The sequence below is a fragment of the Nuphar pumila genome, chromosome 12, assembly GCF_984573655.1.
Source record: "Nuphar pumila chromosome 12, dmNupPumi1.hap1.1, whole genome shotgun sequence".
NCBI classification, from domain to species: Eukaryota; Viridiplantae; Streptophyta; class Magnoliopsida; order Nymphaeales; family Nymphaeaceae; genus Nuphar; species Nuphar pumila.
In genome coordinates this window covers 13,313,920-13,374,867 of record NC_143260.1, presented here as the reverse complement: position 1 = coordinate 13,374,867, position 60,948 = coordinate 13,313,920, and the positions used below count along the sequence as shown (strand labels likewise).

The 60,948-nt window shown below is 38.0% G+C and overlaps 2 protein-coding genes across 3 annotated transcripts; one reads left to right on the top strand and one right to left on the bottom strand.

The window, feature by feature from the left end:
• The first annotated feature begins 19,525 nt into the window (after nucleotides 1-19,525).
• LOC149820046 (eukaryotic translation initiation factor 2 subunit beta-like) lies at nucleotides 19,526-51,171 on the top strand. Of its 2 annotated transcripts, none has more exons than XM_089983829.1 (10): nucleotides 19,526-19,625; nucleotides 19,697-19,782; nucleotides 20,537-20,645; nucleotides 20,751-20,806; nucleotides 20,904-20,958; nucleotides 21,191-21,285; nucleotides 34,640-34,785; nucleotides 48,386-48,528; nucleotides 49,332-49,417; nucleotides 50,805-51,171. In XM_089983829.1, exons 2-10 carry the CDS (start codon nucleotides 19,738-19,740, stop codon nucleotides 50,880-50,882), a joined length of 813 nt encoding a protein of 270 aa, XP_089839955.1. In that variant the 5' UTR covers nucleotides 19,526-19,625; nucleotides 19,697-19,737; the 3' UTR covers nucleotides 50,883-51,171. The 2 variants fall into 2 exon arrangements, with proteins under 2 accessions (XP_089839955.1, XP_089839956.1); XM_089983830.1 differs by having other exon boundaries at nucleotides 19,560-19,577.
• A 1,376-nt stretch (nucleotides 51,172-52,547) lies between these two features.
• On the bottom strand, nucleotides 52,548-57,715 carry LOC149820045 (mavicyanin-like). The gene is made up of 2 exons (XM_089981731.1): nucleotides 57,538-57,715; nucleotides 52,548-52,906 (listed from the first exon to the last, which is right to left on the bottom strand). Exons 1-2 carry the CDS (start codon nucleotides 57,713-57,715, stop codon nucleotides 52,548-52,550), a joined length of 537 nt encoding a protein of 178 aa, XP_089837857.1.
• Nucleotides 57,716-60,948: the final 3,233 nt, after the last annotated feature.

The window sequence follows — 60,948 nt, the reverse complement described above, 5'->3', positions numbered from 1 at the left end:
TGCCAAGACTCCTGTTTTGTTATATATGTAGAATATTTCGTTCAGTTACACACCCTGAACAATAGTATATGCATTTCCTTTACGCCGCCGCTGTATAAAGCACAGGCTTCTGCTTATATTACATATATGGCGCGTAAGTGAGCGTTCAAACGGAGATCAACTCCAAAATCGCCCATGCGATTCCCTTACCGCTCCTCGTACAAGATTCTGCTTGACGAATGAAGCCCCTATTGGAAAGGCTTCGCCTTTTGGCAAAATGCTCTTTACGTAAAGACTAAATCAATTACGTATGGCCTGGCTATGGCCCAAGGTTCCTGCAACCTTGATGGATGCAAAGTACGCACAACGGTGCGCATCCATTTTCCGAGTTAAGCGTAGCGATTTCCCACCAAAGAGGGGAGATGCCGCTAAAACGGATAAAAGAAACGCACGCTTTCTCCGTAAAAGAGAGGAAGTGCTGCTGAAATTCCTGAAGGAGCTAAGAATGGCTCAGAAAGAACGTAGCAGAAGTGCTACCCAGTTATGGAACGCCTTCTACAATGTAGAAAGGTTCGTCGCACCACTGCCGGTAGAGCAGAGAAGGTGTTGACAGAATGGTTGGCAGAAGAGCTGCCAAAACCAGTTAAGTGGCACAATGATGTCCTTTGTTGGAACGATGTCAGAATGACTCGTCTCCCTGACACCTGCAAGGGCATCATACTTGTAAGAGCCGTTGCGCCAAAGTAGTGGTAGTGCCTTGACGAGGTCCTGAGCTCGTTGCATAAAAATACGCCGAGTAGCCGATCCGTAGAGATCGAGTCATATGCATGCTCATTGAGAATTATCAGACAACCAGACTCGTAAGGGCCGCTGAGCCGGAGTGTGTTGTTTCCACCGAAAGAGGTGAAGTGCTCGTCAAGGCCGAAGTGCCGAGAGCAGAGTTAAGCATGCATATGAATAAAACCTTTGTTCCACGGTGAAAACCGTGTGGTTGATTGGGGTCGGGTACATACTTCTCAAAGGCTGCCCTATAGGCATGCAATGTTCGTCAAGTAATTGTAAGACCGACAGGCCCCTTTCAGAATTTCTCACCGAGGAAGACGGTGATGGCGCAGCCTTGAGTGACATATATTTCACCCGAACCTGATAGAGTTCATTGATGGCCTTCGTCACTCAGAGGTATGGAGGTCGTGGTTATCCTTAAATATCTAAGGATTGAACCCAACTACTGCAGTAGCAGAATGCATTCGGATACCTAGTAAGGATCTCTTCCGGTATGCTGTACCGTCCTACTAGGGGGATGGGGTCAACAGGCCTCTGGGGTATCTAAAATACATAGAATAATCAACCCCCAGATCATCGCGTTGTCGCCCAGATATGAGTCCCCTAAGCCCAGGGGGAGGTGCAATTATCGAAACAAAGCATTAGCTTAGGTACAGCGCTACTTTGAATGTATGAGTGGATGACGTTGTTGAGTCAGTCCTGCATAACCTTTGTGAAGGTGTCATGGTCGGTATACTACTGGACCGATTGGGAAAGAACCCCATTGATATCCGTACGACTAAGTGAAGCTCGGAGAGCTGTCCTTAGATTCGTAGGATACGGATGTGCCAAGCATAAAGGCTTGAGCTAGACATCCATTCGTGACTCTGAGGAAGTCAAGGCTAAGTCGTAGAGACTTAAGATGTTACTCTAACTCACAACCCTGAAGAGGCTTATGCGAAGTCATGACGACTTGCGTGGATGTTCAACTCATAGCCCTGATGAGGCTTTTGCGATATACGCTAAGTCATGGAGGCTTGAGCGTCGTATTACGAACTGCGACCCTGAGTGGTCTATGCATTTACTTGAGTTGAATAGATAGGTGTTTGCCTACTTACCAGACCATCAGTGGTTCTGACCCCGTTTAATGGGGATTTCAGGTGTTGAACCTGCGTGGCGATAAGCGGAGCAAGGCGGCATCAAGTTCCAGGGTTTCTCTAGACAGAGTTGTACTGCTTCCTTTTTATTGAACCTTCACTGCTTTTCTAAGCAGTAGTGTTGTAATAAACATATGTTTTCGATAAAATGGAACACTTTGGTGGTCAATGAGTTGCTTGGCCACATACCTGCAACGTGCTCGGAGTTTTCTAAAACCGACGACTCATTATCGTCTTATTCCGCTGCTAAAAGCTTTTCTAAGTTCCGCTGCAAAGAAAAAAAAAAGAAGAAATTCATGAAAATTTTAACTTAGCTTTGTTTTGGAAATCCGGGGCGTTACACAAAATCTGACACGACCCGCCAACCTGTTTCTTAGCCGGGTTCGGGTTTGGCTTAAACATGTTCGTGTCGTAAACGGGTCTACCCGCCTAACTCGTTTATTAAACGGGGCGGGTTCGTGTTAGGGGTATGCCAACCCGTCAACCCGGCTGACCCATTTAATAAACGGGTTAGGCGGTCGGGTCAACTCGTTTACCCAAACCCGACCCACCAACCCGCCCGCCAACCCGTTTACCCAACCCGCCCGCCAACTCGTTTACCCATTTACTCGAACCCAACCCGCCAATCCGTTTACCCTACCCGACCCGTTTATTAAACGGGTTAACCGTGTCGTGGCGGGTTACTCATTTAATAAATGGGTCGGATTCGTGTTTGCCACAACCGACCTGTTTAATAAACGGGTCGGGTTTGTGTTGAGGTATGCTGACCCACCAACCCGACCCGATTGCCACCCCTAACCGTGGGTGCACAATTAGGTACATTGAAAAAATCTTGGGGCACATTTATCAACCATATCTATATATCTATATATATATATATATATATATATATATATATATATATATATATATATATATATATATATATATATAGAGAGAGAGAGAGAGAGAGAGAGAGAGAGAGAGAGAGAGAGAATATGGTGTTTTTTACTATGATACGGTAGGGTGGTACACACATTGTATGGATCTAGCCACCAAATGGTAGATATAGCTGTAGATGTGTCTAGCATGGTATATTTTATATGTCAAAAGGTTTTATGGTATCTAATACATCATAAGATTTCATTTTTGAAATGATGAAAATCAAGGGCTCATAATTCATGAAAATAAGGGTGGTTTAGAAATTACATAAAACATCACATTTCTGTCGGCTTTTAACACATAGAAGCAGTAAATAAAATATGCTAAACATGATCCGGCTGTAAGATTTTGTTGTTGGAGCCTCAATCTATGTAAATCAACTGTAAGGTTAATTTTATGAAAAACATCTAAAAAAGATTAAAAAAAAAAGCATTTGTGGGATGGTGACCTGACCAAATGTTAACCCGTTTGATTATGTATAATGAGTTGGAGAAAAAATTTACTTGAACAAGTAAAAATGGATTAGATTTGGCCACATGTATGACCCTAGCTTGAAGCATTTATGATTGTATTTTTTAATAGCATGTTTCATTAGCTGAAATAGTTCCCTTCTATTTGAGCATCTGCAGTCCTTTTTTCTGTTTTGGAGTTTTCTTACAATTTGATTTTGAGTTTTGAGGTCTCTGATCTCGAGTGTGATTTCTTCATGTGATATATGAAAAAAATTGACTGCGACCATTGCAACTTTGGAATAGTAAGATCTGTTTGCATTTTGTTTTTACCAGTTTTGTCAATATTGCGTATCGGCCGATACATATCATATCGTATCACCAGAAAATTGATATGATATTGGCATGAATAGGCTATTTTTTAATGAATATAAAAAATAGTTTAAAATTACTTTTTAATATTATTTTAATGGCTTTAACATGCGTCTCATTTTGATTGACAAGTAATGTTTTTTTTATTAACTTTTTGCTGATTCAGAACGATTCACTTGAGAATTGATATTGACAATACTGGTCTGATTCCCATACTGATAACATTGGTTTTGACAGTCTAAGATTAGGGGAACTTGGAGAGAGGATCAGGCCCAATGAATCTAGTACAAAAAACTGTCCAAAGGCACCCAAAATCCATCCTAATGAATGGATCCCACAAGAAATAATGCTATTGAATTTTTAGATGAGTGACATCAATAGTTGAGAAATGAATAGTAGGGATTCATTCAAAACATGAAGCTGCTGATGTATACCGTTATGCTGATGGCAAATTAAATGGCACCCAAAATTTCCTGGGACTAAGGATGGCAGTGGACAGGAGGAAAACGGGGTCCCGCCTTGCCCCGTTTGGTTCGGGGATGGAGGACATGAAACGGGAATGGAGGTTAAAATCAAAGCTCATGTGGGATGGAGGCGGGGATGGACTTACGCTTTCCCCTGCCCCGCCCCGTCCCATCCTTGGTCCCCATTAGTAAAATAACTAAAATACCTTTAATGAATTAATACAATTTCATATAACTCTCTTATATATATTCTTAACTTTTAACCCTAAAGCTAAAACAACCCTCTCCTTCTTTGGGTTGCCACTTCTTCGGTAAACTCTCCTTTCTCTCTTTTTTCTAGTCGGCTCAGTCGATCCATGGTTCAACCTCTTTTTTTTAGGGATGGCAGTGGACCGGAGAGAAACGGGCCCTACCCTGCCTTGCCCCATTTGAACCAGGGATGGAGGTTAAAATCAAAACCCGTATGGGGATGAAGGTGGAGATGGAGGACAGAATTTTAAGATGGAGCGAGGGTGTAGACCTTATCCCATGCATCCGCCCCGACCCACTGCCATCCCTTTCTGGGACAATTTCAAATTCAAATTATGAAGAGATTCAATGGAGTATATTTGAATGTGAGTTCAAATTTTAAAAGGAACTTAATTTTTGAAAAAAGTTTTAAAAGTCATCCAAATTTTTGCTCCATTAATAAAAAAAAAACAAACTCGTTATTTTTTAACCCAAGATGAGTTGAGAGAGTTGATATACTAGTTAACCCTCCCAAGTAACGATGGCAGTGGACTGGGGGAAAGCGGGGCCCCACCCCGCCTCACCCCGTTTGGACCGGGGATGAAGGGCATGAAACGGGGATGAAGGTTAAAATCCATCCCCATGTGGGGATGAACTTACACTTTCCCTTGCCTGCCCTATCCCTGTCACGATCCCCGCCTTACCCCGCCCCATCCCCATCCCCATCCCCATCCCCATCCCCATCCCCATCCCCATCCCCAATCCTTCTAAAGGATGGCAATAGATCGAGGGGAAATGGGGGCCCGCCCCGCCTCATTCTCGTTTGGAACGAGGATGAAGGATATGAAACAGGGATGGAGGCGGGGGTGGAGGTTCGAATTTTGAGACGGGGCATGGGCGGAGACCTTGTCCCCCGCCCCGGTCCATTGCCATCCCTACTCTCAAGCCTCCTTCCTTTTTTTATGTGCATTTTTAAAATATGATGTTGAAGGTAAAATGGTAATTCTACCGGTAGTAAACTCTTTGGCCTTGATATCTTTTTTGTGCATTTTTTAAAATTTTCAAATCTTAGGTGCCTTTTTTTATTATGCCCGAACTTTAGGTATCTTATTAAAAATCTTCCTATATTTTTAATATATGATCTAGTAAAAATAGGATGAAAACATGAAAAACACTGATAGTTTCTATCTAATGCGGATCCAATAGAAATTGTCGATATGAAATTGAATCCCATTCTAAAAAGTCTGACCATGTAGGTCCAAACTGATCCTAAGACATATTTAGATTCGATTTAAGATATGTGCTAGGTTCCAATTTCAGGTGCGGCCAAATCCATTTGATTTTTTTTTTTTGAAAGGCAAGCTGGGGTTAGGGTTAGGCAGACCATACCAGTGATACAACTGTACCATTGGGTTTTGAACCTGCAACATCCCAACACAAGGTGACGTGCACTAGCTGCTCCTACGAGCCCCTCCCCTCTCCCCCGTTGGTAAATGTAGTTGATTTTCACCCCTTGTAACAATGGGCATATAAAATGGTACCAAATGACCCAGACAGTTTCAAACATTTTTATTCCAAAGTTGGCCACTACAAGTAAATGGTGTAATTTAGTGTTTTTTCTTTTTTTTTTATAATCCAAGAATCTAATTACCGAATCTTTTGTGAATCGATAACTTTTTACCATCAGATGACACATCTCATTTGAAAATAAAAATATATATTATTATTTTTTAATCCCTATGAAAAAATATTAAAAAACTCATCAAAATCTTCACTTTTAGAATATGATTCAATTGGATCGGCCGATTCAGGTTAATTCATACTGATTCTAATAAAACTCAGTAGTTGGTACTCTACCACCTGCCCGCTAGGAATCGTTTCTCTTGCAACAAAGGACGCACACCTTAGGTATAGAATCCTTCAATTTCAATGCCTTGCAAAGTCACCCTTGTGGGCCCTAAAATTTAGTGCATTTTTTTTTTTAATTTATAACCCTAAGAAACCACACCCGGCACGAAGGCCTGGTAGCATTGGCGCCACCAGCCAAACATACGATCATCATGCCGGCAGCGTAAAATGTTGAGACCAGGACTCCTGCCCCCGGGCCAATGCTATGCATTGGCTTGAGCAGAGGGGTGGCGCTCATCATGAGAATCGAACCTGCCCGTCTAGCAGCCGAGGCCCCACCCCCTCTATGCCACCCCCCCTTGGGGTAATTTAGTGTATTTAAAGTAAGATATCTATGTTGGATTTTGTATTAGATCGGATCCAACTTGGATGTAACCCATATTGACATGGGTACATCAAAAGACATATATGGGTGTGGCTCTTAGGTTTTGGAGGTTATAGGACAGTTACGAGGTGTCATTGTTCATTCATGCCCATTAGGATCTTCACTAATGCTCATAATGGGCACATTATGAAGTCATTATTGGGCCTCCTCCCTATCTCATTATAAATAGAAGAGATTCACGATAGCTTGACGAGGACTCTCATGAGGGCATACATGATTGTTGAGTGTCACATTCGTATTTGATCTTTCTCTCTGGATTCAATGATCCTGCTCACCTTTTGACCTGATGGTTTGGGATCATCGTGAGCGTCGATTGGTTGAGGAGAACGTCAATCACCCGCACTCACCGATGCGTCATTTAGATCATCCAAAGCCGCATCAGATAAGTGGCTCTTCCATGATTCATTTTATGCTAACCTGCACTAAAATGACTGGACTATAATCACCCTTGTTGAGAGAGAACAAAAAAAATATTATTAACAGGATTAAAAAATGATAAAGAGAAATCGTCAAGGATACAAAGAATTTACATAGTGATGGTAGTGACACTGATAAAAGGACCCAAAAGAGAGGATCCTAACCAAGAGATATCGTCGCTAGACCATACTGCACGAGCAGAATTACCCCTAAAATCACTCAAATCTTGATCGCCCTTATATACCTGGAAACACAAACTGATTGCCAACAGGTGGGTTGGGTATCAGACCCATCAGGGTGCTCCCAAACCTGCCCAAATAGCAAGCACTTGGATTCAGGTTATGTCGGTTGAGAAAATTGAATTTTGAGCCTGACCCACATAATTTAGAGTTATCTAGATTTTTTTTACATAAAAAAATATAAGAAAACACTTGAGTCAGCGTGGTGAAGTCAGCATCCTTTATTCTGCCCATACCCAGATAGCCAGGTTTTGCTCGGGTCCGGATCTGACACAAACCTGACCCATTGACAGCCCTAAGTTATTCATGTTGTTTACAACCCTAGACAATTTCATCAATATGGGAGATGGGGTTTCCTTCTGCAGGAAAAAACGGTTGTGATTTATCTAAATGCTTTTACATAAATGATTCTCCTAATTAATGTGTCTTGTCTGCCCATTATAATAATTTTTAAAGAGATTATGGTCCCAAAAATCTCATGATTCTCCTAATTAATGTGTCTTGTCTGCCCATTATAATAATTTTTTAAATAGATTATGGTCCCAAAAAAACAAAAACTTTTTACATTGGTAAACGATCTGCCAAGTATGAGAGCTTGAATTATACCCAATTTCAGTTGAGTTTTTATACAAATTGACTTATAACAAAAATTCTTTAAAATGTAGTTGAAATCTTTTTAGAAAGAGTGTCCTCATGTAGTCGGAGCTGGAAAGTAATACAAGAAAACAAGCTTCTCAGATTCCTGTTCAGATTATCATATTGGATGCTTAGATGGATGTGTGAAAATACAATAAAAGATAAGATTCGGAACAAGAAGATACGTAAGAAGGTAGGTGTTGCACCAATTGAAAATAAGATGCGAGAGAATCGTTTACGGTGGTTTGGACATATTCGGCGAAGGCCTAATGATGCTCCAGTTAGAAGGTTGGAGAAATGGGAAAATATATTAGTTAAAAGAGGTCGGGGTAGGCCTAGGAAGACTTGGATGGAGATGATAGGAAAGGATATGAATGCTTTGAACCTCACCGAGGACATGGCATTGGATAGAAATGATTGATTGGAGGAAAAGGATTCATGTGGAAGACCCAAAATGAATTTCTTTTTTGGTTCATATCGCTGACCCCAATTGTTTTGGGATGAAGGCGTAGTTGTTGTTGTTGTTGTTGTATGCTTAGGAAATTCTTTCTCAAACTTTGTTTGGCACTTGAGGCACGCTTGCAATGCCCTATGAAAGTGGATTTTCTCAAGTTCTTGAGATTACAATTATGCAACTTTCATAGGATAACACAGCACATGCAAAAGTTGAAACCTGTGATTGCGATTGTCACTTCTGATTAGTGCTGGAAAACGAGCCCCTCGTCGTTCAACTCCGTTCGGCTAGACTGGCGAGCCAATCATGAGCTGGCTCGGCAAGCATAGCCAAGCCGAGTACGAACAAGCCTTTCTTTTACATGGGAATGAAACAAACGAGGGTTTGAGAGTTCTGAAATAATCTACATGTACTTTTAGAAAACACAACATGAAAACATTAGTAATTTCTTCAAAGGCACGTTCATCCTCTCTCTCTCTCTCTCTCTCTCATGCAGATACATGCAATGCTATGATAAAGAGATGCAATTTTGGTCGTGTCCATGGTAACACGAATCAGAGGTGCACACCGAAACATTATTTTAGTATTTTTAGTGATCTTTAGTAATCTATAAATACATTTTAATAAAAATATATGTTATATATTAAATTACCAAAAATAGTTTATTACTGATTAAAAATTAAAAATATGTGTGCTTGTATTCTATTTTTCAAAAATAAATAAATTATGAACTCATGTATTAAACTTGTGTCACGTGTGGAATCGTACCCGAGGCTTTCTAACACAGATGCAACACCACCTGTTCACACTGTAAGAGAGTACCATTCCTGTGAGTAGGGCTAGCAAACGAGATGAGCTGCTCATGAGCTTGGCTTTTAATTTTAGCTTGCCCCAAACTCGTTCAAATAGCCACAAGCTCAGCTTGTTCAGCTCACTTACAAGTCCTACTTTTCTTTTTGATAGTCCAAGAGAAAAGCCCCCATCACCCACCTGACATTGGTAATTGGTAAAACCCTTGAGGTCCCCCTACCCACCGGGGAGTACACCCAGTTTCGACTTTGCAGCAAGGGATGACACCCGTGTGTTTCGAACTTTTAAAATTCATACTCCCATGCACAAATACATCTTTTTGAACCCCTTACATATATGTGAGAACACTAGCAAGGCATAATATTGGAATAAGAACCAATATGTAAATATCAGTAGGATACAAGGAAAAGGACCTTCAGAAGGTGCTCAAATCCACAATCTAAAATTGCTTGAAGAATTCCTGGTTTCAAAAGAAGTCCCTGAATCCTCAACTATGAATTCCAACATAGCCCCTACATCGCAAAAAAAAAAAATTTTTGGTATACATCATGTTAGGTCTTATTTATTTATATATATATATATATATATATATATATATATATATAGAGAGAGAGAGAGAGAGAGAGAACTGAAATATAAGAACTATATATGGGCATTTCCAACACTTTTTTTTTTGCAAATCCAACCATGCGGACGTGCTTGGCACCGTGAATTTGCTAGGAATCAACTATTGGATTATGTATTTTTGATGAAAAAATGTGATTTTGAATGCCGGAGTATTTATGAAGATTATGAACCATTGATTTTAAAACCTTAAAAAATCATGTTTATTGATCAAAATTGGATGATTCAAGAGTGGGTTCACTGGAATATGAGAACTAATTGTGAACCGCTATTTTCATAGATTTTTTGTCCTTTTCTCTTGAACCTAACCGTACAGATGTGATCTACATGCTTAGATTTTATAAGAACCCACTCTTGAATCATCGCATTTTGATGCATAAACATGATTTTTTAAGGTTTTAAAATCATTGACTCATAATCTTCATAAATATTTAAGCATTCAAAAATCACATTTTTTCATCAAAAATACACGATCCAATGGTTAATTCTTAGCAAATTCACCAAACCAAGCACATTCACACCATGGATTTGCTAAAAAAAGTGTTGAAAATGCTCATATTTTTAGTTCTCATGTTTTAGTAAGTCATATAATATTATATATATATAGAGAGAGAGAGTAATGATAAGGTGCTCCCCAAGCTCCTACTCTCACCTAATAAAAGCTCTAGAATTTCAAATTTCTTGAGTTTTTTTTGTTGATAAGTCCTTATAGATATGATATACAAGCATTGTTTAATAGAAAACAAGTTTTGGATCATGTGATTGTAGCATACATATAGGTTTTTTAAGATATTTAAAGATCAATGGCTTATAATGTATCAAAACTTCATGACTTAAAAATTCTTAATTTTATGCCCCCAAAAACATGATCTAAATCATGTCCATACTTTTTGTATATATTTTCCATGCATCCTTCTCTCTGTATATATATTCTATGCATTTTTCTTTATATATTACTCTTAATATATAACACCTTGTGTTCGGGCTCTACTCGTTTAAACTACACGAGCTTCTCATGGGTTGGCTCACCAGCTATACGAACCGATCATGAATGAATTCATGATGAGCCTAACAGAGCAGAGTCATGCAACCATAACTATGATTTCTAGTACGTAGTCACTGATCCCAAAGCCCTGTAGTGTTACTAATATATATATATATATATATATATATATATATATATATATATATATATATATATATATATATATATATATTAGTGTGTACAAGTATGTATATTATATTTATTGGCTTGTAATAGGTAATGCCCTCTAAGGCTAATTTCTTCAAGTAATGAGTACGTGCTAAATAAAATATGTTAAATGAAGTGTGCTAAATGTGTTTTTCTACTCTTTTGATATTTTTTTTCAGTTCTGACCCCATAAATGTGTTGGGCATAATCGATTTAGGAAGGATCCATATCTGGATAATGTCTTTTCCATGAAAAAATGATATTTGGAGCCTCAAAAAATTACAAAGATTTTGGACCATTGATTTTTCGAACATTATAAAAACCCACCATGTGTCCGAACATTATAAAATCAAGTACATAGATCTGTATTGTCAGAATTGAAATAAAATGAAAAAAAACTTGAAAACTCATTTAACATGTACCCATTACTACTCTCTCTCTTTATATATAAGAGAGAGAGAGATGGGTGCCTGACGCTTTTTGTGCTTGGTAATTACGATGTGTTATGCATGATGGATTTGCTAGAAAATCACACTTAGATCATGTTTTTTGAGAAAAAAATGAATTTTAATTATTGAATATTTTTAAAATTTATTGACTGTTGATTTTTAAAATTTTATAAAAACCTAACTTGATGTTGGAATAGAACTATCCAAACGTCAATTCTCCACAAAATCAAGCATGTAGATCACATCGGTATGATCAAATTTTAGAAAAAATAAAAACAATCTTTCCAAAGCTCGGTAGGCATGTCGTATGATTGTATAACTGGTAGGGGTATGCCTAAGCCCAGCTTTCTCTATCGTAAAAAAAAGTAATTTTAAAATAATAATTATATATCAAAGTTATCTATTTGTTCATCTTGGTTCGTTTTTTATCTTAATCTAATTGACTAAGTCATGACTAATTTTGACCACTTTAGGTCAGCAATGAAGTTCATGAGTACACAGACTTAAAGATTATTACTGGTGAACATTTTTAAGATATATTGCGAGAAATTGCCTGAAAGTTAAAACGATAAATTTTAACGAGATTTTCAAACCATGACAAATAACATGATATTTATATTTTTAAAAGATATTTATCGTGAGAACCCTGGAGATTTTTATTTCTAAATGTGTTTTATTTATATTTTCTTATAAAAATAAAATTTTTTATTTTTCAATTTATTTTTTATTCTCAAGATTTTGCCAAGATTCATGAAAATTTTCAAAATCTCCCAAGTTTTTTGCCGTTTTTAACTTTTGCCACTATGTGCAAAACTATATCTCATTGGAGGTTTTGGGACAATTAGTTAACCATTAATTTTATTTGAGATAGTGGTCACACATATCTAAGAGGGTGTGTTTTATTTTTATTTTTTTAATAGTGATGTGTTTTTTCCTAAAGCGGTCTTGTTTGTGGGTATATTCTACCATTCAACTTTTAATTAGATATTCACGTTCAAAGTTTCTTAATTGTTTCTCTATTTTTCTTTCTTTACGCAAGAAAAAGTATTCCGATTTTTTGGAATGATCTAATCATTGATCCCAAAAATTTCTACAATAAATAAGTAGAGAGTTAGTATAGTTCTCTATACCCAACAAATATTTGTGCATGGGTACGTTTGATGAGCCGTTCCCAGCGTGATTCAGACAAAAATCTAGCTAGGAACGATGATTTTTAACAAATGTTGGATGCGGTAGATGGCGTTCAGCACATCCGCCACGTCCATATACATGTGAACTTTTAGTTTCACCCTCCCCCTTGTTACAAAAATAACAGGGACGAAGAGAACGAAATTTTCTCGACGAGCGCACCTCTCTCGCCCGATGCTCTCTCCCTATGACTCGCTAGACGGGAGCCTACTGAAGATGAGAAAGGAGTAGCTCGTGCTCGAGCGGGCGGCCAGCAGGGCAATCATCGACATTGTCGCCTGCCCGCAGGCACCAAAGTTTAAAACCCTCGTTGAACCCTAAACCGTAAACCCTCCATCCCTCCACCTCTCTCTCTCTCTCTGTGGGGCATTTGTTTTTTGTTGCGGGTGAAGGAGTTTACGTTACATCTCTGGGTTGAATCTTTGCCATGAAGTGTTTGTGGTTGAAGTCTTTCGACGCCAGTTTCCAGTAATTCTTGTGTTTTCTATCTCTTTGTTCTGAAGATTCTTGCTTGGTGGGCTTTTCTTTTTGTCTCATTTTTTTCACTGATTCTGGTTGTTTTGCTCTTGGTTTGGCTTCGTAGAAAGGGTTTTAATTGGTGGTGATTCACCGGTATATTTGGGTTCTTCAGGCCTTTCTTTGATTGTTATTTTTGGGTTTCTTCCATTGAGTTCCTGCCTTTTCTGGAAATTCGGTATTTTTTGATGCCTTATGGTGTGGTGGATGACGCTGGTTTTAATAAAGGTGGTGTGATGAAAATATTTATATTTTTTTTGTTTTTAGAAATTTTCATTGTTATGTGTCATTTTGTGGCTTTATCTCACTATTGATTGAGGAAAATGAAAACTAAGGTTGAAAAGATTGGTAGTTCCCACTTCTTTTATGCTTTCATCTTGAAATCTGATTATGGTGGCTTGTAATTTCTAAGATATTAGTGTTACCTTGGGTTTGGTGTTGATGTGAATATGGATCCACTTTGAAATTTCTATGAATTATTGACTAGCTAGTGGAATCTTGATCTCTTTGATGAAATTTGTTTTTATTTGGTGATGTAAAATGGGTTTCTTGGTGTTGAATGGTAATTGAAAACTATCATTAAATTTAGTTTCTCTGAGGCATTTTAATTTGTTGTACATAGATTCCTCCCTCATTTTATTGATGGATTTTTTGTGGGTCTTTTTGATACTTGATGGATTGTCGTATAATATCTTTTAGTGCTAAACTGTGGATTAGGCATAGATGAATTTTGATACTGAAAAATCACAGTTTGGTGGCAGTCACCTAAGGACTCAGACCCATTTCATGAATTGCTTGTTGAAATCTGGATATTTTTCCATATTTTCAAGTGCATTCAAACATTACATTTTTCTAGAATTTGAAAATTTTGATTTTCAAGATTTGCAACCAAACACACCCTTAGCATTGCACTAGTTATTTATTTTGTTTTTCTAGGGTAAATGTGAAGTAGCTTAGAGTCACAATAATTTTGTTGAAGGTAACAGAAAATTGAAGCATTTACTCATATTTTAGCCACTAATTTTCGTTCACTTTGTGTTCTTTATTTTAGCTTTTAATTTTATATTGATTTCACTTATTTTAGTGATAGGATTTCTGATTACTATGACATTGGTGCACCTTGAAGATGAATAACTGAGGGAGGTTACATCACAAAAACAGACAAAGATTGGAGTCTGGAATGAAGTTGGACACAATCAATTTCAAGGCTGAGCAACTCTCGAAGGAGATTAAACTGGATTATTCTTCAATCAAGAAGCCACTTGGTGATGCCTTGTCAGCCATTAAGGAAACCATGACTAGTATCCCATAGCAAAAGGTCCCATTCCAAACCACCCTGCTTAGAAGCCTGCTATGAATTGTAGGACGTTGCTTGTTCTTCTTTTTCATGTCTTGTATACCTTTGTTGTTGATGGAGGTGAATGGATACCTTATTTCAGGTTGATTTCAGCTAGCTCCCAACTTCATCAGAGACCTCGATGCACCTGCTGATAAAGTAGAATTTACATTCAGGAAGCCGAAAACCTTTGAAATAGTAGGTAGTTATGCAAATGAAGCGGTTGCAAATCCAGTCATAATTATCGATGTGCTTATCAGTATGCCTAAGGTGGGCTCTTCTATAAATAACTTTTTCCACATCCAATATTTCTTACTATTAATAACCATATTGTAACTTTACAACATTTTTAAAAACTATCATGATAGGAAGTCAAAAATTTAAAAAGGGGATGTTATTGAATTGTGTTCAAAATATTGCAATATTCGAAATATATCATGATTTTATTACAAATCTTGAATTTTATAGGAAAAATCTCATAAAAAAACTTTCTTCTGATATTTACTCATTTTCTTGCTTATGCAATTTTTATACTTCTAATATTTCAAATCTCTTGGGTTAGTATTTCCCAATAAAAACATAAGAAAAACAAAAAAAGAATATTAATACTCCCCAAGACAATCATCAGTAATAAAAGAATTTGTTTTTTTCTAAAACTTTTGTCATTGTGCTAGTAAAAACTTTTGAACTACTTGAACACCTAAATGTTTTATTTTGACAAGGGTGCTAACATGAGGACTTTTTGGACCACAGATATCATGCAAAAAGATGTTTATATCCCTCTATCATTGCGAGGTATTTGAAAATGTGTGCAACTATTCGTAAGCTAGAATGGTCAGCCTTCCAAAGTGAGGCCAGGAAACCAATTTTGGTTGTACACCTAGGCATGTATACCAAACCTTCCCCCCATTCCCACCCCTCTGAGACAGGATTCTGATATTTTTACCATTGCTTTGGTAAATTGAACCTTTGTATCCTATATAAAAACTCTAGAAGTTAGTATAATTACTAGAAGCTAATATAATTAATTGTTCCTATTCAAGTTTTTATCTTCAGGCCTTTAAAAAGGAAAAAAATATGTATATACAGAATTCCTTCAGCATAGCTTTCACCTTGTTATTGATGAAATTTCTGTATTTGTTAGTTACTCGGTCAAATGTGAAGGGCATTCTATTATAATGCAAATGGTACATGTTATGCAGTGTAAATTTTTTATTTATCTCCATTATTGTTTAATCTTGTGTAGATATCTCATATATGGACTACTATCTCTTTATATAGGTGCTGAACATTAATTTTTGCTTAGAGGATCTTAGATCCATAGTTGGTTCACATTCTTTATCTGTTTGCAATATTTAATTGTGCTATGTTTACTTTTGTTGTGCTTCTCCATAATTCCAAACCAGGTGATGAATGATCTATTCTTAAGGTATCTGCTCATCTCCATATGAGGCAATCCAATTTTATGTGCAAATCCGGGTACTTCATCTATGCACAAACTTGTTATTTCTAGTTGATTTCAGGAACCAGCAAGTTCTTCAAAACACTTTTGCATCTATTCAAATCCTTGTTAAGTTTTCTTCGCTACTTCTTGTAAATAGCAATCCTCTGGTTGCAGGTTGCCTCTTTCTGACCCTCTTTCCTCGAAGAGATCAAGACTCCACTTGTGCTTTGTTAGCACTTACTGATCAACCTTCTCGTGAACTTCCAACTTGGTGGAATAACCTTAGTTGTCTTTCACTACTATTGATAAATGCTTATTCTCATATTTACCTCTCATCTATTATGCTCAATCACATGCCCCTAAATCTCCTCTTTCCATTTGAAGTGAAAACAAATAGATTTGTTGATATTTCTAGCTTTTACATGTATATACTCATATAGCCGGGTGTTTGTTCTGGGTTTCATTATAACAAGGTATTCTTAATATTTTGGGATCTGTTTCAGATCTTGTGCTTTTCTCAATATCTTGGTTTTTTCTTTCCTAACCATAATTTTTTTTCTGTTATATCTTGGGCAAATTATTGGATTTCTATTTTTGCCTTATTTCAATAGGTACACATTTTCTTCCTTACTCATATAGTCGGGTGTTCGTTGTAGATGGAAGATAGTGGGAAAGTTGAGGTTGTATGGGAGCCTTTGTGGTTGGATAAGAAGGCGAAGATGGGCATGATTGAGAGTAATCGATCGATGAATGATTTAAAGCTATCCATCTTCAGAGGGATCAATAATGGAATAGGTAGTGGCGATGCAGGTGCAGAAAGAGTGGGCAAGAGAAAAATCTCATAGCAAGATCAGGCAACGCTGAGGGTTTGAGCGTTTTGAACTACAGGAAGGCCGCTCTGTCTTCTTGGCTAGCATACCCTCGGTTCATTGTGATTATTTTTTTGTTATGGTTTACATTGTATAAAGATAATATAGTAGTCGATCCAAATTTTGGATCTAACCTCTACTGATGATTCTATGCTCAGAGAGAGAGAGAGAGAGAGAGAGAGAGAGATTTATGCTTGAGAAACGTTGGGCATATTAGGTGGGTCATCTACATCTTTTGTTTATTGAAACCAATGTGGTTTAGTTCTACCAAATTTGCAGTGGGGAGATTGATTTGCAGGTGCTCGTGAAATTGGTTTTACCACACACACACAAACAGAGGTCAGAAAACTATTGATTATTTCATCTATATTTTAGTAGGTTAGTTATACCAATTTTGCAGTAGCATGTGTAGTATGATCTGCAGGTGCTCAAGAACGAAATTGGTCTTTAACCAAATAGAAATTGCCCACAAGCGCTCCATCTTGGTTGGCCTAATGCTTTCAAGTTGAAGAGTTTGATATCTGTGGTGTGCATCTTTTGTAGCAAGGCCTTTGCCAAATGAAAAAATACCCCCAGCATGTTGGGGGAAGTACTCGAGGAGTTTTACACTCACACTAAGGACACCAACTCAGGTACATGGTTAACGCAACACCAACTTCATGTATGTGGTTTGTGGTGGTGGAGGCTAGTTGTGATGGTCTGATTGGCTGCTATCTCTGTGTGTGCACGCATGCATGTGCATGCACAATTAACATTTTCATTTACATGATAGTGACACATTTTTCGCCTTTGAAGACTGGAATTTGAGCAATCTACGATCTAGATTACATTGTCCAACCGAGTCTTCAAAAACTAACGTGGTCAGGTTTAACTTATACAGTGTTGCCCTGTTGGTTTTGGTACAAATCTTGTTCTTGTAAGAAAATATCGACAAAAATCGAGGTGGTATCCCATGTGGTAAGCGGGGTCCTGTGCCAAGCTGAAGGCCTAGGTTCAAATCTCTCTGCCACATGCAGCTTAAGAGATATCAGGTAGGGGTCTGCCTAACCCCAACATGCCTTCCAAACAAAAAAGAAAAGGAAAGATCAACAAAAATCCAATTTGAGATCCATATTCGAGGCAAAAATCCATATTCGGGTCAACTATCGGGTTTGAGATCCATATTCAGGGAAAAATTTGATATTCGATGCAAAAATCCAATTTGAGATCCATATTTGGAGCAACAATCTATATTCGGGGCAAAAATTCAATTTGAAATCCATATTCAGGGCAAAAATTCAATTCCAAATCCATACTTAGGGTAAAAATTCATGCTTTTAGATATAATTTCATAATTGAATCTATATCCGATGATGGACGAATAGGGTCATATGATCCAAAATGAAGTAATTCGACCCATTATCAATGATTGTAGCATCTGAGTACAGTCCAAACAAACGTTGGACTTGGAACAATTATTACAGAACGAGCAGAACATTTGTCTTTTTTGTTCATTTTGTCCAACCCTAGACAAACCATCAAACATACCCTAATTAAGCACCCGATCACCCTCCATCTTTGAGGACAGGACCTGTCAGTTGTGGGGCCAAGGCCTGATGGAGGGCAATCAATGCACAAATATTTGTGGAATCATGTTGCATCCTATTAGGACTTGGTTCTGCCATTGTATGGAATATAGAAGTAATCTAAAGAATGGGTAAGATTTGAATGATTTATATCAATGTTATCAGCGGATACAGGCCCATACACACCGATACTGACAACATTGGTTTATATATAAAGTGACTCCTAAGGGAAATCAAGGTGACTTCATAGTTTAAGAATGAAAATGGTAGTGTAATCTCTATTTATCAAGGGTTTTACAATTGGACCCGGGTAAGAGGTGTGTGCCCCATTATAGTCGAGCCATCCTCGAAACCAGTTTGGTAACGGATAGATGTTTTAAGGTTTATCCTACTAATAGATAGGGTGAAAATGGATCAGATAGTTAGATACCTGATCCAAATCCAAGAAGTTAATTTTAGATTTGGATAATGGTCCACGAGTGCTCTTGCCCATTTGGTAGGGGTGACTTGTTAACATCACCAAGATGAAGGAACATCACAAGCTCAAAATCCATGAGGGCACGTTCCTTGCCGCGATGCCAAAGCCTGGTGTATTTAGGGCAGGGAAGCAAACGGATTGTATCCCAAAAGGCTAAAAAAATGCAAAGGGTCCATCCCGGATTCAGTTCATTTGCATCTCTAATTTAATTTAGGGGTGCAAATGGTTTGGATCCAGAACAACTAAATACATTGGGGAGTCGGATTGGAAACAACCAAAATTTGCAAAACCTCCATCTTGGATCTGACCCATTTTGCACACCAATGAACTCGCAAAAAGGAAAAAGTGAGATATCCATTTAGATTCGGATTGACTCAATCCAATCATTTTCAGATTTGCATTAGTATTTTAGGTCGTGCCCAACTCGGATTCGGATCAAAAATCCAATCTGACAGCAGTTTTTTGATGTAAACATATTATTTTTAATATTTTTTCACTGGATTCAGCATTACCAGTGTTACCACATATATTTCCGATCCAGATTCAACCGTACCTCATCGGATCTGACCCGGATCCGAATCACAACACGGATCCACTGTTTGAATTTCGAATTCGGATTTCACATTATCCAAACCGTACCCGATCCATTTTCACCCTATTCCCATTTCCTACCTTTCTCGCTTCTCTCCCCCACTCTCAAAGGAAATCACTCGCGTCTTCTCTTCCCCAGGGCAGGTCTCCCTGATAATCCTTCCCTTCTCCAAACCCCAAATCCATTAGCTGGTAAATCTAGAGTTTTTTTACTCCCTACATCTCTCTCCTTGCGTCGATTGATCTTTTCCTCGTTTTTTCAGGCGTTCGAAATCTTGGAAATCGATCTTGTTCCGTAGCAATCATGGCGGAAGACGCTCCCGTCGATGTGAAAGAGGAGGTCTCGGAGGTAACTCTTATCATCTTCTCTGTAATCTCCATTTTCTTCCGTCCGTCCGTCGTCCCCGCCTTGGCTTTTTTTCGGAACTCGATCAATGCTCTTTGTATGCTTTGATTGATGATTTTGTTCTGAATTTTTTCGGGACCACCCATTCAAGAATTCATGGAGTTGATCGGGTTCTTTTTTGTTTTTGTGGCTTTGATGCGTTTTTTAGGTTATTAAGGCTGTTTTTGAGATATGGGAGAGGTTGATAGCTGTGGTTTTTGTGGAGTTTATTGCACATTTTGTTACGAATGATGTGTTTGGGATGCTGTCGATTGTGTTTAATTTTTATTTTTTTATCTGTCGAAATGGTTTCAATCGTTCAAATTGAAGTTCTTTTCATTGGATGTGTTAATGGGCTTATTCTTTTAGTGTTTACTATCTATTTCTGGACCAGTTCAAGAATTCTAGACGTCTCTAAGGATTGTGAATTGATTTTCAATCCGATTTTCGGATGGAATGAGGGTTCTTTTTCTTTGATCCTGTGGGAGTTAAAACTTCGATCCTACTTCGTGCTGCACAAGTGCGTGCATTTTGAACTATGAATCTGGGCAACCAGATTGTTGAGTGTTTATAATTGATTTGCTGAATGTTGTTTTTCTTGGGTGTCACAAATCTTTGGGATAATTAGTGGATTCATATTGATTTACTACCTCACGGGCTACATCGGCTTTGTTTCAAGAGCTATGAATGTGATGTTCATTGTTTTGTTTTTTCACAGCTTGCTCCGTTTGACCCTACCAAGAAGAAGAAAAAGAAGAAGGTTGTCATTTCTGAACCTACCGACGATGCAGTTGAAAAATTGGTAGAGAAAACAGAGAATCTTTCGGGTGTGAAATTTGATCGTGCTTGTGAGATTATCTATCTATTACTAATGGGAAATATGAGAACTACTAATTTAATTCTGCATGCTTCTTTTAATGTGTGGTATGTAGTTGGTGAAGGCCTTGATTCTACATTTTCTGGATTAAAGAAAAAGAAGAAGAAGCCTGTAAGTGCACATGATGCCAGGTCCATTAGCATCTTCCTCTTAGTTACTGTATTAAAACTTTAATCTAATGAACCTGTCCGGATGATTTTGGATTCAGGTAGAAGTTGACCCTCATCTTGATGAGAATGGTGATGCTGGGGAGGATCTTGATGGTGAGAATTCAGGAGAGCATTATAATGTTCCTTGTTTATGTGGATGTGATGGTTATCTTGTGAATATGTTGTTACCTAAACAAGTTAGCCTCATGGTGTCAGCGCTAGTGTGCCAATGCTGAATCTTTTTTCTGAGGTCTATTTTTATTTAGTGAAATTTTGGAAAAAGTGTGCCACGGGTTGGTGCTATCATATGAGTATTGATTACCTTTCATTTATGTGCTTCTTGCAGGTGACATTATTGATGAGAATGAAGAAGGAGAGGGAATCGTGTTACAGGCTCGCTTTCCATGGGAAGGCAGTGATCGAGACTACAAATATGAAGAGGTTTGATTGCTTTAACCTTCTTCCTTGAATATTTATGAGAATTAGCTTAAACAGCTGGCTAAGGTAGATGATTGAGGATTTGGTAAAACCGGGTGACCAGTAGCTCTCGACCCCTCCTCCCCAACGGCTTGATAATTCCCTTTTTTATCCCTTTCATTCTGTGTTCATTTTTGTGGAAATGTTGAATAAGAAGAAGAATTTAAAATGTGCTTGGTCAGAAAGCTATGAAACGTTTTTGGCAGCCTTGAAGGAACAGTGGAATATTATAATTGCCAATTTATGACTCTCCTGAGAATGTGAGACACATTTCTTGGAGTAGCTTTTCTAAAGCGACTAAAATTGGCTTTACCAGCATGCTGAATTCTGTGCAAATTGCACATGTGCAGTCATGATGACTGTGTTATAGATATAAATGCTACCATCCCTTGGTATGCTGGATCTAATTGATCTCATAAGTCAAAAGTAACTTCAGGATGCCTCAGATCTTGCAATCAATATGAATTGAAGAAGCTGAATAACCTTCATTTAAGTATGTCTTTGTGCAGGAGTTCAATGACCAGCTATGAATCATATCCTTGTCTCTTATGCTCCAAAAGAGACTCTTGAAAAATATTCAGAAAAGGCTACCTCCTATAGATTCATCAAGAGCAGCAAGAAGTCGGTGAAGATCCAACCCTACATAGTCTTTTGGCTGCACCTTTCTCTTGAAGTCATCACATTTGGAGACAATGTCGAATATGTGGAACTTGAAATTGAAGTTGAAACAGAGTTCAAAGTGTCGGAAGATAGAGTCTGGATAGAACATGAAAACAATCCCACAGGGAAAGAATGTGAACAATTCTGTCAGAGGCATTTGGAGTAGGTCACTCCTGAAATATTTGAGTGTACAGACTCTGAGGGCAACCAAGAAGAAGATGGTGTTTTAAGTGATCCAGAAAATCTAACCATCACGACTTGGTCCATTGGAAGTTGTCTCCAGGCCATGCTGTTTTTTTAGTGAATAAAATATTGTGCTGAGGATGTATGTTGGGCAATGCTAAATAGAAACTAAGAACATGGGTGTTACTTCCCAGCCATGTGCATGATGAACTGGCTATGTGCTACCTCCTTGGTGCATTCTTTCAGTGTCCTTCAATGAGCTCCAAAATGGTAAGGATTGGCAAGCGCCTATGTTTCTTTCCTGGTGCTCGTCCAATATTCTCCTGCTACAAATAGGGTTGTATGTGTTTCTCTCACCCTAACTATTATGTGTTCCTTACAACCCAACTCTTCTCGACACATGCTTCCATCACCTCAACATGTATTCAAGTGTTTGAAAGACATGGGTGTTACTTCCCAGCCTTGTGCATGATTAACTGGCTATGTGCTACCTCCTTGGTACATTATTTCAGTGTCCTTCAATGAGCTTCAGAATGGTAAGGATTGGCAAGTGCCTATGCTTCATTCCTGGTGCCCGCCCAATATTCTCCTGCTACAGATAGGGTTGCATGTGTTTCTCTCACCCTAACTATTATGTGTTCCTTACAACCCAAATCTTCTCCACACATGCTTCCATCACCTCAACATGTATTCAAGTGTTTGAAAGACTTGCCAAAGACATTTCTAGATCATGAATTCATGACATTTTTTCTATTTATGTTTGAGCTGTGATTCATGAGTCACGACACGACATTCCAAGTGTGCCAAGGTTCAGTGGTGAATGATGACTCTGGGGATGACCTCTTGTAGTCATATAAGCGGCATTTGACTCACTTGTAATTTGCAGGTATTAATTATGGGTCAAATTGTAGTGCTGATTGCATCTTCTAGACACTTACCTATACTCAAGAACATAATCAAGCAACACTGATATAGTGATACTTGCCCATGCTTTACAACAGCTAGGCTCGAGAGTATGTCACCATGGAATGCTGGTCAACCTAAAAACTCCAGTTGATTGAGATAAATTTGGAGGTTGATGACATAAGTCCATGCTTGGATCAACTATTCAGACTAAGAATGATGTGTCATGATTTCAAACTATGTGTCTGAGTTGGTAAATGTGCACCACAGAGAATGACTTCTATTAGTTGCCGCCCTGTTAAATGAATGTGTGGAATCTGTTAAAACATATGTAATAATACCATAATACCCGATAGGGGTATTATGGTCATTTCACAAAGTACCCCATAGGGGTACTTATTTTGTTTCTCGTATTTCACTATTTTTTATTTTTCTTTTTATTTTTATTTTTGTATTTTTTGGATACCGAAAAGGGGGCCCCACAATGGAGTCGTTGGGGCCCCCAACGGTCACATATGTGACCGTTGGGGGCTCCCAACGACTCTATTGGGAGCCCCTTTGGTCTCCTCTTCTTATAAATAGGGGGAACCCCCCATGTATGTAGTATTGCTCTTGAGAGCTCCTCTTCAATAATAGTGATATTATTTTTCATGCGTGTAGCCTTTTTATAAGGCCCTTTGTATATCCCTTAGTGGATTTCCTCTCTTGTGCTTGTTGCATTTGTCCGTGTGGGACATAGTGAATGCTTTAGCATTCTTGGTTTCTTCCGCTTATTTCATTACATGGTATCAGAGCCATAAGATCTTCTAAAGGTAAAATCTTGTCTCTCTCTACTTCCTTTCTTTCTCACATCTTCCTTGTGTAGCAATGGAAGTCAAGATCGATCTATCATTCAAACTCAATGGAAAAAATTACATGATGTGGGCATCCGCAATGGAGAATAATCTCAAAGGCAAGAAGCTTTGGGGTTATGTAATGGGAACCGTTCCGAAACCCCAACTTAAGCTCACAAAGATGGAAGGAGATCAAGAGAAAGCACTTGAAGGCGATGCCCGTCTCAAGGCCATTGAAGATTATAATCATCAAATGGAAGATTGGGAGAGCAACCATGCAAAAATCCTTGCATGGTTTATGAATAATGTCGAACTTAAGGTATGTGCAAATATTGCAAAATTCCGCCGGGCAAATGAAGCTTGGTTTTTTATGAAGGGTATGTTTACCCAAAAGGATCTTGCAAGAGCTTATTTCTTGCAAGAAAAAGTAAGAACCACAAAACAAGGCGACATGAGCATACAAGATTACTATAGTGCTCTAAATCCTTTGTGGGATGAATTGGCTCTTTTAGAGCCTAAATGGGTATCTATGGAGTATGTGGTTCTAAGACAAAAACAAATGGAACAAGATAGATTGTTTCAATTTTTATTTGGGCTTCGTCCCGAATTTGAACAAGTGAGATCCTCACTTCTCCATAGATCCACGTTTCCTCCCTTAGAAGAAGCTATTGCCGAGATTACTCAAGAAGAGACTAGGCATAGCATGGGTAAAAGCATAGAGGAAGTTCTTGCCGTATCTAAACCCGGCAATCATGTTAAAACATACAAACCACCTCATTTTGGTAAGCAAGGGAGTGGTGGAAGAAAAATGATTATATGTCACCATTGTTATGAGCCGGGACATATTAAACCCGTTTGCCCAAAGCTAAATGGGGCATTCAAGCCAAAGGTGGCTTCCGTTGAAGAATCCACCACCAAAGAAGATGACGGCAAGAACGGGGATCTCAAAGACACTCTTGGACAAATCTCCTTGGCTCTTCAACAAATCTTAAAGGTCACTTCTTCCACCTCCGGTGCCGCCATTGCCTCATCATCACCTCCCGGTACGTACTCTTGGATTTTAGATTCCGGAGCTTCTTTTCACATGACCCCTCATGAAAATGCATTAACCAATGTGCACACCAATTCAAAAATGTCTTGTGTCTCTACGGCCGATGGAACTTTTCTCAAAATAAATGGTGTTGGAACTCTTGATTCTAAAAATGTTCAAAATTTCCTTGTTCCAAAAGTTAGAATAGTTCCAAAATTAAATCTTAACCTCTTTTCCGTTTCTCAAATAGCCGACCATGGATGTGAAATATCTTTCTCATCCCAAGGGTGCTTTGTGCAGGATCTCCGGTCCGGGAAGCGGATTGGGCAATGCCATAGGAAGGGAGACCTTTATTTTATGGATAATTTAATGCTTCCAAATACCTCATTTTGTACTTATGTCCAAGACAAAAATATTGAAACTTGGCATAAAAGGCTTGGACATCCAAGTTACTCTAAAATGTATCTTTTTCCTTTTGGACACAAGTTTTGTAAAGAAAAAGATATCAATTGCAAAGATTGCATTTTTGGCAAAATGAAGTCTACTCCTTTTCCTATTAGATCCTTTGTGACAACAAGACCTTTTGAATTGGTGCATTCGGATGTTTGGGGGCCATCTCCGGTTCTATCTAAAGGTGGTTATTCATATTATGTTACTTTTATTGATGATTATACTAGATATGTATGGATTTATTTTCTTAACTTTAAATCGGAAGTTTTTAACTTCTTTAAAGAATTCCATGCAAAAATTCAAAATCAATTTCAAAGTCAAATATCCATTCTTAGATCCGATTCGGGTGGAGAATACTTATCAAATGATTTTCAAGCATATCTAAAACAACATGGCATTTGTCATCAAAAATCTTGCCCAAGAACTCCTCAACAAAACGGTCTAGCGGAAAGAAAACATAGGCATATTTTGGAAACCACTAGATCCTTACTCATTTCTAAAAATATTCCTAAAAATTTTTGGGCCGAAGCCGTGTTAACCTCCACCTATTTAATCAATAGGATGCCATCTTCAAAATTGAATAATATCTCTCCTTATGAAAAACTTTTTAATATGACACCCGACTACAATCGTCTTCGGATTTTTGGGTGTAAATGCTTTGTTCTTTTACATAAAAGAGATAAATTGTCACCTAAAGCAATAGAATGTGTATTTTTAGGATATGGTGAAAATCAAAAAGGCTATAGATGCTTTGATCATAAAAACAATAAGTTATTTGTCTCCAAAGATGTAACCTTTTTAGAAGATGAAAATGGATTTGACATATTGGAAAAATCAAATGAAATTGATTATATGTTTATCAATGATCTTTTAGAAGATTCAAATGATGACTCTTTGAGTCATCCGGACATTTTAGAAAATACTCATGATTCTCATGATGATGATGTATCATCAACTAATGGTGACAATCTCCAAGTATACACTCGGCGTGAGGAAGCCCAACCTATTAGTGCTTTAGAAAAATTCTTGCGGCTTAATGAACCCCTAGAAGAAACCTCCCTTAGGCGTTCGTCTAGAGAATCAATTCCACCTAATAGGTTTGTCTCATATGAAACTCTTTCACCTAAATATAGAGCTTGTCTAATAGCCTTGCATTCTTACTATGAACCCTCCCATTATAATCAAGCAAAACGTATACCTCATTGGGTTGAAGCAATGAAAGTTGAACTAGATGCTTTAAATAAAGCTAAAACTTGGGAAATAGTTCACCTTCCTCCAAATAAGAAAGCTATAGGATGTCGATGGGTCTACAAAGTCAAAACAAAAAGTGATGGTTCCCTAGAGCGCTATAAAGCTAGATTAGTTGCTAAGGGATACTCACAAGAATATGGCATCGATTATGAGGAGACTTTTGCTCCCGTGGCTCGCATGACAAGCGTTAGAACTTTAATTGCGGTAGCATCATCTAAGAAATGGCCTATATTTCAATTAGATGTTAAAAATGCCTTTCTTAATGGTCAGTTGAATGAAGAAGTATATATGGATCCTCCGCCGGGAATCAGTGTTAACCAAGGTCAAACCCTTCGGTTATTAAAAGCCTTATATGGTCTTAAACAAGCCCCTAAGGCTTGGTATGATAGATTTAGTGCTATCATGTTACAATTGGGATTTCGCTCATGTTATACTGACACTGCTCTTTTTGTTAAAAATGCAGGTAATAGTATCATCATCCTTCTGCTTTATGTTGATGATATGATCATCACTGGCAATGATGAAAGCAGTATTCTTAAAGTTAAAAATATGTTAAAACATAATTTTGATATGTCTGATCTGGGTTTTCTCAGGTACTTTCTTGGCATAGAAGTTGCATACTCTCCTCGAGGGTATATACTGTCACAGATGAAGCTTGCTGCAGACATATGTTCCAAATCTGGGATTTCAGATGATAAAAAGGTGGAGACTCCCGAGGTTATCAATGCTAAACTACGACTGGAGGATGGAGTTCTGCTGGACGATCCTACGCCCTACAGGCAACTCATAGGCTCCCTCACCTATCTGACTATCACCAGGCCCGATATTGCTCATGCTGTGCACTCTGCAAGCCAATTTCAGCATGCTCCTACATCTATGCATATGAGTGCTGTGCTCCGGATCATTCGATATATTAAAAATACTTTGACTAAAGGGCTATTCCTATCCTCAATCTCTTCCTTAGATTTACTAGCTTATACTGATGCTGACTGGGGAGGAAACCCAAATGATCGAATCTCAACTACTGACTTTTGTGTATTCCTAGGAGATTCGCTAATTGCTTGGAGGTGCAAGAAACAGCAGAAAGTCTCATTGTCTTCTACTGAAGCAGAATACAGGGCTATGGCAACCACTACAATGGAGCTGGTGTGGCTTCGAAGTCTTCTTCAAGATATGGGAGTCGAAATTACCGGGGCTTCGAAGCTTTGTTGCGACAACAAAAGTGCTATCTACATTGCCAGCAACCACACTTTCCATGAGAGGACGAAACATATTGAAATGGATTGTCATTATGTACGTGATGAATATCTTCGTGGGACAGTAACACTGCCATATGTCACTTCAGAATATCAACTTGCTGATTTCTTCACCAAAGCCCTGCCTGCTCCTCGCTTCTTGTTCCTCCTTGGCAAACTTTCGGTCATTCCCTCGTAAAGTTTGAGGGGGGGTGTTAAAACATATGTAATAATACCATAATACCTGATAGGGGTATTATGGTCATTTCACAAAGTACCCCATAGGGGTACTTATTTTGTTTCTCGTATTTCACTATTTTTTATTTTTCTTTTTATTTTTATTTTTGTATTTTTTGGATACCGAAAAGGGGCCCCACAATGGAGTCGTTGGGGCCCCCAACGGTCACATATGTGACCGTTGGGGGCTCCCAACGACTCTATTGGGAGCCCCTTTGGTCTCCTCTTCTTATAAATAGGGGGAACCCCCCATGTATGTAGTATTGCTCTTGAGAGCTCCTCTTCAATAATAGTGATATTATTTTTCATGCGTGTAGCCTTTTTATAAGGCTCTTTGTATATCCCTTAGTGGATTTCCTCTCTTGTGCTTGTTGCATTTGTCCGTGTGGGACATAGTGAATGCTTTAGCATTCTTGGTTTCTTCCGCTTATTTCATTACAGAATCATGTTGTACCTTTCAAGAGTTTTAAATGGATGACTTTTATTGGTTTGCCTGGGTATCTTTTGAAGTGTTAGGCCTACACGTTGAATTGGCAGTACGATTTATCAATTCATTACATGCTAGGCAGGCAAAGCCATTTCTGTGAGTGCAGTGTTAAAATATGATTGTACATATATATATATATATATATATATATATATATATATATTTATATTTAGATCATGCAGCTGTGGTTAGAGAATGGAGCATATGTTCACTTGGTTGTAGCCAATGTGCATCTACCAAATGGGAAGTTTTTATTTGTCGATAAACAAGGGGTGGCTAATTTAATGGATATGGAAAACATACACTAAGTGATGTATCATTGTGTTGATCTAAGGACTTAAGTTCTGCAAGCCACAATGTTGATCAGAAGAATTGTCTGCAGTCAGCTCCAGAATGGCAGCTTAATGAGTTCTGCTTGTTGTGTATCTCTCTGAAACAATCTTTTGCCTCATAGGATAAATTTCAGTTTAGCCAAACTTCTGGTTTTATACATCCAGATTCCCATTCATAAGGGAGCATACAGAGATACAGATTCAGCAATCTGCATGCCTGCAAGGGTGTTCCTAGATGATTTATGACTTTGAAGTTTCTGTCACAGGTTAGTCAGATAACAATTTTGATTTTTGAGACATGCTTTAATAGATGGAACTTTCCATTAAAATTAGTACAAAGCATATGTTTTCCTCATATGATTGGGGATGAGTGTCATAGTATAGTGTCTCGGAGTTGGCAGATTACCTGTAGAGGATGTCCGATGATTTGGGTCATGAAGCAGCTACAGGAAGTTGCTTACAACTTGCATCGGTGGAGTAGGAGGATGTTTGGGAATGTGGAGGATAGAGTGCAGATGTTAAGGGAAGAGATAGAAGGGCTCCAAGAAGGTGTAGTTAATGGGATTGAGGAGAATATATGCAAGGAGGCATAACTAAGGGAGGAACTCCTTCAAGTCTTCCAGGATGAGAAGGGTTATTGGAGGCAAAATGCTCGTGTTCAATGGCTCACAGGAGATGCGAACACGACCTACTGCCATGTGTCAGTAAAGGCGAGAAGGAATCGTAACATGATAAACCAGTTGGAACAAGGCAGGAGTTTTTTCAGCAGCTTTACGGACATTCAAGAGGCTTGTGCATAATACTTCAAGAATCTTTTAGCTAGAAGGTAAGCAGATGGGGAGATGCTATCAGACTTGGCAGCAGGGCCAAAAGTCTCAGAGGAGAACTTAAAGCTTTTAGCTCCGGTGGCTGAGGATGAGGTGAAATGGCCAGTTTTAATGCCAATGGTGATAAGGCTCTGGGGCCTGATGGGTTTCCTAGGTTAGGATGTAGTTGGGATGGATGTTAAGCGGGCCATTCAAGATTTCTTCATTAAGAAGAAGACAATACTTCGCACATCACATTGATTCCCAAGCAGGAGGGAGCCAAAACACTTACCAAATTCAGGCCCATCGCTTTATATAAGATTATATCTACGGTGATGGTCCAACAGATGAGGGGGATATTTTCTAGAGTAATCTCAAAGAATCAAGGCACATTTCTTCAAGGAAGGACGATTCAATAAAGTATTCTCTTGGCGCACGAGTTGGTTGATTCATTAGTTCATTATAATTCCTTTGCACCATGTTTGAAGGCAGATCTGGCTAAGGCTTGTGATCACATAGATTGGGTGTTTTTGAAGCATGCCTTGAAAATAGGTCTTTAGGGCAGGTTGTTGACAGTGCGAGGGGTCTTAGACAAGGGGACCCCATATCCCCCTATCTATTTCTAGTTGTGATGGAATGCTTAACTAGAAGACTAGGGGAGGCGGTTCAAAAGAGAGAGATTCAAGTTCCGATTTTTCCAAGGTATGGTCATGTGCCTCCCCTGTTGTTGTATGCTGATGATGCATAGTCAAGACCCAGGCTAGATCCATCATGAATATCAAGGCCGTCCTTGCTGAATTTGAGCCCATTTTGGATTACATGTGAACAAAGCGAAGTCGGTCATTATCCCCTTCAGCATATCCAATGAGGTTGTGGATAACAGTAAGAGAAGTTTGGGATGGGGAGTGGGAGAGTTACCAGTGCGGTATTTAGGATTGCCCCTATTTTATGAGCAACTGAAATTGGGCCATTGCGAGGAGCTCTTAGCAAAGCCAAGGAAAAGTGTGGAAGGATGAAAAGCCCCACATTTATCATATGCCTGTAGAGTGTGTTTGATTAAACACATGCTCACAAGCGTGGCCATGCATTGGGTGATGTTGTTTCAGATTCCAAAAACCTATCTCGAGGCCATTAAACACATCTTTTGCAATCTTCTATGGAACGACTTGGGCCCCAACAAACCATATACATTTGATCAAGTGGAAAGATTTATGCAAGCCAAAATTGGAAGGGGGTATAGGTCTGAAAAATCTGCTTGAGTTGAATAAAGCTTACATAGCGTACAATGCTTGGCAAGTGTTGCAGAGTGGGCAAGGCTCTCAAGGAAAAAATACCTCTCTAACAAGAGCTTTTAAACTATTAAGCAGCCTCGTTAGGGCTTGTGGGTGTGGAAAAGTTTGTTATGGGGTTGGAAGTTCATTGAAGATTAGGTGAGATAGAAGGTGGAAAATGGGAATGTGGTGAGCTTCTGGTCTAAACCAATGTTGTAAGTATCATATCGTTACCCATATCGGTCAGGCCCAAAATAAGATGCATATTGTATCGTAAAAACTCATAAATTTGTAATGAAAATTTTTAAAAATCAGAAAAAACTAGCAAAAATTCAAAAAAAATCATAACGCATGAAACAATGATGAATTGCACAAAATACAACCAGAAAATCACATATGAAGCATTTATGTCTCTACGAGCTGTATAAGACATCATCAAACATCAAGAATAATGCAAAATATTAAATATTTTGCAATTAAGAACATGCCACAATACTCATACTTTCATATTATATAAAAAAAATATTATGGTAATAGTTTCTCTCGATTTTCACTCATCACTTGAGTGGCCCATTGCCATGACAGATCATCTGATGTCATCTTTGTTGGAGTGTGGAGCTTGATTTCTACCTTGATATAATTCTTTAATTTTCGCGGACCCATCTTCATGATAAGTTAGCGAAGGGTTGCAGGGGGCAGTCTCCCTCAAGGCTAAATTTTTTTAGAGGGTAGCTTTGTAATTTTACTCATAATAAATATTTTGTACCTTAACCCACTTCTTTGAGTGACAAAATTGTGAAAATGCACTTTTATTTTAGCAAACCGCAAAAACTCTATCCCTTGCGCACGGATCAGCCCCCCAAATTGCTCTCATGAGTTATAGGTTGTGTGAATACCTCTCTAATGCCTTCTACACAAATGCGGCAGTTGGCCCTTAAGAGGTCTTTAAAAGCAAAACTGAAAAATTATGATTTAGCCATTTTTGAGTGTGTTGATCCTGTATCGTATGCTACACCCCATATCGTATGCTATGGTATGATAGGTCCTGTATTGTAGGATACATATGATATGCACTCGATACGAGTGCGTATCGTATTGATATTTTTTATAGTATTGTACCACACGTACAACATTGGTCTGAACCTTAGGCCCAATCAATTCTTATGAATGAGAACTCAGGAGAGAAAATGGAGATATCCAAAATCCGGTAGGCCGATCAGTCAGGCAGTGCATGGAGTTTTACCAAATGAACCCACAGCCACAAGAATTGTTGAAGTTGCCTAAGGGGGTGGAGGATTCTTTTCCCCTACTCAGCGATCACAAGGACAAATTGCTTTGGAAAGGGGAGTCGAGTGCTCCAACTAGAAGTGAAGTTTGGGAGGAAACTAGAGCAAGGTCCTACCTAGCAAAAATGCATTTGGTCCCATCGACAAGAGCCTCATAGACAGTATTTTTGGGCTATGCAAACAGAATCTTAACCCTAGACCGGATCCAAAGATTTGGAATCCCACTCCCCAACAAGTGATATATGTGCAACAGGGAGGAAGAGACGGTTCTTCGTGTCTTTTTCACATGTTCGGTGTCAGCAAATGTGTGGGAATGGATAGTTAGGAGATTTGACAAGAGAAGGGTTCTGCATCGACGTATGGAGTGGGAACTTAACTGGTGGTTTAATTAGAGATTCAGGATCGAATGGTTAGCTGAATGTTGTAGGCAAACATTTCATATAATAATCTGCAAGCTGTTGTGGATAAGAAATAGGATAGTAGATGATGAGTACAGATATTCAGTAAAAAGAGTCTGAAGGGGAGTCTGGGCAAGCTGCAAAGAAATTTTTCTGAAGCTTAGAAGGCCACCAGGTATAGAGAAGGAAGTCCGAGTTTGGATTAGATTTGGGGTGGTTCCGGGGATTGATTCATTATGTAATGCAGGAAAAAGGGCCCTCCACATAGCCTCAGGCAAGATAAGTTCTGCTACTCGGGTGGGTTTTTTTGTCTTTAGATCCAAGGAGGGAGAGATTGAGAGTGCTGAAGTTTTTTAGTAAACCTCTGATTCAGTTTTTCCTGAGAAACTGTTGCTGGCTAGGCTGGGAGATACTCTGTTACAGGAAGGTGAAGAAATTCTTCACTTCGTCCAACAAAGGATGGATAGGATGGATTAGAGCAGTGAGGGAGCAGGCGAAGAGCTCTGTCATAGATTCGTTTTGTCTAAAGGCAACCCCTGTACCATAGCCTACAAATTGCTGTCTTACGATTTTATTTTTGTCTGTTGGAAAGACAAACCCCCAGATAGTAGTTTTTGTTAATTCGGTTCCCTTATGGGGTGTATATTTTTGTAGCTGTATATTTTGAAGTAATGAATGGATGGGGGCCTATTCCCCCAGCTGAATCTTATTTGAAAAAACAAAAGGTTTTTTTGGTTGAGTCATTATGCAAAATTTGTATAGGTGTCCTCTTATTTAAGTATATTTGCGTTATCACTTTCGAACAATTTAATTGTAGTTTCATATTGTCACCACCGTGTTTTTTGTTGTGCTTGCTGTCATGGTTCACATTTTCATTTGCTTCATTGAATATGTGACAGCGGATACTGTAAAACGCTGGGTGAGATTAGCAATCTCACCCAGCATTTACAACCACAAACCCCACTCCTCTGTGGGTCCCTGATGCAGAGCAGTCGGTACCACGTGACCCTGGCACGGCCAGGGAACCCGACCCACCACTTGGAATGGATGATGGGATCCAGCAGCAGGATCCAACCACAGGTGAATTGACCCGATGCAGGAAGGTAATGCGCACCTACTCCAGAAGAGGGAAGGCCCGGCTCGACACCGATCCGATTCCAAATTGAAGTTGTCTTGGGTCCGGATCCGGACCTGAGACCCGGATCCAATGGCCATCTTTAAAAGCACTGTCTAAGGTTGCGTGAAGACACTTTTTGAAGAATACGGCAGCCTTTATTTTTTTTGTTTCAGCATTTGTTCCTTTTTCCTTTCAGTTGCTTATTACTGTTCAGAGTTTGTCTTTACTCTTCATTCATATTCAGCATATTGTTCATTTGACATTCGATTGAAAATAAATTCAAGCCTCACCATCGTGGTGGGCATTGCTATTCCTTGGGTCCTGTACACGACTGTGTGGGTCATGCCTTTCGCAGCTACGATCAAGAACCGTGAAGGTTGTATCAAAGAATCGTGCCTTCACCACCATCAGCAGGAACACTTGACGGCTGCATCAGTCCCTCTTGTACTGAGCTACAGTACAGTGGGGTGGGGTTTGTCATTTGTGGTTGTAACGCTGGGTGAGATTGCTAATCTCACCCAGCGTTTTACGGGATTCACTGTCTGACAATCTCACCCAGCGTTTTACAGGATTCACTGTCTGAATATGTCCATTGCCATCTTTATTTGCTACTTGTGCAACTTATGACTTTTAGTTGCACCGGATATCCTGGTTGAGACAGTATTGGTTAATTTCTATTAGACATTTGATATTATATGTTTAAGCATAGCTTTTTATTGTTGTCAATATATGTGTTCCTCTTTTTGTGGAGAGCATGTTATTGATTTTGCTTGCTACTACTTTTTGACGCTTTCACTTCATTAACTACATATGTAACTATTTAAATGCTATGTGTGCAGCTTCTGGATAGAGTCTTCAACACTTTACGTGAGAACAATCCAGAGCTTGCTGGAGATAGGCGTAGAACGGTGATGAGGCCACCACAGGTTCTTCGGGAGGGTACGAAAAAGACTGTTTTTGTGAACTTCATGGACCTTTGCAAAACGTAAGTGGTACCCTATGCAAAACACGTAGGAGGTTGGTGAAAGTTTCACTTCTGTCTAATGACATTATTTTCTTTTTCTTTCAGCAATATCTATGGCTTTTGAATATGTTTTGGGGTTTGACATGAATTCTTTTTTTCGGCGCTACAATAGGTTTTCGATAATTTCATGATTCTATCAGTCGTGCAATATGTTGCTATGTTTCAACCAACACCCCCTTAACTTCTCTGTGCTTTTGTTTTCCGAATATTGACAAAGTATCACATTTAAAAGTTCTTATATTATAAATCAACTGGACAGTGGAAAATTTTAAAGTATTATGACTAGTTATATAATATGTACAACCATGTGAAAACAAAATGAAGATGATCCTGTTCCATCAAGACATTTGCAAATATGGTCAAATTCCCATAGTAGCACTATCAATTGTTTGATCTAATTGCATTATGTGTCCAACATGTTCTCTATATGACACTTAGAATTGAGTCCAACCATGATTCTGATCCAGGTTTGATATGGTTTAAATGTTGCACATGGGTCTGCAATATGCATTTAATTCACTTCAGTATTAACCAGATCCAAGATCCAGGTTCAATCTAAATGTCCAAGTTTCTTAAAGCAATTCACATATAATCACATGAAGTACGTAGATCAATTCCCATTGACCATGTCCAGCATGAAACACATGTACATGCTTTTCAAATAAGTCAGGACATAGAGTCCATCTCAAACATAACATGTATTTATAAAGTTGCACATGACAAACAGGCCAAAATTTCATTCGTCCATTCTACTGTATTTTATACACTCATGCTTTTCAAGTAAATAAGACATACAAGTCTATAAAAAATGAAGGCATTCACATTCTTTTCTCAAACGAGCATAAACATGTCCATCTTAGGACCATTTATGCATTCTTATATTTATGTAAACATTAGGTCCATTCTTAAGACCAATTATACACTTTTGCATTTTTATCATATGGGAAATATGTCATTTCTCTCAATCTTTCCGTGTGTTTCACACACATTCATATCTATCAAGTCAACCGCATGACCTTATAATGTCTTTTTCATTTATATGTATACTTAATGTAATGGCACATATAAACATTAAAAATTCTATATGTCTACTTCTATATGTTTATGCACATGATAATTGTGATTCTACAAATCAAATACATTATTTCTTTTAATTATTTTAAACCTATATGGCATAATAGAGGGTATAGCCACCTAGAAACAACTATAGGATCATTTATTATTCTATGTATTTTATTTTTCTCTCCTATTCCTTAACTGAGTCTATTCTAGGCGGTCAATACTGCAATACAGTGATTGGGAGATGGATACAGAGTCCTTGTACCGGCTTATGTCTGCGAGAAATGAAATGGGGATCTTCGAAACACGAGCTTAGATTAACAAGAGCAAGTGTCAAGAATGACACTAAAGCATAACCCTTAAAAAGGGTATAACTGGAAACAAAATAAAAATAAAAATGTATTCTTTATTGATATGAAAAACCAATTGCTTAAGAAGCATTGGAGTAAAATACAAGAGGGGCTGCACCCCTTTATATACACAGCTGAAAGAGGACTCAATAGAGCTGTTGGGCACAGTCCAACAGCTCTATTAAGAGTTGTTGGACTGTGTCAGTCCAACAGCTCTATTGCTAGTCAAGTCTGGACAGGACTTGACTAGCAACAGTCATTCTAGTTCAAACTGAACTAGATGACATAAAGACAAAAAATAAAAAATAAAGGAAAAAAATTACAGAAAAGAAAGAAATGAAAAATGTATATATATATATATAATATAATATTATTATATATACATATATGTACAGTTTTACATTTTAACACTCCCCCTCAAACTTACGGTACAATGAGCGAAAGTTTGTCTAAGAGAAAGTGAAATCGGGGAGCAGCGAGAGGCTTTGTAAAGAAGTCTGCTAACTGATATTCTGAAGTGACATATGGCAGATCAATTATCCCGTGTAGATATTCCTCTCTGACGTAGTGACAATCCATTTCGATGTGTTTGGTGCGTTCGTGGAATGTTCTGTTACTGGCAATGTAGATCGCACTTTTGTTGTCACAACACATTTGTGAAGCCTTTGTTGCTTCAACTCCCATGTCAGCAAGCAGTCGTCGGAGCCAAACTACTTCCATGGTCGTGGTTGCCATGGCTCTGTATTCAGCTTCGGTGGATGAGAGAGATACCTTCTGCTGCTTTTTACACCTCCACGAGATTAATGATTCCCCTAAAAAGACACAAAAGCCAGTGGTTGAGTGTCTGTTATTGGGATCACCTCCCCAATCAGCATCAGTATATGCAATTAGATCAAGAGAAGAGGAGGAAGATAAGATAAGTCCTCGTGAAAGAGAGGACTTGATGTATCTGATAATACGCATGACTGCTCCCATATGAACAGAAGTAGGAGCATGTTGAAATTGACTTGCTGTATGAACAACATGTGCTATATCTGGTCTGGTAATGGATAGATAGGAAAGTGCCCCGACAAGCTGTCTGTAAGGAGTAGGGTCTGCAAGAAGTTCTCCATCATCAATCTTCATTTTAACATTAACAACTTCTGGAGTGTCGACTTTCTTATCATCAGTAATACCAGACCTGAAAACAATATCAAAAGCAAATTTAGTCTGAGATAATAAATATCCTCTAGGAGAATAAGCAACTTCAATGCCTAAAAAATATCTCAACAAGCCCAAATCAGTCATTTCAAAATGAGATTTAAGAAGTGTTTTGATTGTTTCAACTCCCTGTTTATCGCTTCCGGTGATGATCATATCATCCACATAGAGAAGAAGCACAATGATCCCTGCATCAGAATTCTTAATAAACAAAGCAGTGTCAGTTAAATAGAATTGAAAACCAATATCAATCATAACACGACTAAACCTATCATACCAAGCTTTTGGTGCTTGTTTAAGTCCATAAAGAGCTTTTTCTAAGCGAAGGACTTTACCCTTAGGAATACTTAGACCAGGAGGGGGTTCCATATATACTTCTTCAACTAGCTTTCCATTTAAAAAAGCATTTTTGACATCCATTTGAAAAATAGACCATTTTTTGATAGAAGCTAAGGCAATTAATGTTCGGACAGTAGTCATACGAGCCACCGGAGCAAAGGTTTCTTCATAATCAATCCCATATTCTTGGGCATAACCTTTGGCTACTAAACGGGCTTTATATCTTTCAAGAGTACCATCACTCTTGGTTTTAATTTTATAAACCCATCGACATCCTATAGTTTTCTTCCCTGGAGGAAGATCTTGAATATTCCATGTAGAAGCCTTTTCAAGTGCATCTAATTCAGCTTTCATGGCTTCTATCCATTTGATATCATTTTTTGCTTGAAAATATGTGGATGGTTCTTCATATGAGTGAATTAATGCAATAACTGCCCTATATGTGGGTGAGAAAGACTCGTATGATACAAACTTTCCTGGAGGCCTCGAGATTCGGGTTGATTGTCTAGTTGGAATGTTAGAATATTTCTCAAGTGCACATGGAGGATTAGACTCTTGTCGCCTGGAATATTGAATACTAGTATCTCTATGAACTTCTTCATTTTCAACATTAAGATCAATAATTCTTTGATCATCATCAAAGTTACAGTCAAGGTCATATTCATTAGATGTTGATGTTAGATCTAGCAAAAAGGAGTACTCAGTGACGTCTTTTAATTTTCTAAAATCAAAGAAGCTCTCCTTTTCAAGAAAGGAAACATTTCTAGACACATATAGTTTATTATTTTTGAAGTCAAAACATCTATAACCTTTCTGGTTTTCAGCATATCCTAAAAAGGCACAGGGAATCGCACGAGGGGAAAGTTTATCATTTTTGTCAGTAAATATGAAACATTTGCACCCAAATATTCTTAGTCTAGAGTAGTCTGGAGAAATGTTCATAAGTTTTTCAATGGGAGTGATATTTTGTAACGAAGAAGATGGCATCCTATTAATGAGATATGTGGCAGTTAAGGCAGCTTCTGCCCAAAAGTCTTTCGGGACTTGATTTGCTATTAATAAAGTCCTAGTGGTTTCTATAATATGGCGATGTTTTCGTTCTGCCAGTCCATTTTGTTGAGGTGTATAAGGACAAGATCTTTGATGTGTGATGCCATGCAATTTAAGATAATTTTGAAAATCTGTGGATAAGAACTCTCCCCCTGAATCTGTGCGAAAAATAGTAATATCATTTTGAAACTTGTTTTTAACCATATTATGAAAAGTTTGAAAGTATGAAAATACTTCAGACTTATGTTTGAGAAAGTACATCCATGTATGTCGGGAGAAATCATCGACAAAAATAACATAGTAAACAAATCCTCCTTTAGAAATTACTAGTGCAGGACCCCAAACATCCGAGTGTATTAATTCAAGTGGTCTTGAAGAGAAAAAGGTTCTGTTCTGAAATGGTAATCTTTTCATTTTGCCGAGAATACAATCTTTACAATCAAATGATTCAGAATTACAAAATTTCCCTAGATTTGGAAAATGTTGGATTTTGGCTATATGTGGGTGACCAAGTCTCTTATGCCACAGTTCCAACTCTATTTTTTGAATATTATAACAAAAAGCTTTCTTTGGCATTTCCAAAAAATCCATGTAATAGAGTCCTCCTTCTCTATGGCCTTCCCCAATCAGCTTGCCTGACTGGCGATCCTGTACCCAACAACCATGAGAAGAAAAAGAAATATTACACCCATAATCAGAAATTTGAGATACAGATAAAAGATTTAAATTTAATTTGGGAACATGTCTAATTTCTGGAATAAAAAAAAATTTTGTTTTATAAATTTTTTCAAAATTTCCTATTCCTTCTATTTCAAGAGAAGTCCCATAAGCAATAAAGACCTTTGACACACTTGTTTTATTTTTAACACATTTGGATAGACTTTGATTATTTGGGGTCATATGAAAAGATGCACCAGAGTCAAGAAGCCAAGAAATTTTACCTAGATCAGAAAAAGATGAGGCTGCTGCGCCGGTTGAAGCTTCAGATGAGGAAGAGACACCTTTGATGAGAGGCTGAAGAATCTCCATTAGTTGGGCCAGGGAAACTGGTGCATCCTGATCTTTAGGCTCCGATCCAGCAATTGCAGCTTTTTTTTCTCTCAGCTCCTTAAGTTTGGGACATTGTGGCCTGTAGTGTCCCGGTTCATGACAGTGATGACAAATAACTTTCTTCTTATCATAGTCACCATTTTGTCGGTTAAAGTGAGGAGGCCTATATGATCGAACATGATTCTCTGGTCTAGACACGGCTAAAACGGAATCATCTTCAATTTTTAAAGAACCTTTCCGGAGACGATTTTCTTCCATTGTTAACTCTTCAATAGTTTCAACAATAGAAGAAATTTTTCCCCGGTGAAGTAGGGCCGATTTAGTGGTTTCAAATTCCGGCCTTAATCCAGTGATAAACTGGTAAAAATGTTCGGCATCGAGTTGTTTCTGACGAAGCTCGATGTCTTCGGCACAATGCCACTTTGGTTCTAAAAGGGAAAGTTCTTCCCAAAGTTCGGACAACCAATTGTAATATTCACGAATAGTTTTGTCTCCTTGTGTCATCATTCGAACTTTTTCTTGGAGGTTGCACACGTGTGCAATATCTTTAAGGGAATACATATTCTTAAGGTATTCCCATGCTTTATCGGCATGATCAAATTTGGCAAGACTTGAGCATTTTTTAATGTCAACGCTATTGATAAGCCATGACATTATCTTCGCATGAGATATTCTCCATTCTTTCCATTTCTTCTCGTATGAGGCAATAACCTTGATTTTCTCTTCTTCCGATAGAGGGACCTCTTTATCTCCCTCCTTTTTAGTAAGAGATAGCTTAGGTTCCGAATCGGAACCATCCACAATCCCCCATAAGCCTTTTCCCCATATATGGTGCTTCATGATTGAAGCCCATGTTACATAGTTCGTATCGCTTAGTTTCATAGGCATGATGGTGACTTTATCATTGTCATCCATCGATTACAAGGAGAGAAAGAATAGGGATAGAAGAGAAACAAGGAAAATGAAAAAGAAAGAAAAAAAAACAATACAACAAGATGTGAAATCTTCTCCAATGAAGTGATAAAACACTTCTCTTCAAGTGGCGAACACTTTTGCAAACAGGCATGGAAACCGAGGCAGCTTTTCCTCAAGATTTAGTACTTCCGCGGCTCTGATACCAAGAAATGAAATGGGGATCTTCGAAACACGAGCTTAGATTAACAAGAGCAAGTGTCAAGAATGACACTAAAGCATAACCCTTAAAAAGGGTATAACTGAAAACAAAATAAAAATAAAAATGTATTCTTTATTGATATGAAAAACCAATTGCTTAAGAAGCATTGGAGTAAAATACAAGAGGGGCTGCACCCCTTTATATACACAGCTGAAAGAGGACTCAATAGAGCTGTTGGGCACAGTCCAACAGTTCTATTTAGAGCTGTTGGAATGTGTCAGTCCAACAGCTCTATTAAGAGCTGTTGGACTGTGTCAGTCCAACAGCTCTATTGCTAGTCAAGTCTGGACAGGACTTGACTAGCAACAGTCATTCTAGTTCAAACTGAACTAGATGACATAAAGACAAAAAATAAAAAATAAAGGAAAAAAATTACAGAAAAGAAAGAAATGAAAAATGTATATATATATATATATATATAATATTATTATATATACATATATGTACAGTTTTACATTTTAACACTGCGTACGTTGCTCGAGCTAAAAACAAAAGGAACGTCTTCTCTCACTCTACATAGTATTTGATCCTACCTTTTAAATCCTTGGGTAAACTTGTCCACTTAACCTCTCTGGGGCAAGAACGAGACAAGTATTCTTTCAACATCATAATAGTCAACAAGGCTTATACCGCCTTTCCCTCTTCAAGAAAAACATGAGATCGGGTCGTACTCAGCCATCTTATTGAGATTGGGATGGACCTAGCCATCTCTCAGATCCAGGTTTCATTGGCGTCTCATTTGAATTCGTGGTCCCAGGGTTATCTTTTTATTAAAATCATAGGTTACATTCCAGTGTCATTATCTCATAGGATAGCCCTCTTGTGCCTGGTTTATGTCATATTTAATTCATGCCTTCATGCATGATACATGACACATTCAACTATGCTTTGATGCATTATATATGTCATAATTCATTTAGTACAGATTCATATGCATGATACATTCATTGCATATATAATCTGCTCACATGCAATCATTTGCATAAACATACAATTTAGTCATGCATTTACATCATTCACGCAACATTCATTTCAATCATGCATATAGACACATGTTCCTGCAAAAGCACTCTATATTCCACTATCTAAAATCATGACAAACATGATCTCTTGAACCATAACAAAAGAATACTTCTATTCTAATACATTTAAATCATGCTCCGCATGATCTACAAACTTCAATAATTTTTTTACATGATGTTTTTGCGTCATATTCATTTACCATGGGCATTTACCCGATTTTAATATTCAATTTCAATCTGTTGCACAAAAGTTTCAATTCTCCAAAGAAATTTGTTTTCTGGGAAGTAGTTGAAAGCATATCTTTCCCCACCATCAAGTATGACTATGAAACAATATGGCCTTTATATAATTTCTGGTTACTAAAAAAGCACCATTTATGACATTTTAGTACAATGTTTTATAAATAGGACAGATCCAAGATATTTACTTGTGAATCCTTTTGGTGGAGTAGCAAAGTGTCTCCTGATACGATGCATCCATTGTAGAATAGTTATTTGTCTTTTCATTTTTTAACATTTATTTATCTTAATAAAATGCCAATTGGAAAACTGAAAAACTATGTTGGACTTCAAGCCATTGAGGTTCCGTACCAATCAAAATCAAATTTAACATATGACATTATTTTGATTAGATGACATTTTGACTTGCAAAAGCAGACTAGAGGATCTTTATTGAATTTCTATAACGAAACCGATAACTTTCAAAAGCTTCCATTAAATCAGCAAAGTGGAAGGCGGTTTTCAATAACTATTAGGGTGCATAACTTGATTCATTGAATTTAACCAATGAAAAATGTATTCATCTAGCCCATCCAAAGAAGCCTTGTTGAATTGAAGACTGCACTAATTTCATTTTGTGATGGGATGAAAATTTTCCAACTGAATGGGTTTTCTGCTCCATGGGCATCTCATTGTGGGTTTTCTGAATGGGAAGGAAGATTATGTATGTCCGCTCCAGTATAATGGCTACCTACAAAAAAAATATTTCACCTTCATGGAATTGGTAACATGAGTAAAGGTTGCTTGTGAAAAAGAAGTAGCTGCCAAAATCCCAACCTTGCTGGAAAATTAAATTTAAAGTAAAGCATAAAACGTTCAAGAGGTTGTGAAAAAAATTGGATCTTAAAAGAGGTTGAATGGGAAATTTAGGATAGGCTAGAGTTATAAAATTAAAAATGTCTATAAAGGTCTGGTCAAAGTGACCGAAAGAATAAGCATGAAAAGTAAAAACATAGAGTTGAAGGAATTAAAAAAAGGTGGTTGGTGAAAGTTGTTGAGTCTCGATATGGTGAAACCAGAGTTACAGGAAGCGTCATAGGTAGTGGGGAAGCGTGCTTCCCCAAAGCACATTTCGAAAGTGCAAAATGTCGTGCTTTCAAAATGTGCTGGGAAGCGCACAAAAAAATTGAGAAGCGCGCTTCCTATTCTCATTTAGGGGATGCTGACTTCTTCCTCGTTTTCTCCTTTTTTTTGTATTGTTTTCCTCTTTTTTCACTTCCCCCTCGCTTCCTAGGTCGCTTCCAACACGATTCTTGGTTCGCTTATAAGTCGTCCTACGCTTTCGACTTCCTAAAATTTTGAAAGTACATCGCTTTCCGCTTCCACTTCCCGAATCTCTTCTCGCTCCTGCTTCCTCGTCTAGCAACTCTAGGTGAAACACACAAGATGAGGGGTGAATTGGGTTTTAAAATCTTTTTAACTTTTCACACAAATGAGTACATATGTAATGAGAAAAGCAACGTGGAAGCAAACAAAACAACCAAACCACAACACAAAGTTTATAGAGGTTCGTTCAAACTCAACCTACGTCCTCTTGGCACTCTTGCTCAATCCACTATTCTCCTAGTTTCACGGTGCTAGGAACCAAATCCCCTAGCTTCACGATGCTAGGAACCAATTACAACAGTTTCACACTGCTTGTGAAACCCAACTGTGAGCTCTACCGACTCATTGTAACTCAACCCAAGAGTTACGAATACAAATGGTTGAATACAATTACACTTTTACACCACACAAGTGTGAATACAGTTATGTGCAAGGGTGAGTAAAACCCAATACAGAAAAGCCCTAATTAAATCCAACACAAAGCAAAGAATTCGATGAAGATCGCTTGTTGGAATGCTTTAGAACATTTGAGAGCTTTGGTCTTGAAGAGCTTGATGATTTGATTTGTTTCAATGGATTCAACAACCTTGGAGTAGTTCTTCCTCTTCAATCAATACTTGAGAATGATCCTGATTCGTTGAGAGAGCCATTGGGCACACAAACCAAAAATTTCAAACGGATTTATAATCGTTAGAATCACTCGTTGCTCTTACATGTCGACATATATTCCTTGAATGTCAACATGTCATCATCCAAGCCGACACTTCATATTTTCAACTTCGTTCAAAGCTCCTTTCTTAGCGGATGTCGACATTCAGATCTATGGGTCGACATTTCAATTTTGATTGCTGGAGGGGTCGACACTTGCTTCACAAATGTTGACACTTCTGTGCTCAATGGATATTCAAGCATTTTATTGCTGGAGGTCGACAAGTCATTCAAGGATGTCAACATTTTAATCTCGAGTCAATACTTCTTGTTTTCTTTATGAGTCGACACTTCGTCTCCGAGGGTCGACACTTTGAGCTCAGTTCAAAATAGGCATGCATTTGGTTTGTCATAGGTCGACATGTCTTTCACGTAGGTCGACAAATAATGCTTTTGAACTTTTGTTTCCAGGCTCTTCACGGGTCGACATGTATTTTCCATGGGTTGGCACTTAATCGGTAAACTCTCTGCATTTTTTACTTAAACTCCTCATTTCAAAGCGTGATCTTTTTGGCACTTCTTGAAGGAATTTTTGGCATTGAAATGTGAATGTTTCCTACACTTAATGTCAGTTAAAATCCCTTCACACTTAAGGTTTAACCATTGGTCTTTTAGAGAGTTTTGTTATCACCAAAATCAGTCTAGGAGTTCAACAAAAGTTAATTGAAAGCAATGTACGAAATGAGAGTGGCTAGGAGATGCATATGCTAGATACTTAAAGGTGTGGTATTTCAGTTTCATGTTGGAGGAAAATAATAGATCTCTTTGTTTTAGAATTCTATATAAAGATTGTTTTTTTGTTTATTCTTATTTAAAATTGGCAATAACTCTTAAAAAAGGAAAGACCATGGTTACCATATGACTTCCTACGGCAGTAAACTGATACCATCATTTCCCACGAAAAAATATCTCCCTTCTGTTTGCTCTATAGCTTCAAAATAGTGATTTGTGGTGGAAAAAGAATTCTACCTTCAGATATAAGTTAAAGATTAAATACCGTGGCCAGGATCTGCAAAACAACTTGGTGGTCAAGTTTGTCTATTCATTGCTTTTGAATTCACATAGCAAACAAAAGGGATTACATTCTATGGGGCCTCCATTCATAGACACCGTCATAACCTAAAACACACATTTTGTTTCCATTTACCATTCATAAAGTAAATCAGTTGTAAAAAAATATGCAATATTCTAGTGCATTTATGGTGTGCTTTCATACTTCCATTCGCTTTTCAAGAAAAAAAAAGCTTTTATGTATATACTCTCGTCATGATTCCCCCAACCAAATTCCCCTTTTAAGACATTTAGTTGGAATTCCTTGGAATTTGTCCCTAACAGGATCCAATCTAGAACCCTGATCAGCACCAAGGCATTCTCTAGGAGTGCATTTGGGTGGAGCCACAGAAGCCAGATAGGAATAGAGAAAGAGCTTTTAAAGTGCTAAGATGCATATGGTCTTCGTGTGAACAAAATACATGTAGAACAAAATCAGTTAATATCCTTCACTCTTACATATGCTGTCTCCTAAAACTTCATGACAGCGTATATGTGTTCCCTGACAATAACATGTGAAACATGTAAAATTTTGTAAGATGCATTTCCTTAGGGAATATGTTATGTCTAGATGATGTTTTGATAATGTAACCAATAGAGGTGGGCAATGGGCCGGGCCTGGGCCCTTAAATTTGGCTCCGGATCAGCCCAAACTGGGCCTCTGGCCCGGTTAAGCCCGAATATATATATATATATATATATATAGAGAGAGAGAGAGAGAGAGAGATTGGTAACTCCTCACACGTTAGGTGCGAAATGATACATGCTAAATGGATTTTTCTGCGCTTTGGGTTTTTTTTCTGCAGTTCCGACCCAATAAATGAGTCAGGCATGGTCAATTTATGAGGAATCCACACCTGGATCATGTGTTTTCGATTAAAAAAAATGATATTTGGAGCCTCGAAATTTTACAAAGATTTTGGACCGTTGATTTTTTAAACCTTATGAAAACCCACCCATGTGTCGGAATCAAATGCAAGAGTTGATCCCTATAAAATCAAGTACATAGATCACATCTGTACTGTCAGAATTTAAAAATAAAATGAAAAAAGGCTGAAAAACTCATTTAGCACATTCATTTCACACTTAATGTGTGAGCAGCTGCCAATCACTATATATATAGACCATCTCTTTGGCTACCATATTTGAACAGCTTCCTCCATCTATAGTGACATACATATATGGGTAAATATTGGCTACTAATGAAGGTACAAAACTAATGGGTAGAAATCACTTTCTTTCTTAAAAAAATTCTGACTTTTTGTAGATCAAATGTTACGGATATGATCTACATGGTTTTTTTAGTAGGAAACTTGTTTTGAATCATATGATTATGACAAGATATTAGGTTTTTTAAGGGATCCAAAAATCAACAACCCACAATGTATCAAAATTTCATAACTCAAAAGATCACAAATTTTCATCAAAAAAGAACGAACCAAAGCTTGATCCTTAGCATACAAGCCATGTTGGACACATCTGTATAGTTAGATTGAGTCAATACAACTTGCACCTATGATTTCTAGCTCATTAGTTCCGTACCTTCATTAGTAGCCACTAGCCAATATTTACCCTATATATATATATATATAGAGAGAGAGAGAGAGAGAGAGAAATGGGTCCGTGCTAAATGTGTTTTTCTGCTCTTTTGGTGTGTTTTTTTCGCAGTTTTGACCCCATAAATGTGTTGGACATGGTCGATTTACGAGGAATCCACACCTGGATCATGTGTTTTCAATGAAAAATGATATTTGGAGCCTTGAAAATTGACAAGGATTTTGGACCGTTGTTTTTTCGAATGTTATAAAAACCCAACCATGTGTCGGAATTGAACACTTCAAGAGTTGATCCCTATAAAATCATTTTCATAGATAACATCTGTACGGTTAGAATTTAAAAATAAAATGAAAAAACCTGAAAAACTCATTTAGTACGTTTCATTTAGCACGGACCCATTACTCTCTCTCTCTCTCTCTCTCTCTCTCTCTCTCTCTCTCTCTATATATATATATATATATATATATATATATATATATATATATATATATATATATATATATATATATATATATATATATATATGGGCGGGCCGTGGTTTTCCAATGGTCTAGCCTGTTCAACTGCCCGGTTGGCTCTGTCCATTAGCAAGCTGGGCTGGCCCGTTGTCCACTCCTTGTGGCCGAGCAGCCCTAGATGTTTATTTGAGGTTTCAATGAGTATTTTTTTTCTCTTTTCACAAATATGCCATTTTCTGTTCTCACGCAGTCACACATGGACACACACACACACATATAAGCACTCTGATATGAACGATCACACATGCCCATTGCCCATGTACAAACGTGTGTGTGTGTGTGTGTGTGTGTGTGTGTGTGTGTGTGTGTGTGTGTGTGTGTGTGTGTGTGTGTGTGTGTGCATAAAATGCACCAATGCTCTCTTATAATGATGGATTAGCAATATCAATATGTTCCCAGTATGCTATTACTTCCTCTGTTCTAAACACAGTTAGCAATACATGAAACTAAAAAAAGATCATTGAATAATAGATACATGATTGAAAAGGTTTTGCATTCAAAGCGGCAGATGAGAAGATCAGCAAAAAAATACAGAAAAATCAAATTGTATAGACTGCTTTAATTCAGTTTTGGACATATATATGATATTTTCCTCGAAAACCTAGGATACAGGAACCATGGGATTCAAGTCCAAACCTTTATGTGATCCAAACCTGATATCTGATGAAATTGGATCCATATTTGAGTTTTTTTAGAAGTGTTTTTTGTAATTACTTTTTTTTTGTTCTAAGAGTTTCTCTCAAAAGAACAAGGTTTTTTGTCCTTGTTTAAGGTGGAGTTTCTTTTGTTTTCCTTTTTCGTTTTTCAAAGCTTTATTGAAGAAACATTTTAAACAGAGTTTTGCCAACTATGGTTCTAACTGCAATCATTGTGCTTCAGGATGCATAGGCAACCAGAACATGTCATGACTTTCTTACTTGCTGAAATGGGAACCAGTGGCTCTCTTGATGGACAACAACGATTAGTTGTTAAGGGAAGATTTGCACCCAAGAACTTTGAGGGTATATTGCGCAGATATGTCAGTAAGTTCCTTTGCTTGAGATGGTCAATTCTTATTTAATGGCTTTTTTTGGTTTTGAAAGATCTATCTTTATTTTCTCAAGAGAAAGGAAAATTCATTTTTCTAGATTTTCCATGATGTCAGTTGGAGAAAATGTGATTCTTATCTTTAGAACTTCAATCTGCACCCATTTGCCAATTACCAATACAGTCTTCGGTGCTTTTGTTTGTTTTCTCTTAGCCTAGGTAACATGGGTACTTAAAGACCCCAGCATACCCATGTTGACACTGGTACTATTGGGTTCTGGTGTTGGGTGCTTCCGGGTGTGGCTGTCACACACAAACTGTACAATATATAAGGATGCATCATATGTTTCTATAAATATTTTATCTTTCTATATTTGTTCTTTATGTTTTAGTGGAGCTCTTGGTTACTGTATATGTATTACATGTGTTGTGCATCTGTCTGAAATTCACATAACCCACCCTTACTCCCTTGTTTTGGGAAACAACCGTCACATACCACATACCAGCACCCATACTATTTGGCATAGGTTTTCTCCTCTTCCGTTTTGCTTTGTCTTATTTCAATTACTACATTTTTGCTTTTGCTTTAACTATTTCCTGAGCATATTTTTAGCAAACCATGATATGATCTGGTAACCTTTGCATTCTAGACAAGCTTTCATGCTCCATGATATTATCTAGTCAAGTCTATGAATTCTTTTTTTGAAATAAAGTATTATCAAGTATTTAAATGTCAAGAGATTTTTGGGATAGACAAATTGGTTTGCTATTTCTAATATATACTGTGATACTTTGTCAGATGAATATGTAATTTGTAATGGGTGCAAAAGCCCTGATACAATTCTTTCAAAGGAGAATCGTCTTTTCTTTCTTCGCTGTGAACAGGTATACCTCTTCAATCCAGATCCTATCCTTTGTAATTTAGGTTTTATTTGTTTGCTATTGGACTTCTTGTTTCTTCCTTTTCGATATTCTTCCTTGCCACTTTTGGAAATAGAAAATCTCTGTTTGTTGTAAAGAACTAGATATATAACACTCATACACACAATGAATGGAGATGTCAATATATTGCTTGCATCTGTGTGCCCAAATTTTGACTATTTTGATTCTGTCATGAATTAACTGCTCATATCAATGGAGTATTTGCTATTTTATCAACGGCTTATGTTGATGCATTGTGCTGCTTAGAGTGATATTGCAGCACTCAGGAAGTAACTCTAGAATTTGAGATTCCTTTCCCCCTCCCCTCTTGTACCACGGGATATGCTCTTTGTTTTTCTCTCTGTGGAGCAGAAACGCCTTAGGCTGTCATTTGATGACTGTGTATTGTAAGGTCTAACCTTTTTCCCTTTGGAATTCTTGATCATAAGGTGCCAGAGATATGCAGCTTCATATGGCTTAAGGAAATAGAACTTTGTTCCTACTTGCAGTCTCATATGGTTTAATGAAATAGAGCTTGTTTTCACATGCAGTCTCATATGGCTTAAGAATGTGCAATGCCACATGGCTGAATGAAATTAAACTTTTGTTTGAGTGAATAAAAAAGCACCATAAGAGAGTTGAAGAACCATCTATATGTTCAAAATGTGGAAGTCATCACAGGTTGAAAGAACACCGAATCATGGTTTCTTTTCAAGATAATAGGATTCCTTTCATGGAATTTGGCATGGTTTTACAATGATTCCATGCTTGACACAAACTCTTGATCTAAGATCTACAGGAATATGGGCTTAGGGTAAGATAGGGTTTGCCTAGTTGCCTGGTTGGTTCAACAGGCCCCCAGCATGCCTCCGAACTTTATGGTGGAGTCCCTCTTATTTCATTTAGCGATTTGATTTTTGTTTAAGCAGTGTTGATTTTGATGTGTCAGCTTGTATTGATAACCTGAGGAACCATATGGGGAGAAGGGAATCAAAAGGATGACAGGTTCCTCAGGTTAAACATTTCTTGGACAGAATTGCAGGGAAGAAGTTTCCTTGCCTCAGTTATGCCGGAAAAGACCAATGACACGTGGTCTCTGGTTTTCCCTTTCAATGCTGAGATGTTGGGAGAAACCTCATTTGCTTTTATCAGTAGATTATCTAGCTAGTGTGGAAGTAAGTTTTCTTGTTTCACCAATTTGCCTACTTTTTCTACCGAAGGAAGAATGTGTTTTTGAGTTGAAGCCTAAAAGCTTATAATATATTAGAAATGTAAGTCATTTCCATAGGGGCTGTATGCCGTGATAATATTTAATCATCACAAATGATATTTTTGATCATTTTTCATGCAGTGTGGATGCTCTCGGTCTGTTGCCCCCATCAAGGCTGGTTTTGTTGCTCGTGTTGCTCGCCGCAAAGCTGGAACTTAGGTTCCTTATAATGATGTCAATGTCAAGGCTAAAGCTTAGAGTTATATGAGCACTTTTGGTTTTGTATCTGATTTATGAGGAATTTAACACAGTAGCTTTGGTAAATGACTGGTTCTAAGTCTTTTTATGGTACTGTTTTTTTACCTTCTTTTTATGGGTTTCAATGATTTCCAGTGTTGTCCACTTCAACTAGATATAGTAGTTTCCATGTCATATTAGATTGTATACAAGATGTGCTGAGGCTTCACTAAATCTTTCTAGTTAATAATGGAAAACACACTTGTGCAAATTATTGATCTTTTTGGATTGTGAAAATTATTGATTAATGTGTCAAAAATGATATATTAGCCTTGACAAATGAGAGAAAGAGAGAGAGACTCGTCTCCGTTATTGTAACAATCTTGAATTGAAATTCAATAATTTCACATTATCAACTTGTGTGGAGAAATGACAGTAATGAGGGCACTAGACACAATAATGGCTTAAGATAATTGTGTGTTGGCCTGACAGTAATGACAGGACATGGGCTGCTCAGACACGAGTCTCTCTCTCTCTCTCTCTCTCTCTCTCTCTCTCTCTCTCTCTCTGTGTGTGTGTGTGTGTGTGTGTTGGCATCAGAAACAGAGAGGGTATCAGGTCTCCATATGTCATCCCTAACTTCATACCCTTGGGATTTCATTGATGCAAGTTGTTTTGATCAAATGGGGGCTCCACAGATTGATGCACATCAATCATTTAGTGGAGATAGGCATTTAAATCGTCGAAATCCAACTTGTGTGCAGGATTTTTTGGTGAATAAAAAATTTTTAGTGAATAAAAAATCAACGGTTGACAAAACACAATTTTGTAATTTTAAGTCATAAATTTTATTAAAAAATATGATTCAAGAGTCTTGGACCATGCTGAATCCATCTACAGGGTCAGATTTAATCAAAACAACTTGCATCATAAGATTTAAGAAGGGTATGGAGACCCGAAATTGGGTCTAAGGGGCCTTGGAAGCTAGGTTCCTTGGGATTCATTCATCTCAATGATGAGAGGCACCTGTAAACCCTTAAAATGAATGTTCTCCAGCTGGTTGGGCCCTGCAACCATTTACGACACCATTCAGTTTCTAGATCAATCCAAGGCTCTTGAGTATCGTTAACGGCATCTAAGAAACCTTGGATGCTTCTTCAATCCAAGGTCTTGGACCTGATACTCTCTCTCAGAACCATGCTTCGTGGAATATAGATCCTCTCTCTCTCTCTCTCTCTCTTGACTTCCTACATGAACCTTTTTTTAATTTATAACCCCAAGAAATCGCACCCGGCACGAAGACCTGGTCACGCGGGCTCAGCCTGCCATACCTATGCCCTGCCGGCAGCGTTTTGCATGAGTCCAGTTTTCAGCATTTCATATAATTTAAGGGTTTTGTGTCTCATGTCTTTAACAAAGTACAATCAGTTTGGATTCCAAGCAACATAACAAGCAAAATTCGACCACAAACTCTCCCTTTTAACCTGTGTTCTCAAAATGAAACTGAAAGTCTATTCAGATATTAGAATTCAACCAAAGACCAGCATGGTGAAATGGGTACACGGGTATCAAAGCAATCGTCTTTTCGGATCCTGAGACCCAGCAGCCCATACCTAAGCTATCACATGCCCAAGATCCAAGATCCCTTTACACAAATAGGTGAGGCAGTAGCACCAAACCCAGAATGCCAACAAAGTAATGCAGCATACTTGCAGAAGATGAATCGGTTGGTGGTGATGGTTGAGATGCTATGCTTGGTATGGAGCCGTCTTCGGGTCGGGGAGCGGTGGTGGATCCTGCTGTCTGGCCCACATTGACTGTGAGCTTCTGGCCTTGCTCGCAGTGGGTTCCAATGCCACAGAAGAAGTAATGGGGTCCTTCCTTTGTAAGTGGGATGGTAGATGGGCCTAAGTAGTGCATGCCAATCACCTTGTCCTGAGTGCAGGCAGCGAAGTCGGCCTCCGACACCTCCAGCACATTTTGGACAGCAGAGGTGAACAAGAACACTGGAGTTCAACATGCAAAATCATTAGAATTTGAGTCTCTATAGGGAACATGGCAAAATGGTTTTAAAGGTTCAAATAGGGTCGGAGTTTTACGCTGCCAGCACGACCACCTTAGGTATGGCAGGCTGAGACAACGCGAGGTGAGATTTCTTCGGGTTATAAATCCAAAAAAGGTTCAAATAGGGGTGTCAAAGGCTCAGGTTTGACCTCGACCCGATCCATACTAAATCCTATAGGGTTAGGGTTTGGTGATCAAGAAGGAGGTCCGATTAAAAACAGGGTCAGATTAGTATATAGAGCTGGGTCAGGGTTTGGTGATAAAGAAGGAGGTCCGATTGAAAACTGGGTTGGATCAAAAGTCTCATGTAAAATTATTAAAATTTGAGTCTCTACAGGGAACATGCCAACAAGGGATTTAAAGGTTCGAATAGGGGTGTCAAAGGGTTGGGTTTGACCTGGACCCGACCCATACCAAACCCTATAGGGTCAGGGTTTGGTGATAAAGAAGGAGGTCCGATTAAAAACAGGGTCGGATTCGAAGGGTCTGATTAGTATATAGAGCTGGGTCAGGGTTTGGTGATAAAGGAGGTCCGATTAAAAACTGGGTTGGATCAAAAGTCTCGTGTAAAATTATTAGAATTTGAGTCTCTACAGGGAACATGCCAACAAGGGTTTTAAAGGTTCGAATAGGAGGTGTCAAAGGGTCGAGTTTGACCTAGACCTGACCCATGCCAAACCCTATAGGGTCAGGGTTTGGTGATAAAGGAGGAGGTCCAACTAAAAAGAGGGTCGGATTAGTATATAGAACTGGGTCAGGGTTTGGTGATAAAGAAAGAGGTCCGATTAAAAACTGGGTTGGATCAAAAGTCTCATGTAAAATGATTAGAATTTGAGTCTCTACAGGGGACATGCCAACAAGGGTTTTAAAGGTTCGAATAGGAGGTGTCAAAGGGTCGAGTTTGACCTAGACCTGACCCATGCCAAACCCTATAGGGTCAGGGTTTGGTGATAAATAAGGAGGTCTGATTAAAACGGGTCGGATTCGAAGGGTCTGATGAGATAAAGCTGGGTATGGTTCGTTAAATTTCATACCAGACGGGGTCTGACTTGAGTTCCAATTAGGACACGTGATTTTTCAATATAAAAAAAGATAAAAGAAATATTATGTTACTAGGTATGGACCGGTCTGGTTCATGTAATCCTTACTGGACTCAGCTGTGTTTTTTCTTAGGGTGGACCCGATCAGACCTGGGTTCGGATTTGGTACCTGCACCTCAAAGTTAGATTTGGCTTTGGACTCACCTGGATCCGACCCATTGACGTCCATCGGTTCAAAGATGGGGGGGCTCAGCCATGTTGCATCCCAGGTCCAATTAGGATTACTTAAGCCAGACCTGGTCCATTTACGGTGAAGTAACACTCTTTATACTTTTTTACATTGAAAATTTAGGGCCTGTTTGGAATCTCGGCGCTGGGATGGGCGTTTATGCATTTGGGATGAGAAGTGTGGCCCTTTCTCCTTTGTATTTACACTAAATCATGGATTTGGCAGCTGCCACTTCTTCAAATGCATAAACTCCATAAACGCCCACCCCAGCTACAGATTCCAAACAGGCCTATGGATCATATTCAGAAGTTCAGAATTCAGGTCGGACCTGAGCTTGATATGAAATTTGATAAACCATACCCAGGTCTGTATGTTATTCGAATTTCATGGGTCCGATCCAGATAGTTATTTGGACCCTTTTTTTTGTTACCGGACTCTGACCCTAATGGATCTGGTACTGGTTGGAATTGGGTCATATCCAACCCATTTACAACCCTAGGTAAAACCATACCCAGGTCCAATTAGCATTAAATAAACCCGACCTGGCCTATACCCAGTACTCTCAAGTGTTTTATACATTGAAAAACTATGGATCAGATCCATGTCTGGTATGAAATCTCTTAAACCATACCCAGTCCATATATTAATCAAACCTTATAGGTCCCACCCGAATTCTTAATCAGATGTGCTTCTTTTGTACCAAACCCTGATCTTATCGAGCCAGGTACAAGTTGGGATCGGGTCATGCCTGACCCGTTGACACCCCTAATCAGTCCCCATTAGCCACAACAACTACGGTTGCAAACAGATTGGGTACGGAGCTGAAACCAGCCTGATCCAAATCTAAATATGATTTTTCGTGCAGTCAATCCAGATCTGGTCCGGATATAAATAAGATTTGATGATGTCAGATTGAACCTGGATCCAAATATATATGATGACACTGAATTCAGTAAAACAAGGCCAAAATCGAGATTTCTACACGCAAAATGTTTGAAGGGATTGGATTAGATCTGATATAAATCCGAATCCAGATCTAAAAATAATCCAAATGTGGGAATCTGAATCTGGTCCAACTATCCGTTTGGATCTTACTTTAATGATCCCTCTCTTGAAAAAAATTGTCAGATTCAGATCAGGGTCCAACCATACCCGACCCTCACACATATACAAATGCATCCTCGATGGTACCATATTTTCTAGTAAAAAACCATAGTTATAGAGAAAGGAGTAGTGGGTGGGCATTAGGCATCTTTTATATGCTCACAATTACAATATCCTAGGAAATAAGTAAATCATATGTGGATCAGGACATGGTTGATCCACATCCAAACTAAATTTTAAATGGTAATTTTAAATCCAAACCCGAACTAGATCTGCTGTAATAAACTTTTAGTCAGAATTAAATTTTACAAGGCAATACTTGATCTGATAAAAGATGAGGCCGAAACATGTGTTTTTACATGTAAAAGGCACAAACTAATTAAAATTGATCCGTATTTCGATACAGATCATATAGAATTTGTGTCCTATCAGGAAAGATTGTGTTTTTTATTGCAACAGATAGGATTGCGCTGGATGGACTAGCAACAAGCTGATATGATTTCCAGATAAAGGGTGCAAATGGATCTGTTAAATTGGATTATTTTTTTTTTATCCAGATAAATATTGTAAGTTGGATCAAAATCCAATCCATTTGCATTTTCTACATGCAAATAACAATCTTTTTCACTTTATTTTTTTCCGGGATCCAGTATTACCACATATAATTCAGACTCAGATCCAACTTGACCACGTTAAATCCGAGTCTGATCTGAATGATCCTGCCCGAATCCCAGCCAGACCTGAAACACGATTTTTGCATTCATATCTAAAAGCACTAACATTAGACCCAATAGAATAGAAATCCATCATAATCCTACTTTTAACAGCATCTATGTATTGCAAAATATATATGAATGAACATGGGAAAAGGAAAGGATAAGAAAAAACCCAGTTTGCATAGCCCCTCTGACATAAAGTATACAAAACAATGCTTATCAAAAAAAAAAAAGGCTCAATGTTGTGTTTTGGAAGCTTGGATTGTAAGGGTTGATTCTTCCAATTACTTTTAACTATTCAAGTTGGTGCATGGACACAAAGCTGATTATAATCACTGGCGCTATTTTTTCTTCACCAGTAAAGATTTTTATTTCACTGGCGCTATTTGTTTAAGTGCCACTAATAGTGTTACACTGTCACAAGGTATGTCACACCAGTATAATGTATAATGTGCCTCTTTACTGGCACGCAAATTTTTTGCACCAATAAACATGCTTCATTATTTGGGGTTGCATGGGAATCGTGCCAGTAAAAAGGTTTATTTCTTGTAGTGTTATTGGATTCACGCTTTTATATGTTGTTTTTTATACTATCAGACATGGTACAAATCTTGTTCACGGAAAAATATCAGATAGGAAAAATCTCGTGATATGTCAAAAAATTGGAAAATTTTCAGGAAAATATCGGATACATATATATAGAAAGAGATAAAAATATGTTAAATAGGGTTTTCAGGACTTTTTTTATTTTTAAATTTTAGCGGTACAAATGTATAATGTGCTTGATTTTATACCGATCAGTAGGTTCTTGTAAGGTTTGAAAAAAATAGCAGCGCAAAATCTTTGTAAAATTTGCAGGCTCCAAATATCTTTTTTTCATGTAAAAAATATGGTCGGTGTGCCTATTCTAGTAAATCAACCATGCCTAACACATCTAACATCTAATTAGAATTGTGCAAAAAAAATAACAAAAAAATCCATTTAGCATGTTTTTATCTCTATACATAATGTGTGTAGGAAGAGAAGTGCTTTTATGGAATAAGTTGTGTTATTTTTAAAATAGGTGATATTTTGAATGGGAGTTGTCATATTGGAGAGTTTGTGCCAATCCATGTGTTATGGTTCGTAGGGAGATCATGTGACATGAAAGATATACTCCATGCAACCTTTAGCCCCAAAAAATGACCAAATGTTATCTGCTATGCAAAGGACCATGCATTTACTTTTTTTTTTTTTTTTGATGATAAGCTACACTTGTTGAGAACCGGGTCACTAAATGGGTCCGCCCCATGCAAGGTAAACCCCGATGGGACCATCGACACCCAAGCGCTTATGGAGCCCACCAATTAAAGGCACCCGCACATCCGATGGGAGGCGAACCTAAGAGGAAAAGGTCAGCACCTTCTCCCCAGGCCCGCGAGCGACCCGGGCGGGTATAAAGGACCATGCATTTACAACCTTTGGAATTTTGAAATGATACATACCTAATTTGTCGTTTAAATCAAAGGTTTTAGTTTTAGCCCACTCTTGGTAGAAGGTGGAATTTGGGGGTATTTTCCAGCCGTAGCTCGCTCCAACAATGTGATCCATGGCAGAGGCATGTCCAAGAACCAGAGCAAAGGTGGCCATGATCAGCAATGGTGCTGCTATAGGTGATGCCATCTCTGGGCCTATGATGAAGAATCAGTGGATGGTAGTGGTAGGATGCAAGCAATTACATGTGCATCATCACCATCATCAATTCATTCATTTGTCCACCATGCAATATAATAGGTTTGGATGGCGTGATTTGTTGAGAAAAAAGTGGAGATTAACTTGAATTGGTTGCCCCTGGGGCAGGGGTCCTAGCCTTGGAGTTTTACGCTGCCGGCACGACGACCGTAGGTATAGCAGGCTAAGTCAGCATGACTCATGCCAGATGCAGTTTCTTCGGGTTATAATTTTTTTTTGAATTGGTCGGCTTTGAATGGGTCTTGTGGTCAGTGTTGTTTGTTTCTCATCATGACTTTAGCAAGCGTGCCATGTATGGAAAGAGCATGCATCTATGTTTAAGAAATAGGACATGAAATTTTTATTATTAATTAAATTTGTTGATATTTTTAATATACAAAGCCTCAGGCCCTATACTTGCTACAGCCGAGCCCTGTTCCAACTAAGCTAACCCCTCGGATCTCCCTGACCCTCCCTAGCACCTAAGTTTTTCCCAACCTTCCATTCTCCTAACCCTCTGCTATTCAACCAGAAGGTTGCAGTGAATGGGAGAGGAAGTGCCATTGCTTTGGGAGGATGGCATAGGTAAAACGTGAGGTAATGCAATTTCCGACCGTAGGAAATCCGAATCCCATAGTGCATAGGCAAATCACATGCTGGACCCAATATCGACAGATGCAAATCAAAAGCTCAAGTCTTGAATATAGTTGGGTGGCCAAGCAGCACCACAAGAAATTCCGGCTTTATTTGCGCAGATTTTGCACCAGTAATCGTCTTTACTGGGCAATGTGCCGGTGGATGCGCAATTAAGTGGCCGGCCGGTAAAAGCTTCACTGATGCAATTTACATTAGCCAGTAAAAATTCACATTCACTGACGCAAAAACAGCGCCGGTGATAAATTTTCATCCATTTTAAATTTTATGGCGCCTTCTGCTCTGCCAATCGACCTGTCTCTATTTCTCTCGTATGTCTCCTTATAAGTTCTCTATTTTGCAGATAACACTACTATAAAACAAGTCATTGCCAATGACATATATTATTATTTCCGACGACAATTATATATCATCGTCTTTAATCCCAACAATAATTATTGTCGCTATAAAATGGTAGGCTTTAGAAGATCGTCGGTAATATCATCCTTAAAGTGACGATAAATATCGTCAGCAATATTAATTAAAATTGATGATAAATATCGTCAGTAATAGATTAAAAATGATGATAAATATCATCGTATTATTTTTGGAAAATCATATATGTTGACATAGCCGACGACACTATGTTCTTAAAACCGATGATAAATTATCGTCAGCATAAGAAATATAGCCAACGATAAAAAACGTAGACATCATCGACAATAAAAAATGTCAACATCACCGATAATGAAAATTGTCGATAATAATTTATTGTCGGCTAAGTTAGTTTCAAAATAAATAAAAAACAAGAATGGGACATCGCAGACAATAAAAATCGTCAGCTATATTTCTTATACAGACGATAATTTATTGTCTACTAAGTTAGTTTCAAAATAAAAAAATTGGATATAATCATCAATAAAAATTGTCGGCGATGTGCCTTATACCGACTATAAATTATTATCGGATATGTTAGTTTAAAATTGACGATAAATATCATCGACTATATGATTTTAAGCCGACAATAATTATCATCAGCTATTAATTAAAATTGACGATAATTATCATCATGTGATTATTGGCGAAGATTAATTATTATTGTAATTATAAACAATATTTGGCGATGATTAATTATTGTCATAATTTAAACTCGACGATAATATCGTTGGCAATATATCTTCCTTACTATCTTTCACGTCTTCCTATTCATATTGCCGACTGGATAAGAGCGACGATAAAATATCCTAGGCAATAAATATTTTTACTAAGACATAAAATATCGTTGGGATTAAATTATTATTGACGATGATAATTTATCATCGCTATTTTTTTGGTCGGTAATAACATGTTTTCTTGTAGTTGACATACTTAGGAAAAAAAAAAAGAAAGTTTGCATAATCTGAAAATTAACATCTACATATTCTCTAAGGCTAACATATTTTAGAGATTTGCATTACAACATATGGGAAACAGTACATGAATTGATGGAACAAATGAAGTCCATGGAGCAGAAAAACGCAACACAATATACAAACCTAGGTTTAGAATTCTATTAAGACGTTGAGGCTATCAACATGAAATACTTACCATTAACTGTGATAAGAAGAGTGTCTTAGCACTTGCACCCAATCCACTAGCTTATTGATGACAACATATTATTATTTTTCTGATGAGAAAGTTGAAGCAGAAACATAGAAGCATGTCACATTTTGGGAAACTATTACACTAAACAAATGATGAACTTTTCATCCGAGCAATATGAGAAAGGATAAACCCATGTGTACTATAACAGTTCAAACATGACATACTCGTGACTTGGCAACAAAACAATGCATATAACATCCATCAACTTACAGTCACACAGTCACATGCTAACCAACCCTGGTACATCATTAGTTCCTTACTGCTTACCTGCCTTTTACTTTGTGTAATCTGAGGATATCAGGAAATTTAATGACTATGAAATAAACTGGAAGCACCTCATCCCTTAGAGTAAGTACACCTAGCAGGGCAACAATTATCAGATGGTAATATTCTCATGACAGATTGAGTAAACAATAAACTCAAATCATTAACAAAAAAGGAAATTGCCATGATTGCACCATAGGCATATAAATCTAATGCATTCAAGAAATATTTAAAAGATGAAAACACATGATTTTTGCAGCAGAAAGAGATTGTGCAAAACATTAAATTACACAGTAAATGTGGACATTAACAGTATGGTTGGTGTTACCTGACTCAGATGGCACATGCCATTTTTTGATCCACATAAGAAATATTTAAAAGATGAGATTAAGGAGAGATGAAAAGATTATTTTGATAAGCTTTTTAATGGAAGTCATGCTCAGGATCTTTGAGACTTCTCCGTTCCTTTTCATGAGATGAATCGTGACTTCATGCACAAGATTCAAAAGAAAGAAATTGTAGAGGCTTTAAAGAAAATGAAATCAAGAAAGGCAGTTGGACTAGATGGTATACCTATCGAGGCTTGGAAATGCTTGGGTGAGAGCGGTTTAGAATGGTTGACAAATCTTTTTAACAAGATTTGA

Bases quoted from the DNA above. Each gene is read 5' to 3' on its own strand.
- LOC149820046 (XM_089983829.1), top strand. From the start codon at position 19,738: ATGGCGGAAGACGCTCCCGTCGATGTGAAAGAGGAGGTCTCGGAG. The intron at 19,783-20,536 runs GTAACTCTTATC...GTTTTTTCACAG, and splicing joins TGAAAGAGGAGGTCTCGGAG to CTTGCTCCGTTTGACCCTAC. The intron at 21,286-34,639 runs GTTTGATTGCTT...CTATGTGTGCAG, and splicing joins GAGACTACAAATATGAAGAG to CTTCTGGATAGAGTCTTCAA.
- LOC149820045 (XM_089981731.1), bottom strand. From the start codon at position 57,715: ATGGCATCACCTATAGCAGCACCATTGCTGATCATGGCCACCTTTGCT. The intron at 52,907-57,537 runs GTATGTATCATT...GTTGAACTCCAG, and splicing joins TGATTTAAACGACAAATTAG to TGTTCTTGTTCACCTCTGCT.